This window comes from Strongylocentrotus purpuratus, unplaced genomic scaffold (assembly GCF_000002235.5).
Source record: "Strongylocentrotus purpuratus isolate Spur 01 unplaced genomic scaffold, Spur_5.0 spur5_scaffold_8, whole genome shotgun sequence".
Lineage (NCBI taxonomy): Eukaryota > Metazoa > Echinodermata > Echinoidea > Camarodonta > Strongylocentrotidae > Strongylocentrotus > Strongylocentrotus purpuratus.
Window position 1 is genome coordinate 5,001 of NW_022145614.1, and position 53,401 is coordinate 58,401.

Consider the following 53,401-nt stretch of genomic DNA (forward strand, 5'->3'; position numbering starts at 1 on the left):
TCTCTCTCTCTCTCTTTCTCCCCTTTTTTTTCCTTTTTTTTTTTTTCCTTCCTTTTTTTTTCCTTCCTTTTTTTCCCCTTTTTTTTTCCCCTTTTTTTTTCCCTTATTTTTTTTTTCCTTCTTTTTTTCCCAGGGGGGGGGGGCGGGCCCCCTGGATCCGCCACTGCTCTTGCCCCTCCCTCTTTTTCCCTGCTTCCCCCACTTTAGCCTCACTCTTTCAGCTGCACCGTCCCTCTCTGTTTCCTCGTCTTTTTGTCCCTCCTTTATCTTCCCTCTCCCCCTTTCGCTTTCTCCCCTGCTTTCACGGAGTCTCCTCATTTTATATCTCACCTCACCTCTCTTTGCCTTCCTCCTCACTCACGCTAACATCCTATATCATTATTATTGTCTCACTCATTTCTGACCCGTCTTGCATTTTCTCCTCCCTTTCCATCCACTTTTCCATCTCTCGATCCACCTTCTCTCTTCTTTCCTATTCCCTCGGTTTTCCACTCTCTCCTTCTCGCCTCATCCCCTTCTATTCTCTCGACAGCCCTTTTTTATTTATTTATTTTTATTTATTTCGGTTTAAAAAGACATATAAATATACATGATTCAAAGGTCCAAGGACCAAAACTGCTCATGTTTACAAATTATACAATACGGTTATAAATACAGTAAATATACAATAATGAGCCAAACGAAAGGTATGACAAGTACAACACGGCACTAAAGGTATGACATAAATAATACATTTCCATCAATAAAATACCAAAATAAACTAAGAGAAAGTAGTAGTAAAGATCGGCAAATTACTAAACTGATATATGGTAATGGTAGCAGATAAACAAACAAAAATAATGTTGAGTAACCAAACAATCAAAGAAAAATGAGGGAAAAAATATTTTGAAAATAGGCAACGATAAAAGCCTTAAAACCTGAATTAACATAATTACGTTTGAGTTGATAAGATTACCACACAGAAATATATATATATTACAAATTGGAATCGACTTTAAAAATTAGTTATACAATGCCATTATTAAAATCTAACGTATAACAAATTGTGAATGTGTCAATAAAAAGATTCTAAGGAATAAGGAAAGAGGGAGAGAGAGATGGAGAGAGACAGAGAGAGAGAAAGGTGATAGAGGTAGAGAGAGAGAGAGAGAGATAGAATCAAGGCTTATTAATTGTACGAACAAGAGAATCTTTCATTTTCCCCTTCTCCTCTGCCCCCCGCCGCCCTTTCCCTCTCTTCACTGTAATCCCAATCATCTTTTTTCCCTCCCTCTCTAGACTCGGTTGCTCATCCCAGGTGCGGATCCACGGGGGTAGGGGGCGACGGGCCTGGTCCCCCACCCCCCCCCCCCTTAATTCACCGGCTGGCTAAGTCGCCGATAAATATTTCCAAAAAAATTGGACCTCCCCCCCCCCCCCCCCCCCAAACAAACAAAAAGTGCCCATACCCCTGTTACACCCACAAATGTAATAACGCCTACAAATGTAATAACGCCCACAAATGTAATAACACCCACAAATGTAATAATTTCAGCCACAAATGTAATAACCACTTTACCCACAAATGTAATATAGGTTTTCCCGCCCAACTTCGTAAACTTAGCATCCGAATTAACGTTACGTTCATTCAAGTTCGTGCGAAATTGAATGACTACGTAGATCAACATTCAAAAAGCTAATTGCGTCATTCAATTTCATTTAGTAGCATGCGATTTCATACTCTTGTCACGGAGACGTGCAAAACGAGCATTCAATTTAGAAAAGCGTGCAAAAAGCATTCAAATTCGCGCCGGACAGACGGTGGTATGTCTTCGTGCATTTAATTTCGTGATTAGGCATACATTTGTGACATTTGTGCATTGCTTTTCATTTGATGTTAATTTGTCACTTAATATACTTCTGTTTGAATAATGTTATGCACATTTTACCTGGAGGAATGACATGCGTATTCGCATGTCATCACACAGGTAACTGTCCCCAGAGAAGGTGCACAATTTGTGACTTCTCTTCTAAGCACAAGATCTTGGACAGAGGCAGAGTGACATGGACATGATGGAAACAAAATACAATGATGAATAAAGAAAAATATTTTAAATTAAAAGAAAGAAAAATCACCTACTCAATCAATATTGGTCAAAACAAACCATTAAAAAAAATATTCCCTAAGACATTTATAATGAAAAATATGAAGATACGAATAAATTGATGTTTCAACAAAAATAAAGAATGTCGAAAGAAAGAGAAAACAAAAAATACAATATAAATATATCAGATAAATGAGAAGATTGTATAATTTGAAATCATGCCAGAAAAGATCATAGATAAAAAGAATAAATAAATGAACATGAAATACTGAATATCCGAATGAACATCGAGCCTCATACTATGATTAGGAGGTCTAAGTTTCAATTTGAATGACCCGATTGCGAAAGAGGTTGCCCATAAACGAAAATGAAACCGCAATTCGCCAAAGAATTCACCTCCCACTCAACATTGGCGAAATTGAATGACCCTTACGCATTTCTAAATTGATTGAACCAAGCTTAAATTTGAATGTGCATGTTTAGAAAATTCGGTGACTCGAAATGAAATTGAATGCAACAAGTTTAAAAATGAAACAGGAGAGCAACGAGTGGAGAAATTTTGCTCGAACATGAATGTACGTTAATAAATTTGATTGCTGCTTTAACGAAATTGGCCGGGTAAACCTATAAATTTGAAGGGATATTTTGTCGAATTTGTTCAAAACTAAAACCCTGTAATATAGCATTGGTATAGCGCGCAGTCTTTACTCCAGACCCGGTTATTTCAAACATTTAAAAAAATCTTCAAAACTAAGACCCCATCATCTTATTCCTGTGGAAGAACATGAGTATTGAGCGTACTCTTTCCTCCAGACCCGGTTATTCAAAAGTTGTTGTTGTTTTTTTAATTTAAAAAAAAGAAAACCTTTTAAACTAAGACCCCACCATCTTCCAAACTAAGACCCAGTAATAAAGCATGGGTTTGGAGCGTAGTTTTTCTTCCAGACCTGGTTATTTCAAAACTTTTTAGAAATCTTCAAAACTATTAAGACCCCATCATCTTATTCCTGTGGAAGAACATGAGTATTGAGCGTAGTCTTTCCTCCAGACCCGGTTATTCAAAAGTTCAAAAAAAAAAGTGAGTGTTTCAGAAGTAGGGAAAACTGTAATATAAATGCGTTTTGTTTGTATTTGCCTTTAAATAAATTTCGTTCTCATGAATTCACACCGTCTACCGCGTACCAATTGGTAGTCTTCAGTATAAGTAATTGATACGTTCATCACATGAAGAAAGGTAATTCATTCACGCACTCATGAAAATATAACATCGCAATCCAACGTTTTAATGTCACTAATAGCGTACATATATATATATATAAATATATATATATATATATGTTACATATCGTGAACATATTTCATAATCACATGCATAAAACAATCAGCGTCAATATTTAAATACATTTAAGGTCACTTATTAGATTACTTTTTTTCTACGATCATTGAATTCCAGGATATTTGTGGGCGTTAGAATATTTACACGATTAAAAAAATCGTCGACCGTCAACGAACCATCGAATTGGTCCCTCCTCTGTGTATTATTTATATGGACCATTTTGACTGATTCGTCAGTTCGTGTGACCGCCGACCAATCATTTATTTGTGACGTGTTGTATCCACATAATATTATGTAATAATGTAATTTATTTTTAAATGAAAAAAAAGAGGAATAAGATGGTGGGTCTTAGTTTCGAATATTTGTTTAAATTTCTATTTCTTTTGAAATAACCGGGTCTGGAGGAAAGACTACGCTCTATACCCATGTTATTCCACAGGAATGAGATGGTGAGGTTTTAGTTTGAAGATTTTTTTTTTAAATAACCGAGTCTGAAGTAAAGACTACACTCTAATCCCATGCTTTATTGAATTGAATTGATATCTTTATTTATACACGGTTAAAAAAGCCCAAACTGTTACAAGACTGATTTCCATTGGGGCCGTGGGAAACAATGTAAGTACATCGAATGAACATAGAAATGATAATGGTACATCAAATGACATATTTAAAACAAACAAGAAATAATCAAGATAAATATCTAAAAAGATAACGATAGAATAGTTCTGCCGAAAACGTATATTAATATGAATAACAATAATCATGAGTGTCCAAACAAAAGTACTGTATATATACTTCAAATTAAAATAGGTAATACGAATTGTTACTAGTGCATATAAACTGCCAGAAATGATATATACAAAATATAAAAAAGTAAAATGTGGCTGGCCAAGATACTGCATTATTACAATTATGGATATGATTACAATTTTATTTTATTTAAGTCAGTAAAAGAACATTTGAAAGTGAATTGAAATAACAAGCACAGCAGATAAAACTCTATTATTTAATCATTTTCGGGTAAAATGAAATGAAACTATATTACATCATACGGAAATTTAAAAATACCCGAGCAGATATATACACAACAATTTAAATTCAAACAACACACAAATGGACACATCAAAAATAAGAAGGAAACATTCGAAAGTTCATAGACATATTTGAGCATAGTATACTGTATATGATTATAAATTGGTTATTCTTTTAAGTCCTGTTGTGAAACTGTACTTGGTTTGTGCAGCTTGCAATTCGTGTGGTAGTGAGTTCCATAGGCAAGCGCCTCTGTACACAAATGTGCGTTTGGTACTATCCGTTTTAGGCTGGATTGTCTTAACACATAGATTGCCACTTTTCGTATTATATGGTCTTTCTCTGAACGAAAATTTATCAATTAGATAAGAAGGGGCTTTTTTATTAAGTATTTTGAAAGTCATTAAAGCGATATTTTCTTTCCTTTTCTGTTCAAGCGTATCCCATCCAAGTTTATTAAGGTTGAAGTGTCCCGATGAATCCCAAGGGGTATCCTTTATTATTCGAGCTGTCCGATTTTGAATTTTTTGGAGATCATTTTGTAGGCACTTTCCACAGTTTCCCCATATTACATCACAATAGGAGAGGTGGGATAAAATCAATGCATTATTTACTAATTTCAATGTATCTTTACCAACAATATTACGTATTGATTTTAACATAAACAATCCACTACTACATTTCTTTTGTACAGATTTAATATGGTCTGTCCATGATAGAGTTTCATCCAAAATCACTCCTAAATGCTTGCACGTAGTAACTCTTTTCAGAGGGGTTCCATCTATGTTTATATTCAAATTTGTATTACTAGCTAGTTTTAGACGATTTTTTGTTCCTAGTACAATGTATTCTGTTTTATTTATATTTAAACTTAACTTATTGACATCAAGCCATTTTTTCACATTTACTAAATCTTCGTTTACCTTGTTTTCCAGTTCAGAAAAGTCATTACTAGCATAATATAAAATAGTGTCATCAGCATACATATTTATTTTGCAAATTTTTAGTATCAAGGGTAAATCGTTGATGTGCATAATAAAGAGAAGAGGTCCAAGGATGGACCCTTGTGGAATTCCAGACTGAATAGGTAAAAACTCAGATGATATACCATGGACTATGGTTTTTGGTATCTCTCATACAGATAACTTGTAAACCAATTAAGTGTGTGTTGTCCAATACCATAATATTTTAACTTTTCAATTAGTAAATCAAAATCAACTGTGTCGAAGGCTTTCTTCAAATCTATCATTACAGAGCGCACCACTTTGCCTTGTTCAAAGCTTTTCAGCCATTCATCTGTCGAATTCAGCAATGCAGTGGCTGTTGAGTGCAGTGGCCGGAAGCCAGATTGATATACATTGATTAGATTATTACTGTTCAGATAGTAATATAACTGATCAAACACTACACGTTCTAGTACTTTCGAAAGTATTGGCAATATTGATATCGGTCTAAAATTTGTGGGTTCATTTGTTCCACCTTTATGTAGAGCACTTGCTATTGCCTTTTTCCATTCGATAGGGACACATCCAGTACTAATAGAGGTATTTATAACATGTGTTAAAGGTTCATTAATACTGGAAATTGCCAGCTTAATCAGTTTCATCGGTATCATATCACATCCCATTGCTTTGTCATTTGACAGTTTCAACAATTGTTTTTTCACTTCATCTGTGGTTACTGGGATAATTTGAAAGATATTGGTCAGCGTATGCGGTAAAAATTGCATAACATTGGTAATTGCATTTATGTGCCTCGTACATTGAATGACACTAGCAAGTGAAGGACCTACTTTGACAAAGAATTCATTCAATTTTTGTGAAATTGTTTTCGTGTCATGAATTTCTTCTCCATCAATTTTTAAATATTGAATTTTCACATTTTTATTCTTGCGTGGTATCAGCATGTTAAGATTTGTCCATGTTTTCTTAACATTACCCTGCGAGTCTTTAATATTCTTTTGAAATGCTTTTCTTTTGTTTGTTCTTATTCTATAAATAACGTGATTCTTGTTTTTTCGGAAAGCTTTCCAATTCTCACGAGTATTATTTCGCGTTGCAGTTTCTTTCAACTTATCCCTTTCATGAATAAGATTAATTATTTCAGCGTTTCCAGGGTTTCCAATCTCTTTTTACACGACTTTTTCTGACCGGAGCATGTAAATTACATAATGTTAATAACTTTGTTTGGAATTCATGTAGCGAAGAATCGGCATCAGTACATGTAAAAACACTTTGCCAATCAATGTTACCTAGGTCGTCACAAAAGTCATTTACATTGAAATTCTTATAAGTTCTATATGTCCTACACACATGGTTAGGAAATGATTTGCGAACTCGACCCCATACAATATATACAAGTGAGTGGTCACTTATTCCTAAATGAATAACGCCACTTTCGACCACTTTCACACAGTTAGAAGTATAAATTAAATCAATAAGGGTAGATGAGAGCGGTGTTACCCTCGTGGGTTCTTTGATTATTTGGCTTAGAGAATAATTTTGACAAATTTCAAGTAATCGTTTTGTATAGCAAGATAAAGGGTCTGCAAGTATATCGCAATTGAAATCTCCTAAAAATATGGTATCCTTTCGTTCCTCGTCAATTTTTAACAAAATATTCTCAATGGCTTTAAATAGTTCGATACTTGTTCCAGGGGGTCTATACCAAGCTAAAACAATTATAGGTGAAGACATAGGTTGCTTCACTTCAACAGCAACAAGTTCGATATCATTTACCAGAAGATCTGATCTTAGTTTGTGGCTTAGTTTATTTTCATTAACGTATATTGCAACCCCTCCGCCATTCTTATTACGGTCTTTCCTATAAATACAGTAATCATGTATACCTATCTGCACGTCCTTTATCTCACTGTTTAATCTTGTTTCATTCAATGCAATAAGATCAAATTTAAAATCATTAACCATCAATTGAAGATTGTCAATATTAGATAAGAGAGTTCTAATGTTCAATTGAGCTATTCTTATTCCATGCTTCTTTTTTATTCTCAGACAATTATCTTTAATATTATTAGGTAACAATTTGGTTTCTTCCGTTCCCGGACTACATTTACAAGTAGTCGGGTCTTAATTTGGAAGACAGTTCAAAAGGTTTAAAAGTTTGTTGTTTTTTTTTTAACTTTTGAATAACCGGGTCTGGAGGAAAGACTACGCTCAATACTCATGTTCATGTTCACTTAACGCTATGGCAGATATTGATTCAGGCAACCAAGCCAAAGATTTAGGAATAGAGCTAAAGGACGGATTCCAGACAGTCACGTCTGCAAGTGTTCGAAGAAAAAAAAGAAAGATACGTGAAGGAAGTATCAATGTTGAGAACCTATCACTAAAAGAGGATTCGTCATCAGATAATATGGAACCACAAAACTCAGTATTTCGTAACCAAAATCCAGTAATTCTAATAGCAACTGACCAAGATCTAAAGCTTTTCATTACACCTATTGACAGGGAAAAATCATTAAGAAACGTTAGCATGTTAAAGATCGCAAAATCTATCCAAAACTGTATCGGCTCATCGCCAGAATTTATAAAGTCTACCCGGAACGGAATTCTCGTTAAATGCAAGGATACGAAACAACATAAGAAATTGTCTGATATACAAATCATTGATAACGTACCAGTGAAGGTCAATTTGAAACTTGATTTGAAGAAAGGTGTCATATCAGATATACCGACTGAGATGTCAGAAAAAGAAATAGAAACAGAACTAAAGAGTCAAAAGGTAGTTAACGTGAAAAGAATAGTAAGGAAAAATCGAAAGAGGGAAGAACCTCAAGATGGGAATGTACATGTAGATTTAGTTCCAACTCGGAGTGTAATTGTTTCATTTGAAGCTACAGTACTTCCCCAAGACATCATTCTTTGTTTCCAAAGAATAAAGGTCAAACCCTATATACCTTCAAGCCCCAGGTGTTTTAAATGCCAAAGATATGGCCACACCATAGCTATTTGCAAACAGAAACAGAGATGTGTCAGATGTGGAGAGGAGCATAGTTTCGACGATTGCATAAAAAAGGACACTCCCAAATGTGTAAATTGTGGAGGTGAACATTCCGCTGCATATAATGGATGCGAACAAGCACAAAAAGCGCAAGAAGTACAAAAGATAAAAGTGCTGAATAATCTCAGCTATGCTCAAGCTGCTCGCCAATAGGCCATTTTCGTAATGTAACCAAATTTAATGCATACGTCTTTGTAAAGTGCCTCAATACAAATTATTTTATTCACCTGATGAGAATAATAGTATTTCAATAGACAGAATCCGAACTGCATACATTAGTTGTTGCCAGGTTGGACAAACATTATGGCTTGACCTACCTAGCAACACTTAATATATGCAGTTGCATTCCGACTATTGAAATACTATTAATCCTATCAGGTGAATGAAATAATTTGTATTGAGGCACTTCACAAAGACTTATGCATTACATTTGGTTACATTACGAAAATGGCCTATTGAAAGAAGAAAAAGATAATATGCAAGCGCAAGCTCCAATACCATTGGAGCGTAAACTAGCTCCTCACCAACAACATCTAAACACCGCAAATAATCCCCAACCATCTGTTGATCTTGGTTTAAATACAGTAAAGCAAAACCACCCCACCCCACAAGTCGATAACTCTCATGTGTTTCCGGATCACACCCCAAAGGCAGATCCTCCCTTGCCACAACGCCAAGATAGGCAAACTAGCGAAAAAACAGGGCGACCGTCTTCACAAATCAAGGAAAATTTTATAACTAAAGCAACAAATGAGGAATTGATAACCTTCTTTCTTCACCTAATGATCCAAATTATGAAAGATAAGTCAGAAGGAGAGGTGTTGTCTTTAATTAAGATAGCTGCTGGTCAGCTATTAATGCAAGCGAGTTAATTAAAGGAACTAAGATGGCATTCCGCATCCTACAGTGGAATGCACAGGGATTAAAGGGACACGGGGATGAGTTATTGCTCTACTTAAACTCTATAAAAAGCGAAACCATTCATTTATTATGTATTCAGGAAACATGGTTCCGCGATCACGACAAAATACAAATCGCTAATTACAAATGTTTTGCTAAAAGCAGGAAAACAAGGCGCGGTGGAGGATGTGCCATATATGTACACAACAGTTTAAATTATGATTACCCAATCATAGAAACTGACATCGAAATGCAACAGATTAATTTGTATTTTGACAACACATCCATAACCGTGATAAATTACTATAATCCATGTGAAGACATAATTATGAATAAACTAGATTTCTTGATAAAGGAAATAAAGAATAAACGTAGAATGTTAATATTGGGAGACTTTAACTCTCATAATGTTCAATGGGGCAGTAAAAATACAGATAAAAATGGAAAAGTGATTGAGGAATATTTACTGAAACACAATTTAGTCTTCCTAAATGATGGCTCGGGTACTCGCCTAAACCCAACTACTGGCGAAACCTCATGTTTAGATTTATCATTAGCAACTCCCGCTCTAGCCAGTTCCACTAGCTGGAAAGTGCTATCAAACAAATTCGGAAGTGACCATTTTCCAATATATATTGAAATCGACAAAAAAACTCCTAAATCAGATTGTACGAAAGATGACCTAACTCTAAAACGGTCATTCAAGAAGATAGATTGGCACGAATTCAATAAACTGTGCGATCAACGAATGGACACTGACTCGCTGCTAGACGCAGATGTCAAAACTTTTTACGGAAACTTCATGGAATCTCTAAATAATATCTTAAATGAATTACACACTGTACCCAAAAGAAATAAAAACAAGAATGCGAGATTCAACCCCGTCCCATGGTGGACAGAAAAATGCAAAATAAAGATTAAGGAACGGAACGAATATAAAAATAGGTTATTGAGAGTATGGAATGATGAAAATCTAAAATTATACAAACAAAAGAAGGCCGAAGCCCAAAGGATTATTAGACAGACAAAACGAATGTTTTGGCTGGATTACACTTCAAAACTGAACAGGTTCACTTCAATCTCAGAACTATGGAATTTGATTCGTTGTCTGAAGGGTAATCCAAATAAAACTCATTCTAAGATATCAGCACTTAAAGTAGAATCTAAAGTAATTATAGATGATCAAGAAAAAGCTAACGAATTTGGAAAGCATTTTCTGAAGATCAGTAGTAAAACAAAAAAGGGAAATAAAGAACTGCTAGATGAATATAAAACTATTGATTATAAAGGAGAACATGATTCAGTTATCAATGAACCTTTTACTATGATGGAACTCGAAAAAGTACTTAATATAAAAAAGACATCAGCCCCTGGTGAAGATGGCTTGATATATACTGTGTTTCAAAACCTTCCAACAAGGGCTAGGAAAACATTACTCTGTCTTTATAACAGAATATGGTCTTCTGGGACGATTCCGGAACAATGCAAACATGCAATGTTGATACCAATATTAAAACCAAATAAAGACTCCTCCCAACTAACATCCTACCGACCTATCTCATTATTACCTTGCTTTATCAAGATATTAGAAAGTATGGTAAAGGAGAGATTAGAATGGTACATAGAGAAAAACGAAATTTTGAGTAGTATACAACATGGTTTTAGAAAAAAGAGAAGCTCAATAGATAACTTAGTACATTTAGAAAATGAAATTCAGAAATATCTATTTGTGGGTATGAAAACCATAGTCGTATTTATTGATCTGGCCAAAGCCTATGATACTCTCTGGACGAAAGGATTAATCGTCAAGTTACGTAGAATTGGTCTCCAAGGAAACATATTGATTTTTTTGAGAAACTACTTGTTGAACCGTACCTTTCAAGTGCAAATAGGTAATGCCAAATCGGCAATTACGCATCCTGAAAACGGTTTACCCCAGGGCAGCATTTTGAGCTCCCTCCTTTTTAATATAATGATAAGTGACATACCTTTGAGACCAGATATACATAGCTTGATTTATGCAGACGACATCGTAATTTGGGAATCAGGCCATGATGTAAAACAAAATATCCAGAACATACAACAATATCTAAACTCCTTGAACTCATGGCTCAATCCATTTGGACTTATTATGTCGGTAGAGAAAACGACTCCTATCTTATTTTCGAACAATACAAATGATGATAATTACGAGTTATATATAAGAGGTCAAAAGTTGACACCACATAAAGAGCACGAGTATCTCGGCGTCACATTTGACAAACGGATGACTTGGAGACCTCATTTATTAGATATTAGTAAAAGATGTAAAGGAAGGATTAATGTTATCAAAAGTCTAGCATACGCCAAGTGGTCTGGAGATGCTAAAGAACTAGTGATGATATATAAAGCATTAATACTATCAATTATCGACTATGGTTGCGAAGCATACAACTCGGCTACGACAAGCGCAAAAAATATGTTGAACTCAGTTCAGTACCAATCGTTATTTGTTTGTGCAGGCGCTCGGAAAGGTACATCCCTTAAAACGCTGCAAGTCGAACTAGGCGAAATGCCTTTTGATTTAAGGCGAGAAATGTTATCAATTAAACTAAGAAAACGAATCGAGAGTATGCGCAAACACCCTCTGAACGAAGATGTGAAAGATTGTTGGCAATTTAATATTCTTGGAGGTACTAACTCTAGATTAGCTTTTGGACGTAGAACCAAGGATTGTACATTAAAATTCAGTTACATACTAGAAGATCCAATGAAGTATTTTTTCAACACACCCTTTTGGAAAATACTCCCTCCCCATGTGTCATCAGAGCTAAAAGAGGTAATAACGAAAACAGATATCTGTTTTGCCCAAAAACAAGCAGCCCTAGAATTGATAAATTCGAAATGGACAAATTATTTACACATATATACAGATGGATCAAGATCGCCAGATAAAGACTCTGCTGCTGCTGCATTTCATGTACCTTATTATGATGTTTCTCAATCTAAGAGACTGGCTAAGTACACATCGTCTTATAGAGCAGAGATGGCCGCAATTGTACTTGCCCTGACATGGCTATTACAACTCCCAGGACTCTACACCGGGGCAGTCATCTTTTCTGATTCTTTGAGTTCACTCCAGGCCATAGAATCTCGTAAAGACGAATCTTTCATTCTTGAAATTTTAACCCTGTGTAGTCAACTAAAATACAAGGGCACCCAGGTCTATTTCGAATGGATTCCCAGTCATTGTGGTCTACAACACAATGAGATAACAGATAAGTTTGCTAAAGCAGGACTAAATAAAAATATAGAAATCAACAACGCTCTTACCAGAGCAGAATCAAATTATTTTATAAAGAAATACTACATAGAGATATGGCAAAAAAGATGGAATGAAACATCATCCCCCCTACGGGAAACGCAAACTCTAGTATCAAAAACATTTGTGTGTTACCTGAACAACAGATATCATGAAACTATTCTTCATCGCCTAAGAATGGGAAACTTAGGTTTAAATAATAATCTTTTTGAGTTGAATCAACATGAGACAGGACATTGTCCAAACTGTGAGCACCAAAAAGAAACAGTTAAACATTTTTTATGTAAGTGCCCACTCTTTCTTATAGAGAGAGCCATGCTTATAACAGAATCTGGAATAGAAAACGAAGAATTAATCCCAATACTCCTAAAATCAACAGATATTAATCACCAACAGGCTCTGGTTAACTTCGTAGTTAGATCTAAAAGGGTACACCTGTACCCCTACTAACCACCTTGCACCGCACATAATTATTTGAGCCCAATATGTTTCGCTTTTTATAGTGAGTATACATGTACATGAAGAAGAAAAGTGAGAAAGAAAAAAAAAAAAAAGGAAAAAAAAAAAATTAGAAGAGAGAACTGTCTATATTAACGTTTAAAATCTTCATGTATCATGATCTGTTTTTTTTTATTTTTTGGTTTTCGGTCAAAATTTTGAAGAAACACGATGGAGACGACTAGACATATTGGTGGACGTCGGAGGGCCTAGGCTCAGCATTAGGCTGAGTTGAGAAGCTTGTCACTACGTACCGTGTCCGAGTTGGTCCTTGGGCGTCCTATATAGCCGATAAGCCTTTTGCTCGCCAGCCACTGATTTCTTCATCATTAAATAAAAGTTTAGCTTTTAAAAATCCAATTTATCCAAATCTATATATCAAAAAAAGTAAATCTAATTTTAAAGGAATAAAAATCCTGAGAGAAGAGGCGTAAATATTCACTTCTGAATGAAAAACGCCTATAAATTAAAACAACAACAACAACAGTTCTTCCACAGGAATAAGATGATGGGGTCTTAGTTTTGAAGAATTTTAAAAAGTTTTGAAATAACCGGGTCTGGAAGAAAAACTACACTCTAAACCCATGCTTTATTACCAGGTCTTAGTTTTGAAGATGCAGGGGTCTTAGTTAATTTTTTTTTTTTTTTTTTTTTTTTTTTTTTTTTTTTACTTTTGAATAACCGTGTCTGGAGGAACGACTATCCTTGATTCTCATGTTATTCCACAGGAAAAGGATTATGGGGTCTTAGTTTTGAAGATTTTTTAAATGTTTGAAATAACCGGGTCTGGAGTAAAGACTGCGCGCTATACCCATGCTTCATTACAGGGTTTTATTTTGGAACAAATTCGACAAAATATCCCTTCAAATTTATTACATTTGTGGGTAAAGCCATTATTACATTTGTGGGTGATTCAAAATTATTACATTTGTGGGTATAAAGTGGTTATTACATTTGTGGGTGAAATTATTACATTTGTGGGTGAAGTGTTATTACATTTGTGGGTGTTATTACATTTGTGGGCGTTATTACATTTGTGGGTGTAACAACCTCAATACGAGATGACGAAGACCAGTTTCCCCCAAATTGCTACATTTTACAAATTCCAAACTATCTTAATCGTGTATAGTAAACAAATATACCATGCACTGAGAGGCTCTAGTTGAAATTATGGATCGAGGTGGCAGGAATAGCACTATTTTCTGAGGGGCATAGCCCCGAAGAAAATAGTGTTTTTTCTGTCGCCGAGGAATCCATAACTTCACTAGTGGCTTGAAATAGTGCATGATATATTTGTTTTACATTTTTCAAACCAAACTTTATAAAAAAAATAATGTTCGATGCTGATAATAATAATAATGTTAACTGTCACTGAAAAAGTGTAGAGTGCAGTGAGAGCAGCGCGGATGACCGAGACCGATAGCACACTGATCTTGATCGATCGCATATACATGACGTCATCCATGGTATAGTGCCATGGTATAGTGCACTATACCATGGATGACGTCACGGTTGCATTATAGCAATGTTATGTTAGGTCACATGATGCTATGTTGACCCAAAATATAATAACAACAAGTACAGGGTCTTTGGATGCCGTTGGGATTGGCACGCGCACCTCAGACTAGAGGCATCTTCACACTATAATTTAGTGTACAGTAGTAGAATCAAGAATAAAGTTAATACCGATTTAACTGTAGCTTAGTTTATTTCAGTTAGTTTGAGTTATATTATTACGTGTTATATATATATATATATATATATTGTGTCATGTTCGGTTTCATTTATACGAACTAGATTAGTTGTATTTACGGGAAAAGACATAGAGATTAATATCAATGCTTAATGAGTTGCATTAATCACAGTGTTCAAGTGTGACACATTATTGAATGTTGATCATACATTCATTATAATTCTATTTCTATTGCTTTATAGTGAACCACTCACTCGTGTACACCACATATACTCAACGTTCGTTTTACTTATTGCTACATAATATTCGTTGTTCTACGTTACATTCTTCTCAGCAACCATCCCGGCTTCAATATAACAACAAAATATTCATTTGAATTCATATATGAACAACCACTTTATAAAGTGCATTGTATAGGCCATCTACGGTAATTTAATTATAATCAATTATTATGATACTAATCCTACTCATGTTACTTCTACTACTACTACTACTTATAATAATAATGATAATAATATCAATGATAATGATAAATGTATATAATAATTATTATAGGGCTAATATAATGAAATAAATATTCTAAATGATAAGAATAGTAAGGATGATGATGATTGTGATGATGATAGTGATAGTTATAATGATAATATTAATAGTTATAATCATAAGCATAATTTTAAAAATCCCCCATATTTTTCCCTCCACAGGGATTTTATTGATTTTCATTTGAAACAAATTAACAAAATATATTCAAGGTAATTTACATTTATAACATAAATAAAATTGGCTTTTCAAAATACAAATATTGTTGAACTGTTGAGTTAACAAAAATTTATTTCCCATATTCATGGAAGAAAAACAAATACAGAAAAAAATTGTTTGAAGTAAACAATTCCTGAATTGAAACCATTTTCTTGTTAGCATGCAATTGAGTACTCATTATGGTATCCTTATATTGAGAATAGTATTTTCGTAACGGCACCGGAAAAATTACGTAATGCTTTATTAACTGAGTGTCAAGTTACTTGTCAAATCAGCATACATCGAAAGTGTAGCCTTGTGGGCGGAGTTAATTTCTCCGAATGAATTATAGGAGAGTAGCAAATTTGTCTGGACTGATACCGGTATACAGAATGAGAGGCAAGGACTACTATCACCAGTATAGCACTGAGGGTGTGATATTTTCTCAGCTGATTGTTTGCATGACACGAAAACACTCCAGGCTGTGGACAAGTCAATGACGAGAACCTAGATATCGTCTTTTTTTAGTTATTTTCGCCCAAAAGAAGCTATTTCTCTCTTTTTTTCGCTGAAGACATCTGAGACAAGTATTTCTCAAATGCCATCATTTTGCTTTACACTTTTCCTGATGATTGGTTTTTTCCTGATGCTTTATTGGTGTCAATAAAGGTTTTATCCACCCAATGCGCCATGTTCTTTCCTTTGAGGGACGACTGAATACCTTTGTGCTGAAAGATAGAAGGTTTTCTAATGTACTTCTTTTGCTGAGCATTCAAATCTTTGAACTTACTGAAAAGCCAATCGACGGGTTGATCCTGATAGAAAAACAAGATAAACTGTGCAAGCCTATCCAAGTCGTATGCACGCAACAGTTGTCCAAAGGTACCCAAGCTAGCGAATTCCAGTATCACCCATTTAACGTTGCTCTTTTCCCGAATATACGTGCGAATAGCTGTAATGTATCCTTTTACCGTAATAACGTCGTCTTCCATGTGGAGGTAGTACTCTGAAAGACCACTGCCGTAAATGAAAGTGTAAGCAATGTCAACACATTGTTTTGAGCGCCAGCGGACTCTGGTCTCTGAATCTCCATAATTGGACTTGAGATTTTTTAGGGAAGGGTAAAAGGACGCCGGGGCCTGGATGACTTGGATGAATCCACTTTCTAGATATGGAAGGTATTTGTCTTTTATCATATCCCTTAATATGGAGCGCTTCTCGTCCTCAAAGTCAGCAAGGAAGATGAGGAGAATGGCAGCAGAGCGTTCCTCAGGAGATGAATTTAGAATTAGAGAATCCAGCGTTTGAGACAGATAGTTATCCGTTTCCCTAAGGACTGTAGGTAAGCCTATCGTCAAAAAATCTGAAAACAAAATAATAAAACATTATATATTACAAAATGATTTAGGAAGTGAATGAATACACCCCACATACATTATAAATAATTCAATATAGTTTGGGTTTTTTTTTTTTAATAAGGCGGTGTCACACAGAGGCCAAAAATCTGGATTTTAGTTATCCTATGAATTGCAATCTGACAGTTTGTCTTCAATTATCTCATTAAAAATCCTCTAACGAAGCAAGAAAATTCGCCCTTGAAAAGATTTTCAAAGAATTTTTTCTGTCTGACACCAACGTTGAAATAGTCCCTTTAAAGGTCAGTGTAAGGTCAACGTTTGATTTAATGATTGGATGGCATATGATTTTTAACGCGCTATCAATGCCAATGAAAATGACAATTTATTCTCATGTCACCCACATTGGGGTATTGGAGAAGTTTACAATCAGTTTGAATTTGTCAATTTAACACTGTAAAATAAACAATACAAATAGAATTAATGTTAAGCAATACTAAATAACACTTACGACAATAGTGATAACAATTATGATGATAAATATAATAACAATATTGATGATGATAATAATAATATTTATTTATTTATTTATTTATTTATTCAAGTTTTATTTAAAATAGAGGGTAGGTACATTCAGTTTAACAAAACTGCTTTCCAAGTACGCCCTGTATTAATAATCAAAAACAAAACGATAATATTAATTAAAACGATAATTAATTACGAAATTAATGCAAGCTATTGAAAAAGAAATTTACTGGCACCAGTAAATTGATATTTGAATTAATGAATTACTGGAAATATTCTTGACATCAATTTAATAAATTGATATAAGACAAAGAAGAGAAACATAAAGTTAATATTGAACTCATAACATGTTTTTTGCACATACTTAAATTAATGAAAACGAAGCATTATTTTTCGACAGAATTTTACTAAGTTTAAACGTGTTTGTACATTATTGGAGTTAAAAAGCTGATCCATTTTCAGTGTGTTTGGTCTTTCAATAAAATATTTATCGATGAACAATTTTCTGTCTGAACGAATGTAGGGCATACAAACAAGTAATGAAACTCATCCCCAAGTGATTGCAAATTGCACAGCGTGCATAGCCTCATTTCCCTTGGAGTATTGGAATATTGTTATTATCATTATCATCATAGTTTTTCTCACTATTGTCGATAGTGTTATTTTTATTGATTAACATTAATTATATTTGTATTGTATATGTTACAGTGTTAAATTGACAAATTCAACTGATTGTAAACTTCTCCAATACCCCAATGTTGGTGTCATGAGAATAAATTATCATTGTCATAAATTGTCATTGTCATTGTCATTGCGCATTACTTTTGATTGAACGTGTGATGTCACAATGCTTATATCTACCTTAACGGCGAATGCGCAATGGCCCATCAAAAATCCGGATTTTAGTTATCCGGATATTTCGTAGCCTGTCTGTCACCAGTCTGTCACCGACGTAAATGAAAAAATAGATTTCTAAAATCTGGTTTAATCAAGATGGGTCGGGATTTTCTGTGTGACACCGCCTTATATATACAACAAGGTTAGAAGGCGAGAAATCCAAACAAGCCCTAATTTAGAAAAAGAAAACGAAAAGAGAGAAAAAAAATAGAAGAAAAACAAATCAGTTGTTTTTGTTTGCTATTAAAAGTTAACCCCTTATCCCTTTAAGATAAAGTTGTGTTCTGGTCATGATTGCATTTTGAAAGAAAAGATGCGGAATGGATCAGAAAAAGCTGATCATGTAGCATTTAAGTATTAGTGTGTACTGCAAGGTTCTGGAGTTATCAAAATCATAATAAATTTGGCCCAGTCGAGGTAAAGTAACAAGCACTGTACACAAAAAGATGTATATGGGACTACACAAATGGTGTCGAGCCTACTTTCCTTGATTTCCTTATCGTTCTATGCAGTACACATTTTCTACCAAAATTGTTTGGCAAATGACATTTATTTGTAATCTTGAACATTATGCGTAAGTTTCGTTTGATTCTGTGAGAATTCATTTTCTTTTTTTTACTAGAACTCAAGTTTATCTTTAACAGATGTTGATCCCGATATATGATTTTAGACTCGTATGATGATTGCTCTTGTCTCACTCCCGCCAGGGGCGTATCTACGAGGGGGTAGGGGTTTTATCCCCCCCCCCCCCCCCCCCCACTGAATATAATTCAAATATACGATATGATAAAACTTAAGCTTAGTGTTTATACACATTTTAATGCCCGTAGTCTCTCTTTAAACTTTGAAAATATTCACACTTTTTTTTTGTATGCACTTACATTAAAATTCTCTCTTATTGTTAGACCAGAAACTTGGATTTGTGGTACCTCTAATGTTCCTTTTCATTAAGATGGTTTTACTTTTATACATTCAGATATAGTAAGCGGTAGGGGAGGTGGTGTTGCATTATTTGTAAAAGAAGATATTATATGTACTATTCTCAATGATTCATTTGAATTTTATGACGATTCTATTTCTAAATATTTATTTGTAGACTTTGTGTTTGTACTAATCTTTAAATATACAATGGGTGTTGTTTTTAGAAAACCTAACTCTATCATTGAGAATTTTTACAGATTTGTAATGATGCACTTGGTACTTTATCGCACGGAAATGTTGTTATAGCCGGTGATTTTAATGTAGATCTTCTTTAATTTCATAATGCCCAAGTGATTAATTCTGACGCTAGTAAATTTGTAAATATAAATGCCTCAATTGGGCTTCATATAATTTGATTACTATCCCAACTCGTATTAGAAGTAATAGTGTGACATTAATTGATAATAAATTTAATAATGTGACAAATTGCAAATGCACAAGTGGAACAATATTGACTGACATTACTGATACTACCTAGTGGTTCTGCATCTTGGTTGATGAATAAGTCAACCCATTCACGACAAGATATCGAAAATTCCTATACACTTTGTACAGGGCCCACCCGGTTCTCGTAAGTAACGGGTTAAGAGTGTAGAGATCGTCGGGGTTCAAGAAGGAAGTCACGGCAGCGACTTGACGTCAGGAGCCTATGACCCCTGTTACACATGCGTCGGCTTTTAAAGCCGGCCCCGGAGGCGGCCTCACACCTGCAACTTGAAGCCGCCTCGAGATCATCGAACCCCTGTTACACATAATCTCGGGCCCGCAATTTTGTGTCTACACATAGGCCGGCCTCACGTCTCCTTTTCACGAGCTGACGTTGGGGCGCACTCCAGAAGACAGAAAGAGAAAGTGATATTGATAAAGACAAAGAGTAACATAAGAGAAGGTGACAGAAGGAAGAAACAAAGATTAACACAAGGAAAGACAGAAAGAGAAAGTGATAGAATGATAAGAACAATGAATAACATAAAAAAAAGTTGGCAAAGCGCGCCCGATGTATTATGTTGATATATGATGACAGGTCACGTCACTTCCGCTTATAACTTAAGCCGGCCCCGAGTCCACTTTGGTGTTACACCTACTGATTGCGGGACTGAGTCCGGAATTGGGCCGGCCTCAAACCACATCCAGAGGTGGACTGGGTTTTACACGTACGTCGAGCCGCCTCCGGCGCCGGCCTCAGTCCACTAACAGACGTATGTGTAACAGGGGTATGTGGAAAGGTGAATAGGAGACTCACACGACGGTCCCAAAGAGGACCACGACCAAACTGGTCCAAGGCTCCATGATAGGAATCGTATCCGCCGAAATCAATCGGACACACACGTTTCTGGACCATTTCGATGTCATCGGATTGTCGAGCAGTAAGGGATGATATGCATTGCATAAATTGCTATCAAATCAGAAGGTCGGGATTTTACATTTTTTTAGTCAACACAGAATAAAGAGACGTCTGCTAGCCTTTGAAACCTTCGTCAAAACATTGGTATCCCAATTTAGATCAGATTGAAGAGTGACACCTAATAATGTCAAATTTGTTAACCACATCCAATCTGCTATAAGCTATTTGAAGTGCTGGAAACGCTGTTTGTTTCAGGAATGATATATTCATGACACAACTCTTTGAAGGAATGAGCCTCATGTCATTACAGTATCGCATCACTTGACGAGCTGGTCAAATTGATCTTGGAATACGGAGGGCTCTCTTGATCGGCGGAATTCTGCTATGCTCCGGTCATCAACATATTTCCACCTGTATTTGTTTTCGACTTAGGCGTCGTTTATGATAGCAAGAAAGAGCACGGGGCCCAGTTTCGTAACCTGAAGAACACCGGATGTTATACTCAGGTCACTGGATATCGTTTTATTTATTTATTTATTCATACTTTTTTTGCATTTGATATTTTGGTATTAAACTTTTTGGTATAAAAAACTACAAATGACCAGTTTCAGGGCAGGTTGAAGACCATAATCGATTAACTTTTTTTAACAACGACGTTAAACATTGCACTCAAAGCTGTCCACCGACCCGGCTTGTCGAGATCCTTGAAGATAGGATTCAAGAGACTAAAAAGGTAGTGCAAAGTAAATGTATCAGCGACATTTCTAAATTGCTTTTGATCTATAACGGGGAACTTAGAGATGAAGGTCTCCATCACTCGTGAAAAGATACCCGTGAAGGATATCGGTCTTAGATTCGATAGTTGTGTAATTTGCAGTTTCTTTGGGATAGGGGTAATCACAGCTCTTTTCCAGCTAGAAGGATAAATACCCATGCGAAGGATAATACCGACAGGGGCTTAGAAAGTTGCAACGCAATACCGGGATATCACTGGACAAGGTGGCCTCAGACGCATTCAGACGTCGCAAGATATTGTCAACCTCATGAGCATAGATGGTAGGTGGTGCCGAAGAGGATCTTGGAGGTAGGACGGCAGAGATGCAGGGTCGAATGTCGGGAGTTGACTACAGACATCAGAGAAATGGTCGTTAATCCTAGTAGCCTTTTGTGACTCATTGTTTCCAAGGCATGGTTGTAGGCTAAATGATGGTTTGGAGACCCCAGCCATGTTTCGGATTTGACGATGCTTCTGAAATGATTCGGTCTGCTTTAATCTGTGAACCTGTCGAGGATATAATACGTTGTCTCTCTCTTTGCTATCTCTCTCTGAGCTAGATTCCGAACGGCGCGAAACTCAACTTGATCCCTGCTATCAAATGCCCACTGTCGTATCCAAGATAGAATTCGAGCTGTGATCCAAGGTTTATCTGATATTTTTCGTTTCGAGATAACGATTGGAAAGTTTTTATAGTAGGCTTTGTTGAGCACCTCATGAAGATTATTACCCATTTCATCAGTGCTTTTTATATGATGTAGCCAATCGAATGTGTAAGATGTTATCCATTGTCCAAATGCTCTTTTGTTAGAGTCCCGTAGAGGGCGTCTGTAATTTTTAATGACGTTAGGAGACGATCAAGACGTCAACACAGGTGCATGATCCGAATTAGCTACAGGAGCTTTTATAAAAGGCTCGTTAAACTGCTCGGGATGATCAGTACAAATCATGTCTAAGGTGTGATTATTGCTAGTATATTGCTTAACAATCTGTGACAAACCGAGATGCCTCGCAAATACACTAACATCAAGGTCATTGAAGTCTTCAACTATCATCAACAAAAATCTTTTCTCAAAGTTTGTTTGTTGATTTAGGGAAGCAGGGTGCGATCCAGCCGGGGACGATTCTCAACAACATGAAGCAAATAGTAAGCATCTAAAAACTTCAGATGCCTGTTTGATTATGATTTAAATTTGAGTGTATGCCTCAATCATATATAGAGAATATAACCACTAATTTCGCTGAAACGATTCTCCTCCTCCCCGTTCTTCTTCATCTTCTACTTCCTAGTTGCAGTAGTTGGAGTAGTAATAGCAGCAGTATCATAATAATCATTGTTATATTTATAATTATAGTAAATATCATAATTAAAATCATTATTATAAAGCTTTTTTTTGGTTATCATTCTTATAGTTACTTGTACGCTTTTTCTTCTGATCATAATTATCGTATACACAATACGTCATGTGCCAAGAATGTATTGCTATGATACATCCAAGATGTCTACCAAAACTGTCAATTCGTTGCTGAAATAATCAAGCCAAAAGAAGAAACATTAGAATTTCTACTTTAAATTGAAATAAATTATATAGGAGAAATAAATAGAGAATACAATCATGATTTTGGAACAAGGGGATTAACATGGACATAAAGCACTTGTTTACATGACCACATTATCTCTTATTCATTCTACCTCCAATTTTTCAGACTGTTTTCAAAACAATATCATGTTTGTCGATCATAGTTTTATGTAGCTTGATGCCTCATGGTAATTTAAGCAATCTAAGCAACAATTTCTGAATTTTAGCGACAATCGTTCGCCTTTGCTGCTCTTTAAAGGTGAAATTCAAAGAAAATCACAAATATGTCAACTAAATGTATCACTAGAAACTGGTAAGCTAACAGATGGCCATCGTACAAGTTTTAGGTCAACTACATATCGGGTGATTTATAAAAATACAAATACAACCACCCCCATAGCAGCTGGAATATGCGAGAGATTCGCCGGAAAAATAACGATGTTTTAATGACGTCACTATATGGACCAATACTGCCCAAACAGACGACATCCCGTAAAGAATGAACATAATTGCAAAGCTATTATTTGTCAAATTATAATGAGTTTAGTGTATATAAATGTAATGGCATGTCAAACCATTCAAAAGGGATATGACCCGATTCTGATAACTAAAATATTTTGCTTGTAAATACACGTGGATAGGGGTTAATTAACAATCAAAGAAACCAGACTTTCAAATTGAAAACCCCCCGGAATGATATTAAGGACGGCATTTGTTCCCTCTTGAAACGCCGAACATACCGCGTAGTGTGCAGCTGAATATACAATGGCGTCTTATTTTGCTTAAAAGCGACAGATTCCTTTATTTTTGTATCGCTGCATTTGTCATCAAAATAAACCATGCGCGGGGTTTAGAGTGAGGCAATAGATTATACATTTAGCCTGACGGTAGTGAAGTAACAGAAAGAACTCAAGAGAAGATAAAAACACAGGCACTGAAAATGTGTGAGATGTCATGGGACATCGTCTGCTTGTGCAAATCATGTCCATACTGTGATCTCACACATCTCAGCAGCGTTCGGAGAGCTCTTCAGGTGCTATGCCGGGGCTGTATTTAAGCGTTTTGTAATTTATAATAATCATTACTTCGAATGTGTCCAAGCATTGAATTTTGATAACCTTGTCGAATCAAAGCTTCAACTTTGCAATAATGAAAATAAAGTTAGTTTTTAAAATCAATGAATATCTACTTTAATACTATTATGACGTGCAATAACAAATTGAAATTTCAGAACTCATGATAAATTCGTTTAACAGTTGATTCCACTTAGTTGATTCTATTGTTCGGGTTATTTAGCAGAACGAGATAGAAATTGATATTCTCATGGCTAATGACTTTGCGTTAGTAGTTATTCATCGTCTCTACAATGCTATTTGAACAATATTTGGTGAAAAAAGACGGCATTTCTATGTAGCGTCAAAAGCCATCAAATAACGAAAACATGGCACATAAAAAGATTCTCAGTACTGGGTCTGATTTAAAGAAAACTTAATTTGAACCCGGCCATATTCTGTCTCTCCCTCTCTCTCTCTCTGTCGCTCTCGTTTGTCATTGCCTTCATTTTCCCTCGTTTCCTTCAGTCTTACCACGGAATATGTAATGTGTATGCACGTGTATGCCTCAATCATTGAGAATATACTCACTAATATCGCTGAAATGATTCTTCTCCTACCCCTTTTTCTTCATTTACTTCTTCTTAGTAGTTGTAGTTGTAGTAGTAGTAATAGCAGCAGTATCATAATAATCATTATTATTATCATTGTTATATTTATTATTATAGTAAATATCGTAATAATAATCGTTATTATAGTAAGTATGTGTTATTTTTATTATTCTTATAGTTATTTGTATGCTTCTTCTTCTTCTTATCATTATTATCGTATACACAATACGTCATGTGCCAAGAATTTATTGCTATGATACATCCAAGATGTCTACCAAAACTGTCAATTCGTTGCTGAAATATTATCAAGCCAAAGAAGGAACATTAGAATTTCTATTTTAAATTGAAATAAATTATATAGGAGAAATAAATAGAGAATACAATCATGATTTTAGAACTAGGGGATTAACATAATGACATAATGCACTTGTTTACATGAGCACATTATCTCTTATTCATTCTACCTCCAATTTTGCAGACTGTTTTCAAAACAATATCATGTGTGTCGATCATAGTTCTATGTAGCTTGATGTCTCATGGTAATTTAAGCAATCTAAGCAACAATTTCTGAATTTTAGCGACAATCGTTCGCCTTTGCTGCTCTTTAATACTATTATGACGTGCAGTAACAAATTGAAATTTCAGAACTCATGATAAATTTGTTTAACAGTTGATTCAACTTGGTTGACTCTATTGTTCGGGTTATTTAGCAGAATGAGATAGAAATTGATTTTCTCATGGCTAACGACTTTGCGTTAGAGGTTATTCATCGTCTCTACAATGCTATTTGAACAATATTTGGTGACAAAAGACGGCATTTCTGTGTAGCGTCAAAAGCCATCAAATAACGAAAACATGGCACATGAAAAGATTCTCAGTACTGGGTCTGATTTAAAGGAAACTTAATTTGAACCCGGCCATATTCTGTCTCTCTCTCTCTCTGTCGCTCTCGTTTGTCATTGCCTCCATTTTCCTTCGCTTACTTCATTCTTACCACGGAATATGTAATGTGTATGTGTAGGCCTCATTATGTTAATTAGGGTCAATGGTCAAATTATCTCAATATATCTTCCATACATCCATAATGATCAAGGCTAAACAGTAGACACTTGACATATGGATAGATAATAATGGGAGAAGCATTTTATATAACAATATGACATCGCGAAAATGCGTTCTTCATTATGTAAATCATTAGCATACGTATCTCCTAAATCGTCAAAGTGACGAATTAATGTCTAGTTTTTCTTATTATTCTTCCTCGAATTTGTTCACAAGATATCTCAAGAATGAATTAAGCTATTATCATGAAACTTGTAATGATGATAGATATATATAGAAAATCAACTCATGATCATATCTTCATAACAGAAAGTCTTTCCTCATTCATATTTATCATGATCAAGGTCAATATCCGTCCAATCAATATCAGTTTAAGAAATGCGCGAATGCGCGTATGTACGCGCGTCAATGCGCGCGCAAATTTTTTAATTGCTCCAAATCATCTTAAATTCATTTTGCATACGTTTCATGCCATTATATGCATTTCATAAAAAATCGCGCAAACGCGCATTTTCGCGCGTTTTCGTCCGTCACAGCCGAATGCAAAATAATTACCCGTCAATTCTTTTTGACAGGATATTCCTTATATTTGTCTGAACAATTTGATACAATGTTTATCTCTTTATCACTATTAATAACGGAATGAGTGTCTGTTCAAGGCGTATGCGCGTGTTTTGTAATACATAGCATATATTGGCAAAAACATGCCTATAAAAAGTCCATTATAGCTCTTTGGGATGCCTAGAGACTCCCCATTATTTTTTTCATATTTGGATAGAGTATGAGTAGGAGATATGATTTCATGTCTTATTCGGCCATTAAGTACATCGTGACGTCATTATAATAGCCTTGGAAGTCAAAATACGAATACGCACATTATGACGTCAGCATATTTATGGGAAATCGAATGTATCTCTGTAAATATTGATCAATTTTCTTCTAAATTTTGATACGTTGTAGCTGAGACAATTCTCCACAAGATCACTACAAATATTTATTCATTTTGATGACGTCATTTTAGTGAAAATTGTGATTACAGGCGACACATGTCAGATTTTTGCTTAATATGCGCGTTATGCCTATGGAAGGTGATTGATACTACATTCCAGTCTAGACTTCATTATGTTGCGTATGTAGTGCGTCGAAATATCAGTTCAATGATTGGTAGGCTCTGCAATCAGGCGAAAATTTTAGCTTGTTTAGTAAATTAATAGATTAATCATATAACAATTCTCTATCAAATACCTAAAGGGGGCGCTATACCACTTTTAATCATGGTCATCGTCATTTAAAACCAAAAAATTATGCATTCAATATATTTGCTTAAATTCGTTTATTATCTGTTTAAAATTATATACACATTAAATATTGTATCAAACCATATTATGTTCATGAAAATGTATGATTAAAAAAAGAAAAAAGATGCAGAAACCAATAAATCAAATCAAATCAAATCAAATCAAATATCGTCATTATCGATTTAATGAATATTATCATTAGATCATTATCAGCACACTTTCATGATATAAAAATAGCTACGTATCACCTAAATCGTCAAAGTGACGAATTAAAGTCTAGTTAGGTGATACGTACGAAGTCTACGTATCACCTATTGATTTCGTCAAGATTTTTCTTTTTCTTCTTCCTCGAATTTGTTCGCAGGATATCTCAAGACTGAATTAAGCCATTATCATTAAACTTGCCATGATGATAGATATTAGTCTAACTTAGAACTGTGTGACTTTTCAGAGAGTCAAGGTCATCGTGACGTCATCCAGGCGCCATTTTGTGAAAATCAACTTATGATCATATCTTCATAACGGAAAGAAATTTTTCATTCATATTTACCACGATTAAGATCAATATCCGTCCGGTCAATTTCAGGCCAATAAACGTGCGCAAATGCGCGCGTGCGCGTTCATCCGCGCGTTTACGTGCGCGCAAAAATTTAAAATGCTCTAAATCATCCCAAAATTTTTTTGCATACGTCTCAGGCCATTTTGAGCATTTGGAGAATTTATTGATTCCAATTTATTGATTGCCAAAAAATAACAATTTTTTAGACTATGTAATCGGTCAAATTTGTTGGGGTTTAAGGAAACAAGCACCCGAGTGTTTCAAGTGCGCCCCTGAATGTACAAGGGGGTCTAATACAAAACTATAGATCACCAGGAAAATTACCGTAGGGCGTAAAAATGAAATATTACCCTATAGCCTATCACAACGAATGAGACAGGGGAGCCTTTACACGAGGGAGGAAACTCGAGCCTATGGCTCCCCCACCATTTGCGCATTTTTGTGTCTCTGCAAAGGCTGCCATAAGAACGTGCCCCTTGCATCCCCATATTCGCCACTGCTAAGTCCCATTATTATGGACATTCGGGGGACTGGTGTAGGACGAAAATAGCTTGAGCGAGGAGGTGTATTTAACGTTGTATGTAAATCATGTAAATCCATAGTGTATGTTTCTTTGTAAAATTGTGATTGCTTGTAATATGCACGGCCATGCTAAAGAACAGCCACTGGCTGAAGTATGCCACCGTGCTAAAATAAAATAAACAAACAAACAAATTCTCATAAACACTCACATTCACACTATATACACACTCCCATCCTGACCATACAAAAGTTCTAGATACCCTTGCTGAGGTCTGCTCTCCCATCCCTGGACTTCTCCTGTGTCATGAAGTGTTGGGTATTTCAAAATGTAAACAAAACAACAAAAAGAACACCCTCCCGACCTTCACACATGAGAGCAAAATACGTTCATGAATTAAAATATTGAACACCATCTGATCTGAATTGCCATGTCATGTTTGCTACAAAACCTTATCACTATCTAATATACATTTATGCATTTTAAAAAGGTGTTACAAGTGAAAGGAAGCATAAAATGTAAAATGTGAGCAGACGATGAGATTCCGGACCATTCAACAGGTAGAAAATTAAGACAAATGGAAAAGTGTAAATGGTGATTCATTCATGCATTCATCAGGTCTATTAAATACGGAATTGAGCTGTTTCTATAGCGGTTCCTTTTACAATGAAATTGACGATACTTAGTATATTCTACATCATTGTCAACACCATATATGATTGAATAACAGATGTCTCATTTTGATTCATTTAAGTAATACATATTTTGTATTATTCATCATTTTATAGTAGATAGTTTAAAATCTTCGTATTTGATGTTATTCAGCCCAACCTGTTTGATATACATTTGAAAGTTGGATATTACACACATGAGTGTTGGCTCAGTCAGTAGAGCGTCCGCCTCATAACCGGGACGTCGTGGATTCGAACCCCGGCCGCGTCATACCAAAAGACGTTAAAAGATGGGAGTTGTTGCTACCTTGTTTGGCGTTCAGCAATATTAGGGATAGAGCAACGTCGATCTGGCGCTGCTCAGTGGCTGCCGGGCTCACGATCAATTGGGCAAAAAGAATTTCCGTTTCGGTTATTAAAATTTGGAGTGGACTATTAGGCTATTATTATTATTATTATGATGTAACTCACTTGTAACTCACTTGATCCAGGATTATTCAGTCTTTATACTGTTGTATTTTTATATGGCACAACATAAAAGTATGATTTACTATTAAAGAATATGGGGTTATCACATTATCAGCCATGCATCAAGTCTTTCGTCTTCTTTGTGCATGACTGATCGTCAACAAAATGGAGTAAAGTCTTTTGTCAACTCTGTTTGTTGCTACTGCAGGCAGCCAGTTAAAATGAACTCGTTTAATCAATTTATGGAAATGCAAGCATAACTTTAAACAAATAGAACTTTGTTAGTCCTGGCTCATTTTTCCTGATTGAGGTGTCATAAGAAAGGGCAGAAATTGAACTTTCTGGAAATGTTATTTTCTCTTTGAAAATCAGATACCGCCCGCCAAATGACTTTTTTGGTTTCCTCTCTTCAAATTGTTTTTAATCAATCATGCGTGAAATATGCATCATATGAGTTGTATCAAATGAAAGAAGAGGATCTAAGCTTTACAACTATGTGTCATTTATTTAATTATAATTGTGATTAAGTTATGACAGACATCGATAAATCTACCAGGTAATTATTAATTACTTAATTACTTAATTCAGTCTACACTTTTTTAATGAGTACTCGTTAAGCTTAGCATACAGGTTAAACCCATTAACCCTAATAAGGCCGGGGGCCATTATGCCCCCCCCCCCCTCCACGATTTTTCAATTGCTCGGGAACGCATATGGATGGCGCCCCGCCGCTCGCTGACTTTTTTCTATCGTGTCTTGCGCAACTTTTAAAAGAGTTGTTTTGAAAATCGTATCTACGGTTACAAGGTCACGTGACCTTTTGTCTTTGCATGGCAGCCCGAAAATCGCTCATTTTCGTGATTTGTGTACAAAACATATGGAAAAGTCATTGTTCCTAAAAACAGATCAAACATGGGTTATTTGGTCTTGTTTAAAGTTTAGGTGGTTGTTATGGGAGTCAAAATAGTTGAATTGTAGTAAGAAATGAAATAAAACAACAAAAACAATGAAATACATAAGAAATTATCATAACAATGAAATACATAAGAAATTATCAAAACAATGAAATACATAAGAAATTATCAAAACAAGGGATAACATAAGGAATTAACCGGCTCTTCCAAATATTTTTGTTGTATTATTATTCATAATGGTCTAATGAATATATGTAGTGAAAAAGAGTGCTTAAATATGAATAATATATTATTTATGGGTAAAAATGTTATTGTTATGACTTTATTTGCATAAATTACCATAAATATGCAAATGAGTGAATTTTTAAAAAAATTGAAATTATCATATTATTCTATACACTTCACTTGACATGCGTGCAAATTTCCGCGGCGATCTTGAAGGGGGTTTTATAATGCCATATTTTTAACTAATACACAAAACACTAATATGAAGTCGGTAACGTATGTAAGACATGATTTGACAGTCCCTACACAGAACACTTCTAGGCTACTATCTATTTACTTGATAAGTTTCGCCTTGATCCCAGGACAAGAGCTTTTTCCAACTCATTCTCATTAGGTCTGGTCCAAAGTTGAGGTGTCCTAATTCCATGCGACGAATGCTGCACCTAGCAAAGACAGGGTGGAAGTATTCTTAATATCAGACATGTTAGTAGTACTCTTTTAAACATGTAGCCACAGTCCATGAGCCTGGCAAAAATATATGAAAAATCAATATTTTTCAACTGTGTCTGCCGATAGGGCGAGTAAAAAAACGGCACTGTTTTAAAAAGGAAACTGCAAGAAAAAATGATTTTGTGACATCTACAGGAAGAATAATTATTTCCCCGTTTTTCTCAGTTATGTCTGAGCTTACTTTTGTTTTCACTCTCTTATTATTCTTACAGCTGACTAGTATATAAGCAACGTTTGCAAATGGGAGAAAATACACCTAGCTGATGAGGTGTGTATAGAAGTCTCCAAGACAATTAGACGCTGGATGGACTGGAGACGCCAGGAGGCAATTACATCAAATTGTTGTTGAGATTATGGGATGATGCCTGGGGCCCGGGATCAAAGGCAAATTCAAACATTACTTTTAAAATCAAATTTGTTGATTAGAAATGAAACATGTATTATCGTTCAAAAAAAAATGTTGATAAAGGATAACAAAAATTAAAATCACAGTGTCAAAAATACAAACAGCAGAGTGCAAATATCAAAATTTCAATTAACATAAATAGCAAAAGAAGCTAAATGGCAGAGACGGAACTTGGCAAAGGGGGGGGGGGGGGGCTTATATCAAAAGGATGCGGTGCGGCGCGGTGTGGTGCGTCCAAAGCACCCTTTCGACTTTCGAGGAAAGCCCCCCCCCCCCCCTCCCCGCATGTCTAGAAAGGGGGCGTTGGGAACGGAGTACCGCCCTAACGCACCCTTTCGGGATAAGCGGGGGGGAGCTTTTGATTGATTTAATTATTATAAACGCCTGTTCTGCATTACTAGGTAAAGGCTAGTTTAAATTTTTGAACGGCGGTACTCCGTTCTGAAAGCGGGGTAATGTCGCTTTTCATAAGGACCGCTATAGGGGAGTTTACAGATACAATCTGCGCATGGGCAAATAAAGGTCATTTGTACCAAAATGGTAAAACCCACAGAGATGAATACTGGATATGCGCTCATGAAAGTTATGTAACATTATTCATTTATGCACCAACGGTACATTCTATGATACGCAGGTGGAAGTATTCTTTTCAAAAGGGCAAACAAAAGGTATTCATGAAGCACATCTAGGACTTTGGCAGTTATTATTCTAAGATGCTCAAAGTGGAACTTCTCCATGTGTAAAAGATCTGTGGATATTTGGGGTCATTTGTACCATGTGCTATCTGTAAACTCCCTTATTCATAAGGACCGCTATACATAAGGACCGCTATTCATAAGGACCGCTATACGTAAGGACCGCTATTCATAAGGACAGCTATTCTTAAGGACCGCTATTCATTATTTGAGAAAAGGGTCATCATTCATAAGGACCGCTTTTCATAATCTAAGAAGAGGATCGGTATTCATAATATGAGAAGAGGGTCGCTAATCATAATTCAAAATCTGGGTCGTTATTCATAAGGGTCCCTATTCATTGTACTAGAAAAGGGTCGCTATTCATAATACGAGAAGATTTTTTTTTCTCTTTTCCTCATACGAGGCACTTTATTACTTTATATCATTTTAACAACATTTCATATAGAGTTTAATTACAATATATATATATATACACAATCAACAAACTGATATAATAAAATAGGGGAAACATAAGGAAAGTGGAAGGGAAAGATCAAGGCATGAATATAAATGCGTTAAAGGTTCAACTAAGAAAGATTCATCTTGATATTATTTATTAATTGTTCTTGGTTTCTGTATTGCCAATTGACATCAAACATAAAATCGCTTTTGAAAGTCATCCAAATTGAATGACTATTGAAGGATTTACTTCTAAGATGATTAAGTATATACACCTTATAAATTGCATATTGTGCGTAAACAATTAGTACATTCATGAGCAGAAACTCCGGGTCTTCAATGTTGAAACCAATTAATATGATCTTTTCTCCTAACTCAATATCTTTTTGGAACAAGTTCGTTACCAGATGAAGAATTTTTTGCCAAAAGACTGCGGCTTGGCGACATTTTAGCAAAATGTGTATAAACGATTCTGATTCATTGCAATATGTACAAAGCATATCAGAAGTAATTTTCCACTTGTAAAGATTATCTTTGAAGGGTAAAACTTTATGAAGCAGTTTGAAATTAAATTGTCTTACTCTGTTGTCTTTGATCTTTTTTAATTTAAAATCTAAAACATGACTCCACTCAAAATTGATTGGTAGTTGCAGTATTTCCTGCCAAAACAATGACACCGGAGGATTTTCTTTTTTGAACTCATTCAAAAGAATATAAAAGTGTTTGCTTTCATGAGACTTAATTTAATCAAGTCGCATTTCGATATATAAAACATTCCTTCAACAACTTCTGTTGCAATTGGATTAAAATTGGTATTTCTTATTTGTTCTACCCATACTTTTGGAAAAGCCCTTTTTAGTTTTGAAAGTTTGAAGCTATCTAATAAAGAACTTGTACCCAAACGTTCGAAGAGAGTGTTGCATGACACCCATTGACCGTTTTCAAATACATCACTTAATACGAGAAGATGGTCGCTATTCATAATACGGAGATGTGTCGCTATTCATAATACGACAAGAGGGTATCTATTCTTAACACGACGAGAGGGTCGCTATTCATAATGCGAAATTAGTGTCGCTATTCATTAGGGTCATAATTCATAAGGGTCATTATTTATAATCGAAGAAGAGGGTCGCTATTCATAATACGAGAAAAGCCTGAGAGTCGCTATCCATAAAATGAGAAGAGGGTCTCTATTCATAATGCACTTTACCCCGGTCCCAAAATAAACAAATCCTCTGTACGGCCATGCATTATGGCTGAAGGCATGGGCACACAGAAAGAAAAAAATATTTTGGGGACGGGCGGGGGGGGGGAGGAATTCAATGAATTATTGATAATTTGTTGGATTTTTTATTACATTTTTTTATTTGTGGGAACTGCCCCCTACCCTAGCCCCCGCTGCGTATAGTCATGGTTCAGTGGCAAAGCAATGGCCTCGTAACTGTGAGGCCCCAGGATCAAAACCGTGTCGATGTGCTATATAAGTGCCCTTTCGTGGGGCATTAATCCTCATTACTGTCATTTATGACTTAAGGACGTAGGTCCCATAGTTGATAAGCATATTAGCATACACATGCTTTAGCAGTTACGCAAAACAAACACTGGCAAATTATAATTCAATAAAATCTGAGAATGTTTACTATTATCTAGATCTCTTTGGAATAAATCATTGTCATAATAATTCCATGAATTGGGGTAAAAAAAAATATTCCAACGTTATGAGCGACAGTGTAAGTATACAAATAAAAATGAAAATGTACAAACCAAGATATTACTATCCACCCCCTTTCCCCATCGGCCAGTATTTTTTCCAAACAGCGTTTAATTTAACTTTTTACTTATAAACATATATATTTAAGCGTAAGAAATATTAATATTATCTGTTATTTAAAATATAATAAAACTCAAACAATAAAATTGCATTTTATAAAATTATTATTTATATTGCACTTGATTTGAATACAGAGAAAGACATATTTTGTACGTTCATAGGTAGCTGATTCCAAGATTTAATGCTTCAATAACATAAGCTCCTTTTCTTGAATTCATATGTGGTTTCGGCAGTCCTAAGGTTTTATGAGCATTTCTCAAGCTATGGTGATATTCTTTAATAACAAAGTACTTTTTAAACCCACCAGATATCATTTCATGAACAATTTTATAAAAAATATATAAAACATGTTTGTCTCTCCGTTGTGATAGATATTCTGTTTTCAAAGAAAGAAATAAATCTCGGCTAGGGAACCTCCATTCAACTTGGAGTACCACCGAAGTGTCCTATTCTGTAGCTTTTGCAAACTTTCTAAACTACCTTTCCCGGCATTCCCCCAAGTTGCACTACAGTAATCAAACTTACATTGAATTACGGATTTAAAAAATATGAGTGCAGTTTGCTGTGTAACATATGGTCTAAGTCTTTTCAACTAATACATAATCTTGTAATACCTTCTTACTTAGATATTCAATAACTATTACAGTGGGTTACACGTTTGAGAGAAACATTTTGTATGTATACAACTGGTATATACAATATTTTTTAGCCGTTTCTTCGTTCCAATAAAAAAGTAGGTCACATTTGTTCACATTTCAAGCAAGTGTGTTCCTTCTTAACCAAATATCAATAAGTAATAAGTCTGCATTTAATGATTCCGTAAGAGTTTGATGATTTGCACTAGCGTAATATAGACACGTATCATCAGCATATACAAATATTTGTTTTTTGAGACATAAAGGCACATCATTAATAAAGATAAATAACTACGTGAATTGGAATAAATTCCATTTACACAAGTATATTGAATGCGATTGGCTAAGTAGCTTCTACACCACTGTAATGACGATACATTCAAGCCAATAAATCGTTGCTTATTCAAAAGAATTGAGTGGTCAACTGTATGAAAGGCCTTTTTTAGTCAAGGGTCACTACTCCTACAAGATTACCTTTATCTAAACTACCAAGCCCGTCTTCCGTGACGTTAAATAGAGGTGTCATTGTAAAGTGTCTTGGTCGAAAACCTGATTGATTGCAACTTATAAATCCGTTGTGATCCATTTAAGCGTAAAGTTCATCAAATACCAATTGTTCATCAATTTTAGCTATCGCCGAGAGAATCGATATTGGTTTTTAAATTTGTCATATCAGACTTTTTCCCGATTTTAAAACTGGAATAACACGAGACATTTTCGATTGCAGAGGAACAAAACCTTGCTCTAAAAACATATAACTATGATCACTATGATAATCAGTAGGGGACAGGGTGGTGGGGCAAGATTTCCCACAAGGAGGACAAATTACGATAGGATTATATGTGTGTTCAGTTTTACTTCTTTTTTTCGTCACCACTGGAGCGGGGGATGTCTCTATATATTTATGAAAGATAAAAGGTAAAATATACCTTTTTTTAATAAAAAAAATCAGGGTCATATGTCGCCCCCCCCCCCAGAAAAAAGTCTTCGCCACAGCCGTTGGGTATGTCCTCCATCCAATATTTTCCTTTGTTATTAGCATTTTGTTTATTACTACGGCCTATTTATTTTTTATGAAAAGCGACCCTCATCCCAGGTTCAAGATAATTTATTGTCTGATTTAAAAAATACAGAAATTCGTCCACTACTGGCGAGTGACAATCACGTATACATGCAACATAAACAATATATAAAAACATTCGAGGATACAAAGAAAATACAACAATAACAATAATAGCAATAATAGCAATAAAAAACTGACATGTATTCCGTATTATGAATAGCGACACTCAATTCATATTTTGAATAGCGACCCTCATTTCGTAATATGAATAGCGACCTTCTTCTCCTATTATGAATAGCGACCTTCATCTCATATTATGAATAGCGACCCTTATTTAGTATTATGAGTAGCGACCCTCTCCTCGTATTATAAATAGACACCCTCATTTCGTCCTATGAATAGCGACCCTCTTCTCCTATTATGAATAGCGACCCTCTTCTCGTTATATGAATAGAGACCATCATTTCGTATTATGAATAGCGGTCCTTACGAGTAGTGACCCCCAATGTAAATTATGTTTTGCGCCCCTTCCTTTTGTTTATAAATAGCGACCCTCCTGTTGTTTTAAGAATAGCGGTCCTTATGAGTAATGACTCTCAAGTAAATTATGAATAGCGACCCTTATTTCACATTATGAATACCGATCCTTAGGAATTACGTTTCCTATTTCTTTATGAATGTTGACCCTCTAATTCTATTATGAATAGCGGTCCTTCAGGTATGGAACTTGCACGTTATAAATAGTGGTCTTTACAAATAGCGGTCCTTATGAATAGCGGTCCTTAAGTGACTCTCACACTCTGCCGTGTAGGCCTACCGTGTGCCACCGTGCGCGAAAATGTCTGCGGACGGTGGAGAACGGCGAATTGACAAATGACAAATTGACAAATTTGAATATCTTGGTATTTTTATTGATTGTGAATTATAATGGAATGTACACGCTGATGAATTATGTAAAAAGGTTGGAAAAAATGATTAGTTTCTTAGGAAGGTTGCGTAACTATGTTAATGAGAGGTTAAAACTTGTATATTATGCCGCAATAATGCCATTTTGGTTATGGTGACGTGTTATGGCATTCGGGCGCTAAGTCTCAAGTAGACATGTTACAAAATTACAGAACAGGGCAGGTAGAATTATTCTTGAATATAAATTATCTGAACATAAACCAATTAGTGAAATTCATGATATTTTAAATTGGGATATGTTAGAAAATAGACAAGTTAGGCACAGTTATACTTTGATGTATAAAATATTTCACGATTTGGCACCTGTATATTTGAAAGAGAAGTTTATTGTTAAGACTACTAACTATGCCCTTAGTAGTACTAATTTAGTTTTGCCTAAACCGAAAACACAGAATTGTAAGCGTACGTTTCTGTATCGCTGAAGTAAATTGTATAATGGATTGTCTATGCACATTCGACAATCAAGAAGTTTGGCTATGTTTAAAAAAGAAATAAAAAGTTTAGTTTGAAATGTTATGACAGAGATAATATACCTTCGAGGACTTGGGAAGGGGTAGCGGGAGGGGTTGGCAGTATCGAGAGGGTGGTTGGGGGTGATGAGGTTAGGGGGATCGATAAGGGGGGGGTAGTGTATTGGTAAATTACTATGATTTTTATAAAAATTGATATTGTATGTAAATTAATATGATTTTTCCTTTTGGACCCCATGAAAGAACAGGACCATTTTGAAAATGGTTCTGAAATGGGCTATCCAACCGTTTGTCTATACTTTACACATTTACTTACTTTCTTATCGTTTGAAATGTGTTTTATATGTATGTTTTTTTAATTTGTATGTATATATGTATTTCGGAAATAAAATCAACAAACAATAAGTAAATAATTGAATAACACAAATGTCAAACAGAAATTATTTCTGGAATATGGAATTGCTCTATGCTATCATTCTCCGTTAGGATAATGTAAAGCGAAAAGCTAGCGAAACATTTTGTCACTATATGACAAAAAGGGTGTTTCAAAACTCTCTTCAACATATAGCACATTAACAAGAATATTTAAGCCATGCGATATGTCAGATTAGTGAGATCAAAAAGATAATGTGATGAATATTTAGAGCTGTGTCGTCTAAGGAAGAACTATTAAAGAATGTAATTTGTAAAGGCTAAAAAATAAGAGATGAAAAATATTCAATATTTCACAGTGGAATAAGCGATAAGATGCTGTCAGTTAGCTGGCCCTTTAACTGGATATTAAATATTCCCTTTAATTTGTATTTTGATGTTAGACAGAAACGACAATAAGCTTAAAGGGTTGAGTTAATGACTTGTCGAAAGACATTAAGATGTCAAGTGCTGTCCAGTATTAAAATTTCAAGAAAGTTCTTACCTCATCTCGTGGATTATTGACACCAAGATTATTGCGAAGGCGTTGGATCCTGTCACTTTCACATATGACCTGGGAATTTTTTGGCCATGGCCTGAAATCTATAAATCATGAGAAAGAACAATGGTTTACTGATGTCCTTAATCGATCAACTTTCTTTTAAATTAAGCTGAGTTGGAATGAAATTAATTGGTTCTTTAAAAGGAGCATGGGTTGCAGGCAGGGTACCATAGGGACAAATATTCAAGCTGATAGCGAAGCGCGCGAGCAAAAGTTTGTTAACTTGCTATGTATATAATTATATATATATTTCATTCATTCAAGTACACATCTATTTTTCCAAATTGTTTGCATGGTGGAATATATACGTGGAAAATAATGTAATAGTGTATAAGGCAGTGGTAGAAAGTGAAGGACGAAGGGGATGTATCACGTCACCACTGGATTATATAAGGCAGTGGTAGAAAGAGAAGGATGGAGGGAATGTATCACGTCACCACTGGAGTGTATAAGGCAGTGGTAGAAAGTGAAGGACGAAGGGGATGTATCACGTCACCACTGGATTATATAAGGCAGTGGTAGAAAGAGAAGGATGGAGGGAATGTATCACGTCACCACTGGAGTGTATAAGGCAGTGGTAGAAAGTGAAGGACGAAGGGGATGTATCACGTCACCACTGGATTATATAAGGCAGTGGTAGAAAGCGAAGGATGGAGGGAATGTATCACGTCACCACTGGAGTATATAAGGCAGTGGTAGAAAGTGAAGGACGAAGGGAATGTATCACGTCACCACTGGATTATATAAGGCAGTGGTAGAAAGTGAAGGATGAAGGGAATGTATCACGTCACCACAGGAGTATATAAGGCGGTGATAGAGAGTGAATACTGGCCTCTTTTTTGTGGTTAAAAGCATGCATAATGCCTGGGATCTATGGAGTCATATTTACATAATTTCAAGGAAATGCTAGTAAATTGTATTTGTACTATTAAAGGTATAGTACTTTACCATAGCATATGGCCTTTTTGTGTGTGGTCAAAAGCATGCATAATGCCTCTGATCTAAGCGGGGTCTATTTGACTTGTTGCGCCTCAGTAATATCTTTTAAGTTCTTACCATTTTTATATCAGTTACATTTTGCATAATGCCAATTAAATACTATGGGAATTATAATCAATTTGAAATCCCTGTTTTCACGAGTTTACCTAAAGTGGCTGCAAGGCAAAAGCATGAATAATTCCTGAGAGCTTTCCACATTTTGAAACTTGATTAACCTTGCCCAAAGTATACATTGGATAAAACGTAAAAAGAATTATCTCAATTTCTCAATTTTGCGAGATATCCAAATTAACGATGCCGAAAAAACACTTTGTTGTGGTATAAATTTCATTTCGATATAAAAATGGTTATATTCGGGCGCCTAACTACTACCCAAATCATGTTCGCAATACATGCTGTTCTTTTCTCAAAATTGTTACCATGCATTTTCAGTGGAAAAAAGGGATATGTGTACACTTATAACAAATACACACTCACACACACGCGCGCACACACACACAATTTTGAAATCTTAATTTACTTATTGCTTGTTAAAACATGTCCACTTACCTTGTACTCGTAAATGCAATATCATATTCATGAAGATTACAGCCATGCAAAGAAAAAGTAGTCTATAGATCAATCTAATGCGTTCCATCGTGGTACACTTCAAGAAGAACACAACAATCTGTAAACCTTAGAGATTAGAGTTATAGCGCCAGCGTCCTCCACTTCTGTGAATTAAGTCAATCCAAATTATTTCTCAAGATATATCCGTGCTAGTTTGTTTTAGATCAATAGTCGGAGCTTGACTGATCGACAAAGACGATTGAACAGGAAAAGAGTTTTTTTTATAATATCGCTTTGATACGAACAGTGCGAAATCCGATAAACTCACTGATGAACGCAGCAAGCACACACAATTTCAGTATCCTTACTTGTCTTAGCTTAAAAGTTTGTGGTAACAAGGGGAATTATAGCTCCGTCTGTGAACGTTTCATACCGATGTGTATGTTTCTATGTCCGCAGAGCCCACTGAATGCCCACTAATATGGGCGGCTAAAGGGGCCAATATCAACAGTCACAAAAACAAACAAAGATGCATTCAAACAAACAAAGAAGCATACAAACAAACAAAGGACAGAGCAAAATAGACAAAGTACCCAGAAGAAAGGACCAATTAACAAAGAATAAATCAAAGGTCAGAGCAAAATAGACAAAGTACAGGTCAGAAGAAACAGAGGGCGTTATGGTTTACGGTAAGCAAATAGACATCAGGCACGAAAACGAGAAAGGACAAACTCAAACAGACATCACATCATCTACGAACTGACCCTCAAAGGACAACAGAGGGCGTTTTGGTTTACGGTAAGCAAATAGACATCAAGCACGAAAACGAGAAAGAACAAACTCAAAAGGACATCACATCATCTACGAACTGACCCTCAAAGGACAACAGAGGGCGTTTTGGTTTACGGTAAGCAAATAGACATCAAGCACGAAAACGAGAAAGGACAAACTCAAAAGGACATCACATCATCTACGAACTGACCCTCAAAGGACAACAGAGGGCGTTTGGGTTTACGGTAAGCAAATAGACATCAGGAACGAAAACGAGAAAGGATAAACTCAAACAGACATCACATCATCGTACGAACTGACCCTCAAAGGACAACAGAGGGCTTAGGCTCGCAAGATGCGTATGTATTTCATTTAAAGACCGTCAATGCTGGGCCAGAAGGGATTAGACCACACAGCGATAACGAGGTCACTGACAGGTGGCTATCTCTTTAACTCAGCTCTCAACTAACATAAGAAAAGAGGGTGGGGGACCAAAAGGCACCGATTGGGGAAGTTTTCTATATAGAGGAACAGTGGCGTACGCAGGATTTTTTCAAGGGGGGGGGGGGTTGGTAAAAAATACACATATAATACACACATAACAAAAACTCAAGGGGGGGGGTTAACCCCCCCAAACACCCCCCCCCCCCCCCCCCCCCCCCCCCCCCCGCGTACGCGCCTGTAGAGGGAGCAAGTCAGGGGCGGATCCAGGATTTGCCGGTAGGGGGGCCTAAAATGTGAAAATCGCGCAGACCAAAATCTCGCTCAGTGGGGGGGGGGGGGGGGGGGGTAGTGATTTTAATTTTTTTTCTTCTCGTATTTGTCCTCGAAAATGTGAAAATTGAGCCTACCGATATCTCGCTCAGTGGGGGGGAGGGGTAGTATGCATAATTTTTTTTTGGTATTTGACCCCGAAAAAAAAACAAAAAACAGGGGGGGGCCGGACCCGTCGGCCCCCTCCCCCCCCCCCCCCCTTGGATCCGCGCCTGGAGCAAGTACCTACAACATTACAAGTCGGACAGTGGGGCTTTAATCAATGATTATCCATCCAATTGCATAGACCATTTTGCCCAATTAAGACTGGGGCCAAATTTCCCTGTTGATTAATCATTATCGCTTCGTCTTCGATTATATTTTTTTATTGTGATTGTCAGTCACTCGTTTATTTTTTTTTATTTTTTTTTTTGGGGGGGGGGGGTCATTTGCCGGCGCTAATTCAGTAAGGTATTCAAAATATAGCCTACTAAAACAGACCCCAAATTTCGGTGAATAAATAATCAAATGTCCAAATAAAGATAATGATTTAAAAGGCGTTATGTTCCTTACCTGTTTCGTGTCAATTTTGTTGTATTTTGGGGAGTATTTTTTGGAAAAACATTGATTTTAGTATGCACTTTTTCAAAAGTTTCACGCCAAACTGCTGCACAATACAAATGCATAATGATGGTGGATTGCGTTCGGGCGCGCGCCTGTGTGAAGTTATCTACCGTAATGAGGATGTGGGACAGAAGAAAATAGTTGCCAATTTAAGTATATTGAAAATGTATCAAATAAAATGGAATGGTCTTGATTACAGAGTGGTCTTATTCGTTATTACTATGTTGATGGGGGAGACAGAGAGAAGGAAAAAGGGGGAAGAGAATATAAAAGGAAAGAAAGAAGAGGAAGAAGAATAAGAAGAAAAGAGGGAACCCCCCCCCCCCCCTCCCCGCCAAAAAATAAAGAAGAGAGAAGGGAGGGAAATGAAAGGGAGGGATACTGTTATTCACATTATATATTTAAAAAACCGAATAAAACAGAGAATGAAAAAAATTAGTTCTCGACTGATTGCCATTTCAATAAAACAAAATAAAGCATGGGGGTGGAAAAGTTTTACGTAAAACGGACTGGTTTTGATTACAGAGTGGTTTCATTCATTATCAGAATGTTGGTGTGGGAGGGGGGGGTCTGCTCGCTATTCACAAGGACCGCTATTTATTATAGGAGAAGAGGGTCACTATAAGGACCTTTATTCATAATACGAAATGAGGGTCTCTGTTCATAATAGGAGCAGAGGGTCGCTATTGATAATATGGAAAGGGAAATATTGGATGTAAAACACCCCCACGGCTATGGCGTAGCTGAGGGGAGGGGCGACACAAGGCCCTGAATAATTGTCTTTGTTTTTAAGTAGGTATATTATACCTTCTATCTTTGATAATTTTATAGAGACATCCCCTGCTTGACTTGGAGATGAAAAAGTCGAGGGTTCGTATCCCGACACGGCACTAATATCCTTTGGCAAGATATTAACCTGCACTTGCTACTCTCCACCCGGTGTTAAATGGGTACCAGGTAGGATGCGACAGTCATTGTTGGTCATACAGTTTTTAAGCGTCATGTAACGCCTGGCTGGAATGCTGCCCAGGACAGGCGCACCGGAAGCAGTTTGGAATTGGGGGGGGGTGGGGGTGGTGGGGGCGATCCCCCCCAGAAACGCGGGCCAAAAACAAAAAACAAAAAAGAGAGGAGAAAAAAGGAAGAGGACGTAGGAAACAAAAGGAGCAGACGAAGAAATTTTTTGAAATTCAGACAAGACAGTATCACGAATCGTCTTCTTTCTCTTTAATAATTTAATGAAACCTTAAAGCTTCCGCACGGGAGGTAGGGGGGGGGCAACTGAATTCAGACTAGGATAAAGAGTCGAGAACGGTACGTCGGATTGTCTTCTTTCTCTAATAATTCTATGAAACGTCAAAGCTTTCGCGCTTTGCGGAGGAGGGAGGGGAAAAACTCGCCCCTCCCTGCACCCACCCCCCTATTACGTCACTGCTGGTCAATATTTGGCTCGCATAATTTCAAATTTGGCCCCTAGGGAAAGAAGACGATCATTGTGCCGTTCTCGACTGTTAATTCTTGTCTGAATTGAGTTTCCCCCCTCCCGCTCGAAGCGTTGAAGCTTTTAAGTTTCATTAAATAATGAGAATAAGAAGACGATTCGTTGTACCGTTCTCGACTCTTAATATTTGTCGGAACTCAGTTCCCCCCTCCTGCACGGTTGTACCGTTCTCGACACTTAATCCTTGATTAAATTCATTTCTCTCCCCCCCCCCCCCCTCCCGCGCGAAAGCTTTGACGTTTCATAGAATAATTATTAGAAAAAGAAGACAACTCCAGGTACCGTTCTAGACTCTTAATCTTAGTCTGAATTCAGTTGCCCCCCTCCCTCCCTCCCGCGCGAAGTGCGGAAGCTTTGAGGTTGCATTAAATTATTACAGAGAAAGAAGGCGATTCGTAATACTTGTCTGAATTTCAAAAGTGTTCTTTATCTGCTCCTTTTTTTTGGCCGGCGTTTTGGGGGAACCGCCCCCACCGCCCCCGGAAGCTCAGGGTTTTTAGGCATTTGATGACGGTCACATGATCATCTAAGGGCCCGCCTCAGGGCCCTAGGCGGAATCAAGAGGGCAGAGCCCCCAGAAGCTGAGGGGTTTTAGTCTTTTTTAATCACGGTCAGATGAGCATTTTTTGATACCTCATTATTTTGTGACTCTGGCAGTTAAACTATTCTTTTCCTTTCTTTTTCTTTCTTTCTTTTCTTTCCCTTTTTCTTTCCTTTCCCTCTCTTTTTTCCCTCCCCCTTTTCTCTTTTTTCCCGACGGCAGCGCAATTTTACCGGCAATATCCTGAAAGGGGGGTGATAGGGGGTGCCAGGGGCGGATCTAGCTTTTTGCTAAGGGGGGGGTTGACCAAAATAATGACGATGCGGAGCATCGTGCACGAGCCGCGAAGCGGCGAGCCGATTTTTTTTGGGGGTGTTTATTTGAACCCCGTAAGTGATGTTTTCCTGGCATCTATTAACACAATGGAGACCATAAAAAGCAGTGCATGATAACGTCTTTTTAAATCAAGTAACAGTTTAATACACAGTTATATCCAGAGTTATCATGTGTTTGGTTAAGTTACCAGATGAGTTGAATATCTTCTCACAATATTTGCACTTGAAAGGGTTCCTCTCCAGAGTGCGTTCTTTTTTCTTTTTTTTTTTCTTTTTTTGGGCCGCCCAAGGGGGGGTTTAAACCCCCTAAACCCCCCCCCCGTAGATCCGCGCCTGGGTGCAAGGGCCATTTGCCCCCCCCCCCCCCCGATCCACAACTTGTTGGCAGGAAAATTGCAATTGATATCCCCCTTCTTTTCTTTTCTTCTTCCTCTATTTTTATTACCCTTTATCTGCTCTTTTCCTTTTTTCTATCCATTTCCTTCCTTTTCTCCTATTTTTGTTTATGGGGCGGGGGGAGGCAAGAGCCCTTTGCCCCCCACCCGTTTCCCTCTTTTCTTCTTATTCTTCTTCCTCTTCTTTCTTTCCTTTTATATTCTCTTTCCCTTCTCTCTCTCTCTCTCATTTAATTTTTGACGGGGGGGGGGAGGAGGAGGCAAGAGCCCTTCGCCCCCGTTTCCCTCTTTTATACTTAAATATACTTAAATTGGCAACTATTATCTTCTGTCCCAGATCCTCATTACGGTAGATAACTTCACACAGGCGCGCGCCCGCACGCAATCCACCATCATGATGCATTTGTATTGTGCAGCGGTTTGGCGTGAAACTTTTGAAAAAGTGCATACTAAAATCAATGTTTTTCCGAAAAATACTCCCCCAAATACAACAAAATTGACACGAAACAGGTAAGGAACATAACGCCTTTTAAATCATTATCTTTATTTGGACATTTGATTATTTATTCACCGAAATTTGGGGTCTGTTTTAGTAGGCTATATTTTGGATACCTTACTGAATTAGCGCCGGCAAATGACCCCCCCCCCCCCCCCAAAAAAAAAAAAAAAAAAAAAACAAGTGACTGACATTCACAATAAAAAAAGATAATCGAAGACGAAGCGATAATGATTAATCAACAGGGCATTTTGGCCCCAGTCTTAATTGGGCAAAATGGTCTATGCAATTGGATGGATAATCATTGATTAAAGCCCCACTGTCCTACTTGTAATGTTGTAGCTACTTGCTCCCTCTACAGGCGCGTACGCGGGGGGGGGGGGGGGGTGTTTGGGGGGTTAACCCCCCCCCCCCTTGAGTTTTTGTTATGTGTGTATTATATGTGTATTTTTTACCAAACCCCCCCCCCCCTTGAAAAAATCCTGCGTACGCCACTGTTCCTCTATATAGAAAACTTCCCCAATCGGTGCCTTTTGGTCCCCCACCCTCTTTTTCTTATGTTAGTTGAGAGCTGAGTTAAAGAGATAGCCACCTGTCAGTGACCTCGTTATCGCTGTGTGGTCTAATCCCTTCTGGCCCAGTATTGACGGTCTTTAAATGAAATACATACGCATCTGTTATTACTTGCGAGCCTTAGCCCTCTGTTGTCCTTTGAGGGTCAGTTCGTACGATGATGTGATGTCTGTTTGAGTTTGTCCTTTCTCGTTTTCGTTCCTGATGTCTATTTGCTTACCGTAAACCAAAACGCCCTCTGTTGTCCTTTGAGGGTCAGTTCGTAGATGATGTGATGTCCTTTTGAGTTTGTCCTTTCTCGTTTTCGTGCTTGATGTCTATTTGCTTACCGTAAACCAAAACGCCCTCTGTTGTCCTTTGAGGGTCAGTTCGTAGGTGATGTGATGTCATTTTGAGTTTGTCCTTTTTCGTTTTCATGCTTGATGTCTATTTGCTTACCGTAAACCAAAACGCCCTCTGTTGTCCTTTGAGGGTCAGTTCGTAGATGATGTGATGTCCTTTTGAGTTTGTCCTTTCTCGTTTTCGTGCTTGATGTCTATTTGCTTACCGTAAACCAAAACGCCCTCTGTTGTCCTTTGAGGGTCAGTTCATAGATGATGTGATGTCTGTTTGAGTTTGTCCTTTCTCGTTTTCGTGCCTGATGTCTATTTGCTTACCGTAAACCATAACGCCCTCTGTTTCTTCTGACCTGTACTTTGTCTATTTTGCTCTGACCTTTGATTTATTCTTTGTTAATTGGTCCTTTCTTCTGGGTACTTTGTCTATTTTGCTCTGTCCTTTGTTTGTATGCTTCTTTGTTTGTTTGTATGCATCTTTGTTTGTTTTTGTGACTGTTGATATTGGCCCCTTTAGCCGCCCATAGTTAAGTCTTAGCGTGTGAGGATATTATTAATGCTTATAGTAAATTCATCCACTTTTTTAAGAAAGCAAATGAAAATAATTGTTTATCAAAAAGAAGAATGAATAACAAATATCAAGTACGTAAGCCATGGAAAACAAATTCTGTATTGAAATGTATACATAAAACAGATTGGATGTACAAAAGATTTTGTAAAAACAGAAATCAATCAACAGAAAAAATATTTAAAACTTATCGCAATAAATTAAATTCTATTTTGAAAAGGGCTAAAATACAATGCTTTTGCAACTTGTTGCAGAAAAAAAGGAGTAATCTTTCTAAATAAAGGAAGATTATTAAAGATGTACTTGGCAAAAAAAAATACATATATATATATTATAAGTTACCCTATTAAAGATGATATTAAAATAACTGACAACCAAATCATCGTTGTGGAATTTTATTCATTTTTTTCCAATATTGCTCAAACTTCTACTGATCATTTTTCAAACCATTGCCATAACTCCATACTTTTTAGCCCTACAAATGAAACTGAAAGTATTCAAGTTGTTAAAACCCATATCCGCCGATCTACGGGATTTCCCGTAGAAGCCGCGAATGATGCAATCACCGAAGTACGGAAAATTCCGTAGTCTTGCCGCCAGAATAACATCATTGAAATGGATTTTGTTTAACACTGTGAACTCTGACCCAGTGGCGGATCCAGGGGGGGGGGGGGGGCCCGGGGGGCCCGGGCCCCCCCCCCCCCCCCTTGAGGAAAAAATCATGTAAAATCACGTGATTTTTATGATTTTGGGGGCCCGGGCCCCCCCCCCCCCCCCTCCTTGAGAAAAAAATCATGTGAAATCACGTGATTTTTATGATTTTGTGGGGTTGGCCCCCCCCCCCCCCCTGGCGCTCAAGGGGGGGGGGGTGCAAATTGAATTTTTTTTGAGGATAAAAAAAAAAAAAATGTGCTCACTACCCCCCCCCCCCCCCCCCCCCCCCCCCCCCCCCCCCCCCCCCCCCCCCTGACCGAATTTTTGGCCGGCGCGTTTTTCAAAATTTTCGGGAGCAAAAAAAAAAAAAAGTTGGGCCCCCTCCCCTAAGAAATCCTGGATCCGCGCCTGCTCTGACCTGCTATCCTACAGTGCTGTACGAGTTTGTCGTTGTATATAAAGCCACAGTGTTATCTACCGAAGTCTAGAAAGCAGGCGCGCCGGAAGCAGTTTGGGATTGGGGGGGGGAGGCAAACATTCCAGGGGGCTCACCTTCCAGGGGCAGTGGCGTAATGAGCAAAAACGTTTGGAAGGGAGGGGGGAAGGAAAAATCTGCTAACCACCACTCTTACACGTTACATGCAGGCCCCGTGGAACATTTTTCAAAGTGGAGTGTCAAGGGGCTGAGCCCCCGGAAGCTCAGAGTTTTTAGGCATTAAATTACGGTCAGATAAGCATATTTAGATACCTAATATGTGACACTGGCAGGTCACTAATTGGCGGGGAGTCCAGGGGGCAGAGCCCCCTGAAGCTCAGGGGTTTTAGGTATTCAATTACGGTCAGATGCGCATTCAGGGGCCGCCTTAGGGCCCTTGGTGGGGTCCGGGGGCGGAGCCCCCGTAAGCTCTTGGGCTTCAGGCATTGAATTACGGTCAGATAAGCATATTTTGATACCTCATTTGTAACATTGGTAGGTCACTTATTTTTCCTCTCTCTTTTTCTTACTTTTTCTCTATAACATAATTTTTCAAAAAGTGAGGGGGAGGCTCGAGCCGCCGAGCCCAGCCGTTCTGCAGGACCTGACAAGATGGCTTCTAAATGAGCATATATTTCGCCCGACTGTAAATTTCGGAATTTCTAATTTTCTAACAAACGCATTACAAATGTATGACTTACACAAAAATTGAAGAAAAAAATACCGGAAAATCGTGTCATTTCAGCAACATTTGTAAATCACTGGTATCGAATAATAAATTACCCCCCCCCCCCCCCGTTCAGGGGCTCATGTCTTCTCACCCTATAACAAAAAAACACACACGCTTTCCCATCCTCTTCATAATATTTCAACGATTTGCGCGTATCGCTAATATAAAAACCTCCATTGATAAATATAGGTAGCATATGCGGAATGTTTAGGAAATTTAATTCATGTTAACTTTCTTTTTCTTTGAATGGAATTTAATATGTGATTTAATTCAGGTTTGTATTATTGTTATGTTCTGTTGGCTTAAAAATACAAACCATCTTTACTCCTTTACTGCTTATCTTCTTTTTTGGGGAAGGGGGGCGTTTTTTTTTTTTTTTTTTTTTTTTTTTTTTGTGGGGGGGCAAAAATGCGTTTTGCCCCCCCCCCCATTTTGGGGGTTGGGGGCAAGTGCCCCTCTCTCCCCCCCCCCCCCTGTCACCCACTTCCGGCGCCAATGCTAGAAAGCTTAAACATTGTTTGATAAATGTGCAATTGTTTCACATATTTCGGTACCGATCCCTTCGTTACCAGAGCGACTATGAATGCACGCTTACATCGCCGCGTTATATTTTGGGCAGGATTTCTTGGGGGGGGGGCCCAAATTTGAATTTTTGCAAGCCAAATTTGTGTACGTTATGGTGACCAGCAGTGACATAATAAGCAAAAGTGTTTGGGTGGCAGACAAAAAATAAGCATCACCCCATTCGCTTACATGCAGGCCCCGCTGATCTTTTTTCAAAGTGGGTGGGGGAGGCTAAAGTATTTACTATCAGGTAGAGCGTAGCGTAAATTGGCGTGGGGTCTAAAGGCAAAGCCCCGGCGAGGGTAAACGGGCAGAGCCCCCGGAAGCTTAGGGGTGTGGGCATTTAATTACGGTCAGATGAGCATATTTTGATACCTTATTCTTGACACTGGCAGGTTATTAATTGGCGTAGGGTCAAGGGGGCTGAGCCCCCTGAAACTCAGGGATTTGAGTCATTTTATTACGGTCAGATAAGTAGCCTTGAAAGTGTCGCAATATATCATGTGTGGGTGAGCTTGAAATTTAATGGTATAGGTTTAAATGAGACTATATAGCCTTTACACTGTTTCATTAATGAGGTATATCTCCAATAAAATCAAACTGAGTGATGTTATCGAAGAACTTAACGATATCAATTTTCCATTCTCCTAAATAAGCCTGGGAAACTTTAAAATTGCATTAAAATTTGAATTCATTGTCAGTGAAAATGTAATACAATACAGTGGCGGATCCAAGGGGGGCGAAACGGCCGCCCCCCCCCCCTATTGACGGCGCCAAAAAAAAAGAGGAGGAAAAAAAAGAGGAGGAAAAGAAAAGAAAAAGAAAGGAGAAGAGAAAAGTATAGAGAAGAAAGAGAGAGAGAGAGAGAAAGAGAAAAGAGAAAGAAGAGAGAAGCCGGGTGAGAAAGGAAGAAAGACAAGGAAATGGCACTTAGTGACAGTAACGACGAAAACGGGAAAAACTGGGGGGGGGGGGTATGTGCGTCTGAAATGCGCGCGCATGGAGGCGGGGGGCGTTATTTTGTTATGCGGCACAGATTGGGGCATGGTGCGTGTTGAGCCTATGGAAGTACGTTCTTTCCCTTCTGAATAGTGTCTGCACGTTCGCTAGCGCATTAGCGCTGCGAAGAAGTTTTAATATCCATCGCGAACTATGTGTTTAGATAACATTCCTCTTCGTTTAAGTAAATTAAGTTTTATTGACTAATTATCGTGATGTTCTCCTTATTGACGTGCTGCCTCCTCTTCAGATTTCCAATTGCATTTTAATTGTTGATGTAATGATTTTCCATACGGTAGTGGATTACATGTAACACTATTAAAAATAGACCTCTACTACTTGATTACATAGTTTGCAAGGGTGGACCCTTGCATTCTGTGTCGTCCTTAGCATGTCATGAAATGATCTCTTTTCATTTCCATATAGGAGTGTATATGATCAGTCTATCCAAACTATGTAATCGCAGATCTCTCCATGAGATGTTAAGGACGGGACAAAATGCAAGGGGGAACCCTTGCATTCTGTGTCGTCCTTAACATGTCATGAAATGATCTCTTTTCATTTCTATATAGGAGTGTAGGATCTGTCTATCCAAACTATGAAATCGCAGATCATACCATGAGATGTTAAGAATGGGACAAAATGCAAGGGGGGCCCTTGCATTCTGTGATTACATAGTTTGTAAGGGGGACCCTTGCATTCTGTGTCGTCCTTAACATGTCATGAAATGATCTCTTTTCATTTCTATATAGGAGTGTAGGATCAGTCTATCCAAACTATGTAATCGCAGATCATTCCATGAGATGTTAAGAACGGGACAAAATGCAAGGGGGGACCCTTGCATTCTGTGTCGTCCTTAACATGTCATGAAATGATCTCTTTTCATTTCTATATAGGAGTGTAGGATCAGTCTATCCAAACTATGAAATCGCAGATCATTCCATAAGATGTTGAGGACGGGACAAAATGCAAGGGGGGACCCTTGCATTCTTGGATTACATAGTTTGCAAGGGGGACCCTTGCATTCTTTGTCGTCCTTAACATGTCATGAAATGATCTCTTTTCATTTATATAGGAGTGTATGATCAGTCTATCCAAACTATGTAATCGCAGATCATTCCATGAGATGTTAAGGACGGGACAAAATGCAAGGGGGGACCCTTGCATTCTGTGTCGTCCTTTTCATGTCATGAAATGACCCCTTTTATTTCTGTATAGGAGTGTACGATTAGTCTATCCAAACTATGAAATCGCAGATCATTCCATGAGGTGTTAAGGACGGGACAAAATGCAAGGGGTGACCCTTGCATTCTGTGATTACATAGTTTGCAAGGGTGGACCCTTGCATTCTGTGTCGTCCTTAGCATGTCATAAAATGATCTCTTTTCATTTCTATATAGGAGTGTATGATCAGTCTATCCAAACTATGTACTCGCAGATCATTCCATGAGATGTTAAGGACGGGACTAAATGCAAGGTGGTACCCTTGCATTCTGTGATTACATAGTTTGCAAGGGGGGACCCTTGCATTCTGTGTCGTCCTTAGCATGTCATGAAATGATCTCTTTTCATTCTCTGTCCAGTAGTGCCGTGTTTGTGCCATCGAACTGGATCGACCAAATCAATTGATTCATAATACATATATATATATATATATATACTTAGATTTGGTCTATACCTCCGTACAGTGCTCAATGCTTATGGGCAGAGCAAAATATATATTGGACAAGGCAGACTAATGGAGCATGGTTGCAACTCCGAGTTTCACGCCTTGCGAGCGATCATCAGGCAACTGATAGCATGATTACTCTACAATCTACAATACGTTCAAAATAAGGAATACAATACAATACAAAACAATAAGATTTACTCATGGGTGAAGGGGCTATTGTGATTGTTCAGGTACTGCGATGGAATTTTAAACATGGGAGGGGGTATCGCAAAATAGTCTCCACCAAGGTGCTAGTACATAAATATATATATATTTAATTAAGTATAGTCTCTTTTGAAGTTGCAGAGGTAGAATTTGTTTTCGTGGCGGCATTTGGAGATGAGTTCTGGTCTTTTGTTCAGGAGTGTCTGTTTCTCGGCGTTGATGATGGCAAGCTTCTCAGTTAGGCACAGGTTGCATTTCTTCGTTTCGCTGGAGTACGCCTGGGCCTTGCTGGAGATCGACCACTCGATGGTGAATGGGGTGCTTTGGTGTTTGAGTTGCCAGATGTGTTTAGAGAGTTCTGTGCTGTTTTTTGTGCTTCTCATGTCGGAAGGACTGTAGATGGTTGCCGTACCTCAGCTTGAACGGGGGCTCGGTGAGTCCAATATATTGCTTAGGGCTTTCTGGGCCGGAGACTTTTGCACTGTAGATGATACTGCCGGCCTGGCAGTTTCCTTGTAGGGGGCACACATTCTTTTTCCGGCAGTTGCAGGTTTTCGGCTTGGTGTGGTCGTCCGTGGATGAAACCTGCTTGTTGTGCGCCTTGATGATGCTGGCGACATTCGGCATGCAACTGTAGCTGACTTTGAGCGTGTTCCTGTTGAATATCTTGTTGAATTTTGATTTCTTTGGGAAGTGCTTATCAACAAGCCTCAGGAACGATCTGCCGATGTTGGTTGTGACGTTTTTGCTGAATGGAGGGTTGAACCAGATGATGTTTCGTTTCCGGTTTTGCTTTCTCCTTGTCGGGCGCTCCTTCGTGTAGGTGAGGGTTTCAGCAAATTCACTGGCTTTTAGGGCATCGTTGTAGGCAGGGGAAGCTTCGTTGAAAGTCTCTTCATCGCATGAGATGTCTGCTATTCGGCGGCTTATTGATGCTGGGAGATTCTTGATGATGGATGGTGGGTGGTTGGATAGCTTGTGGATGTACATTGGGCAGTCATTCGGCTTCCTGTAAGGGTTGTACTTGCCATATATCACTCAGGTTGAAGGTGATGTCGAGGAAGTTGGTGATTTTTAGGTTGCAAACGATTGTGATGTTTAGGCCAAGTTTTTGGAATGTTCTCGTTATGCTTTTCCTAATTCGATCGACTCTGCTTCCGGAGATGCTCTTGAAGACTGCTAGCCCATCGTCTCTGTAAAGCCCGATTCCATCTTTGCCATAGTCCTTCG

General features: G+C 37.3%; 1 protein-coding gene across 1 annotated transcript; it reads right to left on the reverse strand.

Annotated features, from left to right (window-relative positions):
• Positions 1–15,673: 15,673 nt before the first annotated feature.
• LOC105441386 (alpha-1,3-mannosyl-glycoprotein 4-beta-N-acetylglucosaminyltransferase B-like) lies at positions 15,674–53,161 on the reverse strand. The gene is made up of 5 exons (XM_030975127.1): positions 52,584–53,161; positions 52,338–52,492; positions 38,377–38,474; positions 30,778–30,883; positions 15,674–16,965 (listed from the first exon to the last, which is right to left on the reverse strand). The coding sequence occupies exons 1-5, from the start codon at positions 53,159–53,161 to the stop codon at positions 16,217–16,219; spliced, it is 1,686 nt and encodes a 561-aa protein (XP_030830987.1). The 3' UTR covers positions 15,674–16,216.
• Between the last annotated feature and the right edge of the window lie 240 nt (positions 53,162–53,401).

What these genes read in the sequence shown, in the direction of transcription:
- LOC105441386 (XM_030975127.1), bottom strand. Translation starts at nt 53,161, where the DNA reads ATGTACATCCACAAGCTATCCAACCACCCACCATCCATCATCAAGAAT. An exon ending in GAGCCCCCGTTCAAGCTGAG is followed by an intron (nt 52,493 to 52,583) that starts GTACGGCAACCA and finishes CAAACACCAAAG; the next exon opens with CACCCCATTCACCATCGAGT. An exon ending in ATCAAGGCGAAACTTATCAA is followed by an intron (nt 16,966 to 30,777) that starts GTAAATAGATAG and finishes TTTTGTTTTCAG; the next exon opens with ATTTTTTGACGATAGGCTTA.